The 53518-nt window shown below is 25.5% G+C and overlaps 4 protein-coding genes across 5 annotated transcripts; 2 read left to right on the top strand and 2 right to left on the bottom strand.

Annotated features, from left to right (window-relative positions):
• Positions 1 to 285: 285 nt before the first annotated feature.
• On the top strand, positions 286 to 4789 carry LOC112599200. The gene is made up of 6 exons (XM_025346014.1): positions 286 to 1012; positions 1995 to 2055; positions 3960 to 4059; positions 4203 to 4328; positions 4429 to 4587; positions 4709 to 4789. Exons 1-6 carry the CDS (start codon positions 286 to 288, stop codon positions 4787 to 4789), a joined length of 1254 nt encoding a protein of 417 aa, XP_025201799.1.
• Positions 4790 to 7770: 2981 nt separating this feature from the next.
• On the bottom strand, positions 7771 to 18256 carry LOC112598968 (E3 ubiquitin-protein ligase Topors). 2 transcript variants are annotated; one of them, XM_025345649.1, is made up of 9 exons: positions 17748 to 18256; positions 16049 to 16291; positions 15464 to 15576; positions 15333 to 15383; positions 13629 to 13780; positions 13022 to 13121; positions 8777 to 9131; positions 8419 to 8705; positions 7771 to 8338 (listed from the first exon to the last, which is right to left on the bottom strand). In XM_025345649.1, exons 2-9 carry the CDS (start codon positions 16268 to 16270, stop codon positions 7948 to 7950), a joined length of 1671 nt encoding a protein of 556 aa, XP_025201434.1. In that variant the 5' UTR covers positions 16271 to 16291; positions 17748 to 18256; the 3' UTR covers positions 7771 to 7947. The 2 variants fall into 2 exon arrangements, with proteins under 2 accessions (XP_025201434.1, XP_025201435.1); XM_025345650.1 differs by having other exon boundaries at positions 13629 to 13771.
• Positions 18257 to 20978: 2722 nt separating this feature from the next.
• LOC112598848 (zinc finger FYVE domain-containing protein 9) lies at positions 20979 to 30633 on the bottom strand. Its single transcript, XM_025345486.1, has 18 exons — positions 30569 to 30633; positions 30301 to 30372; positions 30158 to 30219; positions 28688 to 30095; positions 28471 to 28619; positions 28313 to 28412; positions 28075 to 28233; positions 27245 to 27397; positions 24472 to 24669; positions 24220 to 24384; positions 23982 to 24141; positions 22993 to 23143; positions 22771 to 22875; positions 22537 to 22693; positions 22249 to 22474; positions 22064 to 22184; positions 21677 to 21838; positions 20979 to 21504 (listed from the first exon to the last, which is right to left on the bottom strand). Exons 2-18 carry the CDS (start codon positions 30356 to 30358, stop codon positions 21349 to 21351), a joined length of 3690 nt encoding a protein of 1229 aa, XP_025201271.1. The 5' UTR covers positions 30359 to 30372; positions 30569 to 30633; the 3' UTR covers positions 20979 to 21348.
• A 16266-nt stretch (positions 30634 to 46899) lies between these two features.
• Positions 46900 to 50127, top strand: LOC112599199. The gene is made up of 4 exons (XM_025346012.1): positions 46900 to 47059; positions 47143 to 47296; positions 49587 to 49755; positions 49843 to 50127. Exons 1-4 carry the CDS (start codon positions 46900 to 46902, stop codon positions 50125 to 50127), a joined length of 768 nt encoding a protein of 255 aa, XP_025201797.1.
• Positions 50128 to 53518: the final 3391 nt, after the last annotated feature.

The following is a 53518-nucleotide window of genomic DNA, read 5'->3' as shown; positions in this document are numbered from 1 at the left end:
AACAACTACAGTAAATATTGAAAGTTGATACTTGATATTGAATAGTGAAAATAGACATATTATTATATATATAATTATACATTGAACCAGCCGAATGCAAATATATCTGTACTGAAGATTTAATTAAGTCAAATCTATACTACATACAGTTTCACAAAAATAATTTTAATCCATTGGAATTATTGTTAGTCTTTATTTATTTAAAATTAATGGTTTTATAATTTAATTTATTAATAGGTACTTTATTTTTACAGATTACACCGATAAAATAGAACCAATAATCCGATGGCCATATTTAACGATCATACTGCTGCTATTCATTTGAAAATTTTGAAACAATGTGGTTTTTATCAAGTATTTGATTCTAACAGTAAAAAAATATTCGGTTGGAATATTTACAAACTTTCTTTTATCGTACTAACCGTGATAACTCAGTGTCTAATTGTTTTCGGGAATTGTGGGTTTTTATTTGAGTTGGAAGACACTATTAACAATGTTGATTTATTTCTAATCATATTCTCTGATTCATTTAATTATCTTAATCTGTGGAAAATAATCATACTTCTGTTCAACAAAAACAACGTTTTGGATCTTTTGGACGTTACATATTTAAATTTTTTTAAGAGCAAACAATGCCATAATAACGTTGAAATACTGTACAAACATCGTAACAGAGTTCTACAATATACAAAATTATACTATAATTTCTGCATTTTGGTGATCATTCTATGGGTTTTTTATCCAATAGTAATTAACTCATTCATAGCAAATTCAAATGACAATCGACGTTTAGAGAACATTATAAACAGACGATATCCCATGACTGTCAATACTTACAATCAGTATTATGTCCTGTTTTACATTATCGAAACAATAATAGCAATAAAATCATTATACTTAGTATTGATGATTGATATATTATTATTGTCTATTGGTTGGGCGATAACTGTTCAATATGAAGTATTGGCTGCAGCATTTAAGAACATCGGGCATGATGTAAACCTTCAAAAAGGTGAGACTAATTTTTTAAATTTTGACTATTATTTTATAGAAAATGAGTTTGTGGTAAAATAAAGAATAATCAATTAGACGATTAAATAAAAAGAATAAGTCAAAATCACTAAAAACTCGTCTTATATTCTAATAGATTTTTTATTTTTTACAACTAATTTAAAATAAGAAATACCTAATTTATACTTTAATAATAAAAACTTAAGTAACTTAATAAAAAAAAATGACCGAAATTGACTTATTGCCTTAATTTACCCTTATTCCTTGCTGCTTATCACACCTAATTGTACTGATAAAATGAATCACACCAGTAAAAAGTTAGCAAAAACCTTAAAATTCTATAAAACATTTTAGTATTTTATTGTATTGACAATATTATTTTCGGAGTATCCGCATCGGCTCCCATTTGTCCGCTTTGGCTTCCACTATTCATTTGAAGGTGGCCGTATCGACTCCCTTCAGATTTCAATGGTATAGACGTATCGGCTCCCAATTTACAAAATTTTTCTTCCAATTTACAGGCTGAGGACTGACTACAAATATGTTTGTCAAAAGGGCTCTTAACAAATAGTTGGCCGCAGTGACTCGCACTCACGGGCTGGGTAATAATAAAATAGTATATGTGAACTAACGCTACGCCGATCGCTCGAAACAAAAACATCAAGAAATATAATATACGCGTTAAAATTATAATAAATAATCAAATATCAACAAAGGGCGGACGTGTCCACAATTATAATGTATATATAATAATATAATATAAGAATAATAATTGATAATACTAATAATAATACGCAAACTTTTAATAATATGGTTTACGTTCATAAATGAGACGCAATATAGCCATTAAACCGGCGGAATGGTCAAATATCCGGAGCCGAAACGGACTTATTAGAACCTGTCGGGAGCCGATGCGATATCATCTATTATTGTATGTGTTAAATGTTATAGATAATACCGATTACTTATATTTTATTTTTCAGATCATGATTATAATCTTAAATATTTTAAATCGATTTTATTTGATCAACAACAACTTGATCTGTAAGTATATTTTGATAAACCTAAAATATTAACAATTAACATGAAAAAAAAAAAACCAACAACAAGAATGATGATCATACTTCACAAATTCACATAATCGATTAGTGTCTCTACTGTTTCTTCAGACCTTAGTGCCCTCTGTTTTCATAAGTTTGAGACATGATTATTACATACAACTATACAAGATTGGTGTATTTTAGACTCTAAACGGAACGATGAATGTATTAGTTCTACAACAATGGAAACCTTATGTAGAACACAAATATATACCTAATTATAGTCGATTTAGAACTTAATGGAACCTATCGGAACACATGCAACTATTTTTTGCCTTAAAATTAAAATATTTTACTGTTTGTAACTTAAATGGGTAACTCTACTTATATTTATATTTATATACTTTTATAACCTGCATCGGATAAGTTTAAAGAGAGTAAAGACATCTTAATCATATATTCATACATTTTTAATAGTTCACTATCATACATAATTTTTACACAGTTACACAAAAGTTACTATTACATGGGAAATTGGCGTTGAGTAAAATTCTATGTTTTTTGTTAATTGTTAACTATTCGTATATTTTTGAGTAATATAGGTCTATTTTCAAGTTTAAACTTTAAAGGTAAGCATTACCTTAGAATTTTCTGTATTGGTACGTTAGTTTTTACTTTTTTACGATATTTCAATTTTTAAATGTATTATGACTTATGACTGTTATAAGTAGGGCTGTGAATTTAATGCACTAAAAAACCTTAAAAAATGCATTAAAAATGCCAAAAAAATGCAATAAAGTATGCACTTAAAATACAAAATATGCACTTAAAATGCAAAAAAAAGAAATATAAAATGCTAAAAATTATAGTATAAAATTCATTTAAAATGGTTTTTAATTTAATTTTTATGTTTATATTAATGCTAGGTACAGGATATTAAAATATAGTAGTACAAAAAAGTGTTTATTTAATAAAAAAGTTTAAAAAATTGACATAATATACATATACAGCCTGTGTAAAATAAAAAAAAGTTTTCAAACAACTTAATTGACTGAATTTGGTTAAAAATACTAGAAAATGAACTAAAAAAAGCAAAATATGACCTAAATATGCGAAAAAAATGCCCTAAAAAATTAAAAACGTCAAAAATGCAAAAATATGCAAAATAAAAGTTTCATAAATGAATTCGTAATTACATAATTCAAATTATGTACTTACAAAGCTATGTTTTACATTCACCAAAAAAAAATGCACTTTTCTATAAATTCACAGCCCTGGTTATGAGTTAATGAGTACCTATAGATAATATGTAAAGTATAAAATTTTACAAATATCTATAATACACTTAAAAAAATAAAGAACATATTAACATTGCAGAGTTAATGTTTTTCCTATAAGTTTTATAATAGTTCAAAGTAAATTCAATTCCATATTATTACTTATTTGCTTCATTAAACCCAATACAAACAATATCTGGTCAGTTTAGGTAAAATCATGAGATCACACAGTAGGTAAATTATTATAAACTTAACATTTTAAATTCTAATCTTTTATTAGATACAATAGGAAAAAAAATTGTCTTAACGCAATACCTATTCACTTGAATTATATACTGTTATTTAAACATATATTTATGCTTATATAATTATGCGTTTAAAACAACTAATAAATAATTTAAAAACGTATAAAACAAATTATATATAACATAAAAATGATTTACGCTGATTAGTAATCAATAATTTGTCCTACAGGTAGGTATGGTTTACAATTTTACGTGTCAAATGTGAAACGATCATACTTAATAAAATATTATAGCTGGTTATTTATTAAGTTAAAATCATGACATCATTGACATCAACAAATAACAACAACATAATATACTAAGATTATTTTTATTTATTTTTACAGGAAATTAAAACTATATTTTTCTATCGTGAAGCCTATTGTTCTAATGCACGTTGCTATTAGTTCAGGCTTAATCATAATGTTATCGAACTCGTTCAGTATGGTAATATTTTAAAATATGCAAATTATTTTCATGAAATTCTAATGAATTGACTAATATTGTTTAACTATAATTATATTATAACTATATTGTTTTACTATAGTACCTACCTAGTACCTACTAAGTATCTAATAATTTACCAACAGGTTCTATTATCGACAGAATCATTTGCTATCACAATGGTAAATTTATTTAAAATCGGGATTGGAATTTTCTACTTATGTCTACAATTATTTCTGCATTGTCATTTATTTGATCATATTAACTCAAAGGTATTACGTACCTTTTTTACTTATAAAAAATAATAAATTCAACATTTAAAATTATCATTTTTTTTATTTTAATTAATAATTATAAACTTACATTACGCAGAGGGAATCTGTCAACCTTGGAATATATTCTTGTAATTGGACAAAGATGGATTTAGTATTTGAAAAATTATTATTATTAACCGTTCACGTAAATGATGCTAATCAGATAAAAATAAAAGCTTCAACGAAAAAAATAGTTAACTTACAACTATTTGCTAATGTAAATATTAATTTATTCTCTTACGGTTAACATAATAATATAATATGATGTATATAAGTATAATATTTGATATTAATAACAAAATAATATTCGAACTGATACTATATCGACACAATTTCAGGTTTTGATGACGTCTTACAACATTATATCCGTCATGGTAAAAACAATTAGCAAATTGAATGATACATCAGACAACAATTAATAATCAACTACTTTGTAGTTTGTACTATTAACAGTTTACATTTTTTCAATATTTATATATAAATTATTGGTGAAATTAAATTTAATAATAATTAAGTATAGTTTACCAATATTCTTATTTTTAAATAATTTAGGTAAGAAGTACCCACGTTTGATACTGTAATAATTCAATTTAGTATTATTGTAACAAATCATATCTATAGATTCTATAGTACAGAACTATAGAATATAGATAATATTTAGAACTTAAATGTTCGCAAATCAATGAAACTAGTAGTGCAGTATTTTAAATTTTTCTTAGACTCAATTTCAAAATTGTAAAATAATCTTATTTATTAAGTTAATACATTATATTATTTATATTACCATGGTATTTAAATGGTTTAAGAACAGATATTTATACATTAAGTAGGTAAACAACTTTAATTTTAAAATAAAAATCTAATTTGTTTAAAAATATTATATCACGTTTAATTTAAATTATATAATAGCTACTTTCTATTATTTTTTACGTAATGAACATTTTTAGAAATTATATATTCTTGACAAGAAGTTCCATCGCTGGATGGATTCTTCGCTCAAGTCATCAGTCCCTTTTATTTTACTTTATTTTATTGTTATTCTATTTCTATCTTATCAACACTTATGCTCCTTGTAAAAATAATATATTTACAGATTGTATAATAAAACAAATTAAAAACAAAAAAAAATAAATATATTCTTGAATTATGAAAAATAACTTTTGACATCGTTACGTATATCGATACAAACATCAATAGTATTCAATAATATTATATTAATTCGTAAGCTCAATATTATTTCGGCTTAGTCGGTCTACGATACCAACGATTTATCTCGTGTTCGTATAATTAATCAATGAATGTGTATCATCTAAAGTGTCGACTTCACTCGAAATATGTATTATAAAAGTGTTTAATAAACATTAAAATTAGTTCCAAATTAATATCAAATATTATTTATCAACAACAAAGCAAAATATTTAATGAGTATAAACAGTCCACTCAACTCTCAAGAACTAAAAGTTTCTTATAACCAGTTGGCAGTTTATTTTAATCAGAGTTACAGACATACCTATGTATCTATTTTATAATTATTTTTTAAATTTGTATACTAAATAGAGTACTGATTATCTTCTGAACTTCTAAATTATTTTAGATTTTGAGGGAAGGGATGAATTAACCATGATCTTATAATGAAATGTTTTTTGTGATTATATACGTCATGATACTTAGTTGAGATAAATGGTTTTATTTAGAAAATAAGATTTAGTTTGTACTTCTAAAAAATCAAAATTAAAAATTACCATTATTTTAAAATTAATTGAATAATAATTTAGGAAAATAGGAATTTCTATGTAAATTCAATTTTTAGTGAAATCGATTTTGGTTTTTTGGTGTAACTTGAAAACTTGATAATCTTAAGAATGTTTCCAAATATTACAATTGTAAACTGAACAGGAAAATGTCATTTTCAATTTTAAAACGAATAAAAAAGTACACATATTACCTATGTCAAAGGAAAGATTAAATGCTTTAACATTATTGACGATTAAATGCATCAACTATTTAACTAATACCATTGATTTAGATTCCTACAATGAGCAATGAATTTAGCTTACATAAAAGAAAATAATTGTTTTAAAATTCAAATAATTATAATATTTTAAATTATGTAATAATAAAATCGTAAACGTATAAAATACTTCATATTTAAAATTATTTATATTTATAGATATATAATTACAAAATGTTGTATTATTTTAATTGTCTATGCAAGCAAAATATTAAGTACCTATTGAAAAAATCTGAATTTTTTATCATTATAAAATAGGATGTTTAAAAATTTAGCCAAACTTTATTTGATCTTGCATTATACTATATGGTATATTTGTACATATATTATGTATAGTTTAATTATTTGTAAGTAACCACTGGCTGAGTGATTTATCAAATATCATTAAAATATTTAAAATCATGACTCGTGTAAAATGTACATAAATATATATAATAATATATTACTATCACAAATCCCTAAATATTAGGTACCTATTCTTACTTATATAATCAGTTGTAAAATACTTTCAAAAATTTATTATTTTCAAAAGAAAACAAGTTAAGTAAATATATTATAAATTAATAACTTTGACTAGTAATAGATATTATAATTAAATATTAATAGTAATAACATACAACAATGATTGCTTTTATTTATATAATCCAACACATAGTAAATGTATATGCATTTTTGAATGAACAATTATTAAGTTATTGATACTCTAGTTTTATATTGACTGCTTATATTTCTAAAAATGAAAGCTTATAAAGAATAATTATTGTCGTAGAATAAAGTCTGTAATATTATCATTACTGTTAATATTTTTACTATAAATTTTTGTCTATTTTCACATAATGATTAATTAAAATATACACCTTTATATGTTTTTTGGAAAACTTGGTGACTTAGTTTAATTTAATATATCATTTACTGAGTATCTAAATACTTAAAATTTAAGTATCAAGTATCTTTATCCATTTTGCCTGTATGTTTATAAAATAATTTGTAGTTTTGACGAATTCTCTTAAAAATTGAAATTTTAGTGCGACGCTTACATAAAATTAATATGACTTTACATCAATTTTATTTTAAAATTCTTGTAAGGAGAATAAAATACAAATAAGAATAGTTTTTTGAAAAAGAAAATACTTTTATAATAATTTTACAAAATACTTGATTAAGTCATTTTTATACACAATATATTAAAATGATCATACATTTGTTTTTGTTGTAAGGCATTAAACACACAAATTATTTAATTAGAAAAATAAAATAAAATTATAAATTGTCTACTCTTATTTATAAAAACTGACAATTATAACTTCTACTGTGATTATATAATGCATACATTATAAATTATAATATATAATATATACATAACATTTTAGTTAAGTTATTTAAAATGTATAAATAATAATTAATTTATCACTTTTTGCTCATTAAACTTTAGTATTACAATTTTATTTAACTAAACTAGTAGCTGATTTTTATGGTAAGTGACTATAAAAAAAGCTTCATAGTATTGATCTTTTTAAGGTCCAGGGTCAGAAAAATATAAAAATTCTTCTTTTTAATAAATTAACATTAGGTTATAACTACATCAGTATGAATTAAACTGTTATTCGGTCTTAAATCTGTATCACCCGAAGATGAGGAGGATTCTGAATATGAACGACTTCTGTTGGCTCTACGAATTTCAGACCTTGAATCATTGTTGTTTAATTTTCTCTTTTTATGTTTATTTTTTTTTGATTTTCTTTTCTTTTTGTTGTTAACATCACGAGATTTTATGCGAGCAGTTTGATAACTTCGAGCAGGAGTAAAATCTTCATCATCTGATGAAGAATCTACATAGGGCCTCCTTCTTCTTGCAAGAGATGGATAAGACATTCGAGATATACCATGAACAGATTGTATAGGAAAATTTGAATCATTTAAAGTTGGTGAGTATAATCTCCGTCTCCTTAAATTATACCTATTTATTCAATTGTAAAAATCATACAATTATACATCTTTATATGTACATGTACAATATACAAACAATTATTTACTTACCTATTACTTGGTCGATCTAATGAATGTCGAATTCCAGTAGATGTAGATGGTTGGTCTATTGAAGCAGAATTACGTGGTTCAATAGAACGAAAGGAGTGACTTAAAATTTCAACATCAGAGTCATCACCGCTAGAACTAACAACGATAACTTCCAATATTGGCAATTGAGCTTCTTCATTATCTGAATCCAATACAATTGTTTCACCGATAACTCGTCGAGAAGAATCTATCATTGGAATTGGTAATGCAAGTGGTGGTGATTCTAATGCTGCTAGTATACTTGATGCCTAAAAATATACATACATTTATTTTATAGTAATACAATAACTCATAATATATAATATTTTATTTATTTTACAGTTATTCTGGCTGGAAGTGGTGGATTTGGTAAATCTGATGATGAATAGCTAGATCGAAAGGTATATTGAACATGACGATCATAGCCAACTATGTCGTATGGACTATTAGCAAAATTATATAGTTCATGGCAAAAATGTGATGCACGCCGATCCAGAAAAGGCGTTAAGATGTTAATCATGTACAACTCTCTTATTTCATAAGCTGCAAGTGATCGCATTATCAAATTTGTCACAGAAACATCAGCACTCTCCAGGATAGGAACAGGCTCACCTTCTATTCTTGCAGTTTCCCTTATAGCAACAAGATCTCTAAGGATAAATGCATGTAATCTATATGTTTGAGCTGGATTATTTCTGAAAGAATAAAATTTTTATATTAAACATAAATTATAAAAAAGTTTGTAGGGAATGGTTTAGTGAAAAACACTTCAGAATAAGACATAGGCCAAATGGCTCATAAATTGTTGTCCAGTATTTCAGATCTTCATCGCATAACATAAAAACTAGTTAGGCAATGAAATACGGTAGGTTGACATCTCATTCTAACAGAATACTTATAAACCATATAATATATATACATATTAATTTTTAGGTTATTGATATCAATTTCATTTTTGAGTGCTAATAGTCACATCTAAATCTGTGATATTTGATGTCCACAAAAATTTAGAGTATATTATTAACCCATTAAGGCACTTTAAATATACTTAACCTAACATAAATAAATTGGTTAAATGTGTTTTTATACTAAATTATAAATTTGAAGTGTGAATGGAGCTAGATAAAAACCATACATATATATATGTTATGGGCAGTGGTCCAGCCTGGGTAATGTGAAATTGTGAACTACAAATTTTTTTTTTTTTAACTAACTAATATTATTTTTTACTTTTATTATTACCTATTAATAATAAAATGATAATATTTGTTATTATTTTTTTTTTTTTTTGCTATTATAATAACATTATAATTAACATTATTTTACAAAAAAAAAAAAAAAAATTATAGTTTATTAAAAACTATAATTTATGATAAAAGTAAAAATAATATTAGTTGGTTAAAAAAAAAAAAAATTTGTAGTTCACAATTTCACATTCCCTGTTATATATATATATATATATATATCATAAATAAAAACTTAATATTTTTACCAAATTTATTTGTAATTCTTTATTATTGTTGGTGAATTAGCTAGACATAATTTATAATTATTTATAATCGATGGGGCTATTTAAGACTTTCAGAATACACAACATATACACATCAATTCTGCGCATCTTACCATAATGGTACCAATTTCAGTGATAGGGTGTCATGTGAAGATATGCACAACTGATTTTCATTGAAACCTGGCAAATTCTTTCCCTGGATAGAGTATATATTATATATATACAGTATGTTCACACTAAGAGGTACCACTAAATATTTCAGTTCGATGACTTTGTATTGAAATAGAGTTTTAAGTGAATGATAGATAATACTTAATTACACATTCTTAGACAAATTTCAAATTTTTAAAACTTTCGATACATGCATGTGCGATACAACTTACTTTTTTTTAAATGGTAACACCAATTTTTTTTTTTACTTATTCGGATAGAGTATTTTTTTCTAAACATGTTATGTTTAAAAAATTTTTTTCTGATTACAAAATTAGCATATGAAACATAACGATGAAATTTAATATTTACGAGTAATTTGTTTTCGACAAAATTTAAACTACAATCAACTGTTTAAACCCGGGTTTATCCAACATTTACGAATCGAAGATTTTGAACGTAGATTACAATTTTAGTCATGGTTTAGTGTTCAATTTGAAACCAACAATTTATTTTATAATAGTATTTTGTGGACTGATAAATCTAAAAAATTCACTAACAATGGTATAATGAACAAACAAAACAATAGGTTTTGGGGCGATACAAATCCACACTGGTCCCGAGAAACTAACTTTCAGACAGTTAGGGGTTTAAATGTGTGGTGTGGATTAATTGGTAGAGTACTTGTAGGTCCTTATTTTTACGACAGAACACTTAAAGGTAGAAGATATCTAGATTTTCTTGTTAATCAATTACCGTTACTGTTAGAAAACATTCCATTAGCCACGCGAGAAAATATGTATTTTCAACAAGACGGTGCACCAGCACACAACGCCATCATTGTTAAACAATATTTAAATGATATTTTTCCTAACTGATGGATTGGTACCCATGGAGTAATTCCATGGCCAGCAAGATCTTCAGACTTGATCCCAATGGATTTTTTTTATGGGGGCATTTAAAAAATGTTGTATATATGGACACACCTATTAATCTCCAAGATTTAAAAAACAAAATACGACTGGCTTGTAATAATTTGAAAGAAGAACAAATAAATGCTGCCACATCAAGGGAATTTTTAATACATTTGGAATTATGTTTAGAACATCAAGGTGGAAACTTCGAACAATTCATTAGATAAAATTGTAAGACTTAATGGCAAATTATTAAATCTTTATTTCAAATTTATAGTGTGCACCTAAAATTATAGTTTTCATTACTTTTAATTAGTTACCTTATTTCAGAAGAATGAATGAAAAAAATGATAGTAAATTACGATAAAAAAAAAACAATATCTTATCTGTGTGTAAACAGATATTTAACAATATTGGATATTAATAAGTAACAATAATTTGAATTTAGTTTTAAATTTTGTCAAAAACAAATTACTCGTAAATATTAAATTTCATCGTTAAGTTTCATAAGCTAATTTTGTAATCAGAAAAAATTTTTTTTAATCATAAATTGTTTATAAAAAAATACTCTATCCGAATATGTAGAAAAAATTGGCGTTACCATTTAAAAAAAAGTAAATTGTATCGTGCATACGCGTATCAAAAGTGTTAAAAATTTGAAATTTGTCTGAGATTGTAGTTAAGTACTATCTATCATTCACTGAAAACCCCATTTCATTATAAAGTAATTGAACTGAAATATTTAGTGGTACCTCTTAGTTTGAATACTGTATATAATTTTTTATTCCAATTATTAATTATTAATAATCAATTTATCATTATGACAATAATTTTTCATTCTCACTACACAATTAATATTTTTAAGATATATAAAAAAAGGCATATTTTATTTCAACAGTAATGATTAAATGGCAATAACTGGGCACCAACACATAAGGCTGCATTCAAAATTTGACAAGGTCAAATGCCCACCTTGCCTTGTTACATTAATGTTTAACCACAAGGAAATACCAAAATATAATATATTATGAACAATCAGTGTCCAGTGAACTATTTCTAATTGATACCATAAATATTTAGAATAATCTATTCACAGCTATTATATAACTATAAAAAAAAAATTCATATTTTAAAATTATATATTTTATGTTAGTCTTCATATTTTTGTTTAATAGATGACGTTTCAAATACTTTTTCAAAATTATATAGAGATAAAATTTTTAATCCCAATTACATAATTATACGAAATCCTTTTCTTTTTTTTTCCAGATTTGAACCAATGACACTGCTTTCGCAAAACTATACAAAATCTAGATTTTGAAAAACTAACTCCAAATGTATAAATTGAATCTATATTAATACTTATTGAGTATTTTACTTACAAAAAATTATGTAACAATAAAACTAATTTTAATTAGTTTTCATTTATTATATTTTTATTTAAGTGTTGTAAATAGAAAGTGTACCAATAACAAATACCTATATTTTATACTATATAATAATTTATAATAATTTAATATAAACATCAATATGATAACAATTTTATGACTGAATTATATTTTTAAAATATTCTTCAAAAATTTAGTCACTACATAGCATTTATTCATGTTATTTTTTTTTTATTTATGAATTTGTTCACAAGTTAATATATTTTGAATTATTTATTTTAAAATAAATTATATTATAACAAGAGGATATATGTTTACAAAAATATAATGACGGATGAAGTTAAGCGTGATGAATTAAAATGTAAATATCTATTAATTAACAATAATCATTAAAAATAGGGTTTACTTAAAAAAGAATACTGATAGCATTAAACATGAAGGACAATTATTAATGGTCTAAAATTGGCAAAAATCTCTCACTAAATAACACCACTAAAATAATCCAGTTTAAATCCCCACGAGTTATTTTTTTTACATATAAACATTTTATCTATAATATTTGAAGGATATGAAATAATAAAACTATAAAATAAAAAAAGAAAATTAAGTATTTCGTATTTTACCGATAGAAAGCTGAGCTGCAATCTCTAAAACGACCACTTAAATCAGGTAAAGGTTCAGCCCATGCATTTTCAACGTATACTCGTATTCTCGTTGCTTGACCTGAAAGACAAAAGAAATGTTGAATTGTATAAACAAATAAAATTTAAAATATTAGGAAGATGCTATACCCATATATGTCGTCTCCATCTTACAAGTGTACAAACATGGCAAATTTAACGTTTACAATAATTTATTTTACTCTGTTATTTAAAAATTAGAGTAAATTGAATTCTTATAAAATTTAAAGATTATTATTAAAGGAATATTGCAGGTATTATTGAAATCTTAAACTTAAAAGCAAGTTATAAACATTTTAAAACTGCAAATTGTTTGTGCATTTCAAAATAATAATAACTTGCTTCAAAATTAAAATATTAATAAAACCTAAAACCCTTAAAGATATTCTAAATTTTTAAATTTTATGACAGGTCAACTCACTTTAATTTTAAAATTAACAGAGTAAAATTATTGATTATTGTGTGTATAATTTGCCATGTTGTATATATTTCTAAGATGAAGATGACACACAAGGACGTAGTGTCTTCTTAAAACAATTTTAATAAATACCCATGATTGGTCTTTGTAAAATTGGACGTGAAAAATCTTGATTTTGATCATAAACTTGATCATTATGATTATAGTCAAATAAATGATTAACGTTATTTATCGCTCTCTCATTTCTACGGACAATATCCATAAACAAATTCATTCTGAACATTCTAAACAAAATACAAGTTAGTAGATATAATTTATACGTATTATACGTATTTATATATAAACGTATTGGGATATTTTTAGAAATATACAATACAACATTCAACTATATACATATTATTGTGAAAATCGTATACATTAGGATAGTTAAGCAAATAATTTTGAAATATTGTATTTTGGTTTTTTAGTTAATGTTCTGATAATATATGCTATACCAAGGGTAGCTAACATGAATAGGTTTACAGGCCACATAGATAAATACAATAATACCAAGAGCCAAAATGTTATGTTTATAGACACGTTTTATATAATTTGATAATTTTTTATAATTTAATACCTAAAAAATTAAAATCCATAATAATATTAAGTAAATTTTGAATTTGTAAATAAGACATGAGCCACATGTGACTCACGAGCCGCAAGTTGGCTACCTATGTGCTATAGTCTAAAGGTAATACATTACAATAATATTAGATCAATGCATTTTGACTCTCAGTTCAATGGACTTGGAATAGAGCAATAAATGTATTGATTTTAAAATGTTCTTTTTTTTATTTTTTTATTTAATATTGTTTTATACATTATTTTGTTTTGAAAGTTCAATCAATATATAATATGTTTTTTATACTCCAGAAGTATTATTTAACATAACATGCACTTATCTACAGTTGTTTGTGAATATTGATTGTTTGATAAAACTTTGACAAATATTATAATTTATAAGTATTTAAATACATACAATCGTATTTTTTATTTTTTTCTATTTGAATTTGTTGTAATAAAACAAAATTACTTCCTAAGTTTTTGAGTAAGAGAAATTCATATTTGATTAATTATACACAATAACTAATAATACTAATTTACTTTTCCAATAATCAAGAACAACTGATATTAATCCAGATAAATTCACATTGTAGTAGTGAGCTGAACAATTTTTTGACCTGATGCAAACTACTATATGACCACCCATGCAACAATAACTTTTATACACATTTTTTGTTTTTTACATCATAGTATAAATATTATAATTAAAAACTTTTTATCACATTAAATTCATTGCCTGGTACTCATCTATTCATTTTGGTCTTGAAGCAATAGGTACAAAATAACCTGATTTGGCATGCAACTGACACATTGCATTACTCGCTCAAACATAAGAAATTTACTAAAACCCATTGATTTTTTTTTTAAGGGTAAACTCTATTAATTTGTTCCATTTTATATGCTCATTATTATTATAGTAAATAAAATATAAGCAAACTCTACGTTAATTAAGAGTACACCATTATATACATGCATAAATTTAATGATGAGTGGGAGGTGGAGCCACATAGGTACATGGAATACATGTAAGAACTCGGTATATTTACATTTACTACCTACTATAGTCTTATTCTGAATAGAGTATATGTATATTTTTATAAAAAATACATTGTTATCATTTTAAACTAATGTGAACAATATAAATTATCAATATTTTATATTCCAAATATAATATCAAATATTAGTGAAAATATGTTAATTTTTTTTACCTAATAATTATATAAAATACTTCACCTGTTTATATCGTTTGACATTTCATTGTATGGCCGCATAAATAGTCTTGGTCTAGAAAAACAAACATTGTAATACAAATATTGTAAATATAAATATAATATATTAATTTTATAAAATAATGTATTTCTTACGACGGTGCTCTGGGCAGCGAAGGAACATGATATGTTTCATGGTCACCCAGATCATCAAATGAATGATGAATAAAACTGAATGATTTCTTACATAATGGACAAGTTGGTTCAGACTAAAACATAAACATACAAAAAAAAAAAATCATTTTTATTAAGACATTGATATAAAACTTTTCAACAAGTTACTAATTAATCAAAATAAATTTTTATATTATCCGCATTAAGTTAATAAATTATAGATTTCTTTGGACTGTACTAAATAAGAACTTCAGACAACAAACATTTTTTTGAAGTTTAATTAGTAAGATTTAGAACTGGTAAAAAGATTAAAATTAACTATTAATTTTAACTATTTGTAATTACTAATAAAATATTCAATATTATAAAAATAGATGGTAACAATAATTAAAGTAAACTTCTTCGCAAAAAATATTTACTTTCATTTTTAAATTGAGACAAAAAACAGTATGTTTTCCAACACATTTTGTATAATATAATCAGTTTCTATTTAAGAAATGTTTGAGACAATAATATGATATACAAACCTTTAACAATTAATCATTATTAAGAATTTGCTAAACTTACATTTGACCATCGTTTTAAACATTCAAAACAGAATAAATGCCAACATGAATTTGAATAACATTTATTGGTTAAATCATCTAGACAAATTGAACATTGAGTATCTGGTGTTGAAGGGCGCCCAGTATTAAGAGGAACAGGAGGTCCATTCCTTAACACTGCTATCGATTCATCATCTGATGATAACTCCACAACGTCAAGTTCAGATTTTAAGAGTAGTGACATGTTGAATTATGAATTTCAATTCTAAAATTAAAAAATAAATAAAAGGTAGTTTAATTAATCAGTATTAAATAACATTAGGTATATAAAATAAATATTAAGTACATACATTATTAATATATATATAGTATATGCATTAATAATTATGTATATTAAATTAACATAATTATCAAATTATTCAGATTGGTACAATCAGGTTATCGTGATACCCAAAAATATGATTTTAGGTGCCAGGATTAACTTAGAATTTTTATGTGTAACATAAACTATATCAGGATTTGAATTGACTATCATAATATTAAATAGAGTACAGTTTTTTAAGTTAAAAATACTCAGGGCCGTACTTGATTTATTTTTTTTGTTAGATCTGATTTTTAAAAGAAAAATTTGTGAAAACTAATGGTTTTAACATCAAATATTGTTGCAATTGTACTGTTTTTTTAATGTTTTATTTTAAATTTGTGAATTTCTATCGATAAATTAATAAATAATTTTAAACTTTAACCTTTGATCGGGGTCACATAGATAATAATTATTTTTGAAGAATATCCATAACTGCCAGTGCCGATAAGACTTAAAGTAGAATTGAAATACTATTATTATTATACCAATCATAGCATATTATGTTAACAATATATGGATATGGATCTATTACTTAAGTTTTTGAAGCCCTAAACGCTGGACACATGACCCAGGTATATTCATGATATAGAATAAATTTTGATTTCACAGGAATGACAATAATGAAGTACTTTTGGATTTAAAGAATAAAGTATGTTTTATTTTAAATTTAAATTAATATAATGAGAAAAATTTAACAAATATCAACAAAACTATAATATTTATATTTAAAAACAAATTAATTAATACTTAATAAAAATTAAATGACAATAGTTTGACAATTCTGATTATAAATATTCAATATATATATTTTTTTTAAATATCATAACAGATAAAAATATTGATTTATATTCATCACAATATATAAATAATATTAAACTTATCCCACATAACCAACATTATGAGCTTTAGGGTGTTTAATGCTAAATTATTTGACTATTTTATAAGATCAGAAAATGATTTAGTATGAAGCGATAATTTAGTTTTGAAGTCTCATTAACAATGAGTACCATCTAATGCTAACTTCTATACCTAATAAATAAAAAACTCGCAACTCATAAATCTTAACAGAAACCTAATTTTATCATAATTCAATTTTATAAGGTATAGTTAAAAAATTTAACAAGACTAACATAGAATAAATTACAGGAGTATACAAAATACTAATTTGTTAATTATAATATTTATGTTTTTGTGTAATAAAACACTAATCTGAAATAGAAACATTAATACAGCACCTTTCTTCGCTTATTCAATAATCCTATACTAAATACAATAGTAATAATAACCAGAAAACCTAGAAATTATGAATTTCTAAGAAGATATTATAATGCTAAAGCCAATATAAGATTTTACTTACCATAGTAAAATTAATGGATATTCCCAAATATAATCTGTATATAATAAATAAATTATGTGTGCCTAATGCATTTTCGTTTGTTGTATATCGCTAAAATCTGCTTAGAAACGTATTTAGATATGCCAAATAAACATTAAATAACTAGTGTGATGTTTAGTTGTACAACGTAATTGCGGGCTGTTGAGAAATAATACAATCAAAGTGTAGCCAAAAGTGCGTGAATTACGTTCGGTACGCAGATCATTTTAACATTTCGACGATTGAGATCACAGAAAGATTAAACATAAAGATGTTAAATAAAAACAAAAATAATATCACTCGTTATTAGCTTATTTAATAGCTGAAATCAAAAACTTTGATCACTTGCGAGTCACGACTAAAATACGATCACTATTCACTATCAAATATCAATCATTATTCGTTATGTACTCTTTACATTTCCCACAAGAGAGGAATATACATTAACAATATAAACATGAGCATCATAAAATACGCTTAGAAAGACTCGATATGGACATATGACGTATGTACCTGCACGGGTTATACACCCAAGGTATCACCAACGATCGGTTGGGATGGTAACGATTGCGTCTTTTTTGTTAACTGAAATTACCCTTTTAAACCGTCCGCGATCGACTCAGTGTAGCCAACAATCATTACCGGTTCCCTCCTACGACCTATAGACCTTACACTCATAGACGGAGTATCCGAGCATGATGAGAGCGGGTGGCGCGGTAAAAGCAGTGATATAAATTATCTAGTACAAAATATTGTTCTAATAAAGTAGAAAATAGTAAATACATTTAAATAGATATTATAGTAGATTATATTGTAAAATTAAAATAGTAGATACTAGACAGTAGACAGCTTAGCGACAAGTATGATGAATAATGATGTGAATAATTGATGTGTATTATTTATTTAGATGAAAATTATACTATTGATAATACGGTACAAATGATACAATAATAATTATCATCACAGCATTATATCATTTATATCTAAGCACAGCCTTGTTTGCTCTACACACATGTGCAGCGCAGCCACCAATCACCATTGACCGCGGGAACTACTAACTTGCTCCGTCTATGAGTGTAAAGTACTAAAGTCTATCTTATGACTCATACTCATATACTCGTAAGTCACAAGTCACGAGTCAATTCGGAGTCATAGGCCATTGCAGTTTGAAAGCTTGACAAGTCGGCTGGTAGCTACTGCGCGCGAATCAAGCGAAGCCTATAGTTAAACTACACACTATATTATAATTTATAATAATAATAATAATAATATATCGTTGATTAAATAATAAATATTCAAACAATGACATTAAAAGTATTAAAATCAATTATAATGTTATAATATTTGTATAATTAATAATATAAATAGTATAATAATAATACTAAGAGTAGTTTACTACCTACACCTACGGTTCTATGCATAGGCGTTACAAAGTATTTACAAATTATATTCACTATAGCTGCCACATAGAGCAATGAGTGTGAGCTTTTCGCATTAAAATATTTGAATGTAGCAATGCTATAATTTATTATCGCAATATATTATATTTTTTTTTTTTTTTTTTTTTATGTTCAAAATTTATTTACCAAGACCCAGACTATAAAATATAGACAGTAAAAAAAAAAAACACAATTTTATTGATTGAAAAGTAAATTTAATTAATACTTAGTTTTTTTTTTTATTAAGACGGTTTTTAAGTCTAGTACTATTTTTTAGTGCCTACTGTTAAAAAATACATTTTAAAGTATAATATGAACGATCGAAATGATCGAATGCATTATGATTATTTATAGTCTTATTATTGTCATCTATACAAGCCTAAAAATAAGTAAATAACTTTTCATTCGTAGATGTCAATACTTTGTTTAGAAAATTTAAGCAACGATTTGGCATACTTATTACAAAGACATATTATTCTTGTTTCTCCATTTTTGTCACAATTTTTATGATATGTTGTTGATTATAATTGATACCTAGGTATCTAAAATCCTCTGAAATCAAAATGCTTTTTGATAAATTACAATTAAAATTATTACAGGTAAATAACCACTGTCACATAGATCCCAAAGTGTGCATTTAAATTTATTTGGAGTAAATTATGTATCACAATGTAGTAACTCGTAACGTCGTAACTGCGGGTCCTGGTGCAAAATAAGTTTTTACATGAAAGAGTTTTCTTTCTAATAATTACTGAACTATAGGTTCATAAAACTATAAAGGTTATTGGTACATAGTTCGGTTAATATTAAAATCCATTATACAGTGTGTAAACGCTAACTGAGAACACTCAATACATTTACGACGAGTCTTGCGATTTGAATACTGTCTTTTGATCGGTTTTTATGACATAAAAATACACATTTTTATGGCCTTTGAATATTTTTAACTTAATTAGCCATGCGCATGCGCAGTACAACTTTTTTTTTTAAACAGTAACCACCTATTTTAATCATTAATTATTTTTTGCCTAATTTTTTTAATGAATTTAGGTAGTTAAACTAACTTTCTAAGTCTAAAATTGACCAAGTTATAGCAATTTAACCAAAAAACTACAAAATTCACGCGATTTACAGTTATTTTACTTATAACTCCAAAAATAATTATTCTAGGATTGTTTAAGTTTGATATTTTAATCCCTAATTATTAAATTGATAGTGTAAAAGATTTTTTTTAATAGTTTTTAAATTGGGCATCGGCAAATTTAATTTAATATTTATGAATAATTTATTTTCGAGGAAATTTTAACTATGTTCATCATATAGTGGAAAATTGAAATATCTCCGATATTGTTAAGAAGCCGTTCTAGTAACAAAATTAAACCATAAAAACATGCTTATGTATTTCCAATTTTACTCAGCTATTGTTAGTCGTAGAAAAAAATCATGTTACTAAAACTAACAACTGCTGGGGAAAACTGTAAGTACGATACTACAATAACATGTTTTTAAGGTCAAATTTAGTTATCAAAACAGTCTCTTACTAGTAGATTTTTCGAATATTACGAATGTTCTCTAAAAAAAGATTCATCCAGTATATTTTTAAGTAGTTAATATAAAATATTGATCTTAAGGATTATTAGAATAAAATGGGTACATCATAATGTTATATATAATACATATTTATTGATAAATTTTATTTGAGTAATCTATTAAAATGCAGGAGTAATATAAAAATTATTTTTAAACTAATAATTAAATAAATTTTGATAACAATTAGTATAACATTCTTAGTTAGTATAATATGAATTAATAATGATAACATAACATAATTTAGGTACACATCACAACAAAAATAGTAAGGAAACTACAAGAAATTCTTTTGACATCTGCAGTGTTTATAAAATGAATAATTCTATCAACATTGAATGCATTAAGTCTTAAGTGATTACTCTTGTTACAGAATTTCTCGAGATCCATTCAAAAACAAAAATTTATACATACATATATATTTATATAATCATGTATTGGGACATTTGGTAAACAAAATATGGTCAACACAATATCAAATAGTTACATTTAACCAAAAATAGTACATATTTAAAAGAATAAAATAATATGGTCACACTATGGAATAAATAATCTATCTAGTGTTCCATTACTCTGAACACCAGTTCCAATATAACTGATGACTGTTGGGCTTTAACTGCTATTGCATTCACCACTGGGACAAGATGTTCGTCCAGACTTTGCATATACAAAGGAGGAAGTTTACTTTGTCCACTTCCAGCTTCATATCCTACCTGTAATATTTGGGCAATAACATAAATTTAAAATTTAACTTAATATTTACAACTAATAATTAATATATTACAGTAACATTATATACTCTAGAAGTCTAGAAAATCTTAATTTAATACTGTTTAATTTCAATATTATTTCTATACTTGAAATTATAGTTTAAAATTTATTTACTGAATCTGGATTGATGACAATGCGTAAGGCCAGTGGAGTCAATGAAGCTGCAGATAACAAATCTAAAAGTGGAACCAAAGCAGTACACGTTGCCTTAGATACGGATTCAGCTGTTCTACTAGTGTCCAAAGGTTCATCAACACGATCAGACGTTTCTTCACACTATATTAAAATAAAATAAACTTATTTGTTAACTATTTTATAATTAATTTAGTGATAAGAAATTATTAAGGATAAAATTAAAAGTTTTTGGTATACTATTTTATAAGTTGAGAAAATATTAAAAATGAAAATATATAAAATTCTTTTCTAATTTTTTGACCAGTCTTAGCCGTTTTAAGGTAAATTAAAGGTATTAATAATCATACATCATAAAAATTAACATACTTGTATAACAAATACTTCAGTCCATCTAATAAAACGTCTTTTTCCCGAATAATCAACACCATTATGCACTCTAATTGAGTATACACCATCTAATGATCTGCCATCAATGCAACTTTTAACTCTAAACAATTAATAAAATATTTTTATGATATTATAAATTATTCAATTTGTCATTTGATTCTCACCCAATGTTGAAATTGACATCATCTTCTGTCCAGTGAAATATCACTGTTTGCTCATCATTTGTTCCACAATTTAGTTCAAAGTCTTTCATTAAACGAAGAGCATCACGCAATAATGCCATTTTTTGAGATGACATTTCAACCATGACACCATCTTCCACTATGCGCCACCTGGTACTAGCTTCATCTTCTAAATCACCATTCAACGCAATAAAACTGGCACCCGTTACTAAATAAACCATTATTTAGATAAGTTAATACAATTAATATTATATAAATCAATTAAATTACTTTGTCTAGGTTTATTATGAATATTAATTGCTTGTGTATTGTAGTTTCCATCATCTTTAGTTGATTGAACACATACTAGATGAGAATCTGCAACTGCACTGAAGTTAGCACCAAATGCTAAAAGGCCACGGTTTGAAGCCAACACTAATCTTGAAACCTGAAAATGAACATATTTTATAAGTTAAACTAAATTACAGTAATATAATTTAATAAATTTGTGCTTAATATAATTACTTGATCATATCTATTTCGAGGTAATAGCACCATAATTTGTTTTTCGTCCATATGTATATAGCAGCCTTTAACGGTTGGTAAACCATAAGAATATTGTCTAAAATCCTTTAAATAATATATTATACATATATTTTTATTAATTAATATTTATTGAACATAATATAATTTATTTTTTTAAATATATACAATTTAAAATGTTTTAAGTGAAAAACAATAACTTACTACTAATAGCTTAATAACTGTTTGACCAATTTCTGTATATAAAGAAGGCCGATTTCTAATGGATACTAACATACATGGATAATAACGATATTCTGCTCCTAGTCGTAGCATTAACCGAATTGGGAACATTTTAGCCCAAGGAGTTTCATACCTAAAAAATAAACAAATGTGATTATAGAACCCAAAGTTACCTTATTGATTAAATTTCAGTTCACAGCTACGTTATTTGTCATATTGTATACCTATTATTGTATTCAGATTGGTCATTGTAATCAAAGTATTCACAAAGCATGATCTACTGTGAAATGTGATAATTACGTAAAAGCGGATACAAAGAGAGCATGGAAGTGATGTTCCTCCAAATTTCTTAAAAAAAGTAATTATATAATTGAATTTTTACTATTGTTTTTATGTATATAAATTATACAATATGTACAATGTTTAGCGAACTACTCTATTTACAACTAATCGTGCTGATTAACGACATGACATCACACATTATCATTCTTGTTGTAATTGCTTGCACTTATACTTCCATACATTGTAATCAATTTAATTATTGTAACAATTAATTGATTGGCAAGTTTTTAAAAAACCAAAAGAAAATCTTATCATTTTTTATCTGTTTGCTTATATGGGTATTTACGTATTTGAATATTTTTTAATTATGTATAATATTTTAAATTTAGTAACTCGAATAAAAAGTATTTTATTTTACTTTTTTTTTCATATTTTAAATTGAAATAATATTTTCAATGTAAATAAATATGTAACAAACTATGTAATTTAACAATCCTTTTATATTATAATTATACAGCATGATGTTTATCATATAAAAGGCCTCTCCCTCCTTATAAACCCTGGGTTTGTGTCTCTAGTTAGGCATACCTTGATTTTTAGATATAACAGATACTGACAACATAACTGTAAACCCGGCTTTAAACTCAATTTAGTTTAAAATTAATAAGATATAATGAATTAAAACTTACTGATGAACAAGCAAGGCAAATAAATAAGGGGGTGATGGCAAACGTAACTTTTGCATACATTGGTATGTTTGTCTTACAAATAAAAATCCACCATGGTTATTGGAATCCAATAATGTAGTATTAACAGGGGCAGTAAAAGACATATCACTAACTGTTACACCTATAATAAAGATAATTATATATTAATTAATGTTAGCTTAAATAATAATAGTCTTCTTATAAAAATAATGATATAAACCTGTTGAAGCGTTTTTATACAAATTGTTTACGAAAAGAAATATATCACGAGGTGGATGTTTTTCATTCGGAAGTGTCTCCAATAAAATTACTACCTCATCTTGACCAACACAAGCAAGACCCTCAGAACTCATACACCATGTTTCACGTTTAACACAACAGTCCACTATTAGAAAAAATATGGCAATATTGAATGTAATTATAAGTCATACATTGAATATAATTCAATATTATTAAACAATAGTATGCTTACAAAAAACTCTCCTGACGTAAAGAAATAAATTAGGGTTGACAGCAAACATTGTTTCAGGATCATTTAATGCTATCGGACGTTCAGTATCATCAAATATTAATTCACCCTGATCTCTCTTAGCTGCTGGTGGCAGACCAATATTGGGTATGTAACTTTGTGTTTGAGAATTAAGAGGCCTTCTATTAGCAGGTATAACACCTAAAAAAAAAAAAAAATATATAAATAAGAACAGGCATAAATAAATATTTTTTAATTAATTAAAAAATTATTTAAAATTACTATTCAGAGGTATTATCTTCTGTTTAAAGCAAAATTATACACAGTGATAACATTCAGTAATAATAGGATTATTGGTGGTACAAAGCATTGGATATTAGTAAAATAAGGAATCAAAATTCAAATAATTTTGATGAAGAATCTAAAGTATAGAGAACACAAAATATAAGTTATTTTATTTTATCCTTTAACAATGCAACAGATTACACAGGTGTTTTAGGGCAATAAATTGTCAAATTGTTATCGTAAAAGGACTTTAAGACCCTCAAATAATATTGAAAATATATAATTGTATATTGTCATTTAATAATCATAGTCAATCTCAGTTTATGCAACTTTAAACTTTAAATTTGTACAGAAGAATAAAAAAATTGAATTGATGCTAACAATTATTAACTCAAAAATGTGCACTGCAACTTATAGAAGTTATTTTTAATAAATGTTCATAAAAATGGTCTAGATAGTGGTATAATTTTTACATTTTAGATAGATAGTTCATGATAGATGGTGTTTGAGATTAATTCTAATTAAGATTATTATATTCGCTAAAGATTTATGAGATTGTATTTGATAATGTAATATGTTTTGAACTTTAGTTAGGTCATGATATTTTAGATTGACTATGAAGACATTCTGATTTTACACAATGGACAACATGTTGTTCTAGTCTTAAAACTAATAACATGGTATTATGTGTCTTAAAAAATAGATATTCTTTAATATATAAAACCCAAATTCAATATTTTTGTGATTAACCATGATGGGTTTTAAATAACAATATACTCTATTCATGTTAAGAATTTAAGTACAGGGGTGTTACAGTGTAGCTTTATTACATAGCATTAAGTTAAGAACTTACAATATTTATTGTTAATATGATCTCTAGTTGATTAGAATGATCTTCATAATACTTTATACCATCACATATTTATAAAAAAGAGTAATGAACATTCATATATTTATTAATATATAAATATGTGTATATTACATATTATTTATTATATTTGAAATACTAGGTAATGGTTGAATTTTAAATTTACATTGTTATTTAATTAACATTATTGTAACAACTACAGTATAACATACAAATATGATTGGGTTTCAAATTATAATCATCTTAAAAAGTTTAAAAAAAATAAATTTGTTCCATTAAAAATGTTGTATGTTAACTACTAATGAATAGTTTAAATTATAATATAGTACAAGACCGTAACTAAATTCAAAAATGTAAATTAACATCATAAATTACTTTGCAGATGAATAGTAAAATTACTTGATGTAATTCGTATAAAACGATTTTATAACTTAAGGGAAACACACTCATAATATAGAAATTTAGTTGTATAATATTCCTAATTTACTAATCAATCCAGTGATTCAATAAGAATTTTGAAAACTCTGATTTAAATTTAAATGTTCTCAAAATATACATATTAAAAAAAGTTAAAAATATTTAAAAATGGAAAAGTAAAATTTAAATAGACTTTAAATCAAAATTGATTAATATTGGTACATTTTAAAAATATAATAAGAATAAATTCCCTCGTTATGTTTATATTATTAACAGAGATAGCAAAATACAGATTTCTATTCTATAGAGAGACTATTACATCCTTTTGTATTGTCTCCAATTCACAAGCATTTATAGTATAAAATATGTATTTAGAAGAATCAGTTAGAATATTTTAATCTAATGCATATTATAGGCCTTTATTAATATTCAAATTTTCATGTGAATTATAACTAAGTAAAATATTAAAATGCTTATAAATCACTTAAAAATACAAATATCAACTAAAGACAATAAGATGCCTTAAATAATATTCTTATATTTAAATTTTATAATTAGTAAATTAATTGATCTTATAGTAAAATTAACAACATTTAACAGATTCAAATCCATTTTACTCGAACAAACATTAATTGGTAACAAATTTGAAAGTTTAAAAAATGGAGTTACGAAGACAAAAAATTCAACTGTATCGTCTTCTAAAGAGGATGTCATACATGGATGCATTGTCTTAGTCTAACTTATGTATAACATAAAAAACATTTTTGTAAATTCTTACTATAGTTTATGAACAAATGTTAATATTAGAGAAAATTTAGAAAATAATATTAACTACTCAAATCACGAGCTTTCTTTTTAAATATTTTTATTTTAAAAATTTGATATTAATTAAAAATGTTCTGTAGTAAAAACCTGATACACAGATTTGCAATGACATGTATGCATAAGATGTAGACAATACATATTAATACTGCATCCTTTTAACATAATTTTTATCTTGGATCAATTTTTGTGTTTTTATATTTTTTAATTTCATATTCTTAAGAAAACTTTCTTCTGAGAATGATGATGATATAAATATAAATACATAAAGTATTAAATTAATAGCAAATTATTCATAATAATTTAATATTTAAATTAATATAATAATACACCAGTTTATATTATCATTTAAGTAATGACTTAGAGTAATTTAATAAGACTTACTGTTTGTGGTAGGACTGAGCTTTTTTAATGAACGCGATAAACGTCTTGTTGGTATAATTCTTTCAGATGATCCATCTAAATCTGTTAAATCGCCTCCAGGTCTGATACCATCACTAAACATAACCTGTTTAGGAACATCTGATTTTACTCGTCCTATAATCAGTAATATTATTGCTAATTAATAAATTAGATTAACTAAAGTTAAAATGTCTACAAACCGTAAATGTTATTTTAAATAACTTAATAATATTGGTGTTTTAACTTATTAATAATACCACTTATATGATTTACTATGTGTTGTGGTAATAACTCAAAATATTAATACAATTTAATATATCCAATATAATTGCTAATAAAGTAACATACAATTCATTTATTTTTGTAGATAAAAAGTTAAAATGTTTGAAAATTATTTTAAATTGTAGAAATTTAAATGAAAACTAAAAAAATAAGGTAGTAGAATGTTCCACAGAAATAAATAATAACAAAGTATGCTTTCTAAACAACAGATATATTGTTAGAAATTATGAAATAAGAAGTTAAAAAATACATTTATCTAAAATATTTGAAAGTGTATTTATGCTGTTGTTAATATTATTTAACTATTTAGTTATCTCTACAGATTACTAAATTAATTTTTTATCTTTATAATTTGAACTTTAAATAATACTATAATATTAACAATTAAATATTATTTTTTATTTAAAGATTTAACTGTTTAGAAATCAATTCATTAATAAATAATTATATTAGATAATAGTTATGAATGTTAAAGCTAGTAAAACCAATCATGTAAAATGAAAGATTAAATTAGATATATTTTTATATACCTTCTCTTTTGAGTACGCTCACAGGAACTAAAACGGATGGAACAGGTTGGTTTTTTGAATCAGTTACTTGTTGTAATGGCGGAACTGTTGAACAATATTCCATAGGATTATTTGGGTTTGGATGTTTAATTGTAGCTACTTTTTGTTCCACTTGAGACGCTATAATACATTTTCAATGTTTAAGATTAAAATGTATTATGAATATAATCATTAATCATTGATTTTTAAAATATTTTACCTCTAGCAAGAGTGTTATAACATTGCTGACAAACTCGTCCTTCATTATTATTCATGTATGATAGGCGAGCTCGTAAATTACAACATTTTGAACAAAGAACCTAAAAAAAATCATTATTAAATAAATTCCAAAATTACTTTTAAAGGTTATGCATTTACTTCTCCACAAGCTCTACAATGATGCCTGCGTTTAACAACAGTAAATTTTAATTGACATCTCATGCAGCTTTTTGCTGCTTCATCTGGAACCCAATATGGTTGTAGTTTACCAAGTCGACGTTCAATTAATGATAATGCACAGTCTGAATCTAAAATTCAATATTTAAATTTTAAGTTAAGATTTATTCAGACCTAATAATGAAGCACATTAATTTACCTGTGCTTAAGGTTGATGGTAACTCATTGTCACAATTTGTTGTTCCATTTAAATCAAGTGTACTAGGTCTTTGTAAATGGCTTTCTTTTATATTTTCTATAGTATCACCAACCACTTCAGATGGTAGGGAACAAGTACTCTGAGAATCTAAAGAGTCAGTGACAGTATTAACACTTACTTGATTATCATCTTTTAATAATATTGTTTCAGTTGATTCTATACTACACAATGAATCTGTAGGTTCTTTTTCATGTAGATAATCATATTCAACTTGTGATTCTGATAAACTTTCTTTGTCTTCTATTATTACTTCATCATTAGAGTTTTTTTCTAAAAATTCTTCATCTATTTGTTGATTAAGGTTCTGAATTGCTTCTTCGTGTTGAAATTCTAATTCTAAACTTGAATCAGGAACAATGGGTAAATCTGGAATGTAATTGTGCTCATCTACTTTTTGAGATTTGTCTTTTGTAACTTCACACTCAATTTTAACATCTGAAATTATTTCTAACTCATTTTCTAATTGTTCAACAGTTTTACTTTCTACAAAACTAACATTTACATCTGGCGAAGCCTCGAGTATTTCTTCAAGTATTATTTTTTCTTCTTCAGAAAGCAGTAATTGTTCATTTATATCCTCTTGAGGTTTATTACAATTGTTGTTTGATAATACATCATTGGATATTTCAGATGATATTGTATCTTTTGTTTCTGATATACTGTCATCACATATTAATGGTTTTTCAGCTATTAATTCGTCAGAAAATTCAGAACGGGGTGATAGGACATCAGTTGAATTGCTACAATTGTAATTTATTGATAATAAATCTTCTTTTTCTTCATATTCTTGAAGACACTTATAAAGTTCTGCATCTGAAAAATCAGCATTTGTGCTATCTATATCACAAATCTCAGATGTGTTTAAAGACTGTAGTTCACTAGATATTGTACAATCATCTTTGGATGAATCAGGTGAGGTAATCAGTACAGGACAAGATGCAATATCTGGTAGTCTTTGGATGTCGTCGATTGAATAATTTTTATCGCTTTCTTTAGCTGAATCGTATGACTCTAATAAGTCTGGACGAAAGTCTTTTAATATTTCTCCATCTTCATAAGGATCTGGAGGTATATTTAAATTTAATGGTTTGTATTCATATTCATTGTCTACATCTATTAAGCTGTTTATTGCATTTTCATTCGAAGGCAAATCAATATCCAATAGTGGTGTAATATCTTCTGGTTTAATAGTTTCAACAAATCCATTTTGTAATAAATCAGATTTAACAGATGTAGTGGATGTAGGTTCTATACCAAAATCAGCATCAGCTAAGTTTATAGGTTCAAATGCAGGGCGACGATAATTTGATGCTGGTAACATTTTTCCAGTAATGTTGGGAGCTTGTGGCTAAAATATTTTATTATAAGGCCAAAGTTTAAAATTATTATTGAATAAAACTAAATAATTACCTGTGTTGCTGGTACAATATTAGACCGCCCATTTAGAATGGATGCTTGAAGCTGCTCTCTTTCTATATTAAAAAAATAAACATTAAACAGTATATATTACAATAGTATGAATAATGATGACCAAATTATCAATGTAAAATTACCCTCGTTGAACTCAAATTCGTCGAGTACTTTGTCTAAATCGACAGTAAACTTCTCCATTATGCTGTAGTTGTCTGTGACAAACAAATCAGACAAGAACGTTTATCCCATAATTGATTTGAATCTACATTGCTAGTCAGAATCTTAGAATTATGTAATTAAAATAAATTTGTATAATTTTGCATATCAATCATCTACTCTGTAAAAACCACTACAATATCGCACAAAAAAAAAAAAAAATTAATACTTGAAATCTTTTTGTATTTATACCTTATAATATTTAAATTACGTCACACGGAATAAAAACTGTAGGAACAAGAAATAATAAGAAGTAACAACAATTATTCTCATTTTTATTCATAAAATGTTCAACACAAAATACAAATTGCTAACATCGAAGTTTCTTTATCATACATTTATCTACTGATAAGTGATAACAGATGATTATCTCAATTTATGACACGGTTGTGTATCATAAAAGCAATATCACAGAATATTCTGTGGTAATATTACTTTACGTCGTGTAATGTGTATATTGTGTAGTATAGACTATAGTTGTAGGTTTTTAGCACAAAAAGATTACAATTTGCAATGCTAGCGCGACAAGCCAATGTCAAATTGTCATGCAGTAAATTTTAATTGGATGTTCTTATGAAATTTTAATGTTTTATGAACTGTAAAAATACTCAGCCCTCTAGTGACTAATATTAATAGTTCATGTCTGTACGACTGTATGACTGTGCCTTACAGATCAGCATTATGATTTATGACGAATAGGTATTAGGCAACAGTAGCAAGGTGGTTAATGGTAAAGACCACGGAATAATAAGACTGTACAGGTTTGTTGTAGTTCTAGTGACCAAGGTTGTCGAATAAGAATTGTCATTGGATATAAAGTAGGTATAAATTATTCCTCTCCTTACAAGATATTTAATAATTACGCCAAATACGCCAGTCGCCAGTGCATAATATGTATTAATAATCTACTTAGGTATTTTATAAGTTTTAAATAAATATCACATAATTACCAAGTCCAGGACAAAAAAGACCAGGCTCGGATTAAAACATAATTAAGTGGTGTAATCGTGTAGGCTAAAGACTGTTTTTGATGAAGTACCTACCAACATTTATGGCGTTAATATCTCTAAATAGATAAGATTGTTTGCCCGAATTCCGAAGGTAGGTCTTTAAACCTTGAAGTAACTGTCGTACTATAGTTTAATTGAAATTGTTTATATTGTGGTTGAGCATATCTTTTTGTTGCATTTCAGAAATTAATAACTTTAAAAACTTGAAATTGTTATCGAATGTTTATTGAATATTAGTATTTAGTATTTACCATGCCACACGGACATGACATTTAAAATAGTTCATGCTAATTATAGACAGTGGCATACCTAACATTTTGTTAAGGGGGGTGTTAATTATAAACATTAAATATTATAATATATAATATATTAATACCTATAAACTATAACTTTTATTTTAATTAATTAATATTTATACATTATGTCGGTATAGTATGGTTAATAGATATTAAATAATTATAAAGAAAAATAATAAATTATAAGATAAAATCCGTTCGTCGTTTTTGATTGGATGACAATTTTTGTATTACTTCCTCTAACGTTACTTCGACTTCACGATGAATATTTAAAAATGCTTATCCATTAAGTTTTAGTTGACCAATAGGATTTCTAAAATATGTTTTTATTTGTTTTAACGTTGAAAAACTTCTTTTATGCTCACACAATGTAACAGACAATGTTGCAAATATTTGAAGAAGTTAAAAAACATTTGGAAATAGGTCTTAATTGTATTTATCAAGAGCGTCAAGAATCCCTTGTACGCTTAGTTTTTATAAATCTGTATACTATAACTTTACCTCTGCTTCATTAACTTCTTGATCAATATCATTTGAATAAAACTCACTTAAATCTTTGATCACTTGTTTATTATAATTTATATTATAAATGAAAAAATAAAATCTAGTCATAATAGTTTTATAGTTTATAAATCGATCATTTAATTGTTACACTAAATTGTCCAGAAATGGAAGGGATATATTTGTTTTAAAATATTTTTCAGGATCATCTATATGATAATTTTATCTAAGTTTTTGCCGTTCTACTATTCTAGGAATGTTGATTTCAAAATTTTCCAAAACGCTCACTTTCTTACAATTAAATTTTTTTTTATTGTTAGTGTTTTGAATATGTAATATTATAATAATGTATATCGAATATATATGTAGTAACTATTAATAAAGTAATATATGATACGGCTCAAAGCCTTAAGAAGGTAGGTGCCATTACCCCTAAACACTCTCCTCGTATATGCCATTGCTTATAGATACCTATTTGAAATTTTCTATATTCTTTATTTAGTGAAGATATTCTTAAAAATAAAATATGTATCGAAAAACATAGTCGCAATTTTTCTTTGTAGAACCATCTAAAATTCAAATGTTTACAAAATTAATCAAAATCACAAATATGTTTAATTATTTTATACTTAGATAAACTTAATAATATTTTAAATTTAAATAGCTAATGCTTGATAATTCAATACGAGATTTTTTTTAAGTTATTCAAATATAGATACTTAAAAATCTTAAAATTTAGTCCTCTAATTTCCACGAATGCGCGTGAACTTATTCTCATCGCGTTATACGCCTCAACGCCCTCAACAATATTGTTTTTTAAGTTAATAACAGCTAATTTAATACCTACTAAATTATAGGAAATAATATATTTAAACATTTTTAAATAAACGATTTGTTTTTGTTAAAAATTAGTTCAACCTAATCTTTATTACTAATAGCAACATAAAATATAATAATTATCGTAATATTAGGTAGGTATATTTTATTCATTACAATAGTAGTATTAAATATAACTAGGTAAAAAAAATATTATATTATCATTGTTGAACTTATATTAAAATGTATTAGTTAAATATATGTTTTATCATAATTTATTAGTTTATTAAAGAATGATGACTAATAATTTAAAAATGTTAGAATATAATATACTTAACAGATTTAAATACTTTGACTAATCTAAATTGGTATTCACTGTAATATTTAAATAATGTATATAAATGTGGTATTTAATTATATTATTATTATATTTTGTGAATTCGTTGCGTATACCTAACCGCTGTCCGCCTGACTAGACAACGATATTATACTATTATGATTTATGGCCGTTGATAAAGCGCGGTCCAGACGATTGGCGTGGTATCGCGAGAATTAAATAATTATTATCTAGAGTATAGTAGCGACAGCAAACCGTGTCGTAAGACAGTCGGCGTATTATTAAAAATTACCGTCAAAATACATAAGCCTTTGTCATTTTTTTTTTTTTTTTATGAAGTATTAGACATTCTTGGTACTCAGGTACGCTCCAGTACACGTAATTGCTGTTACTATTTTTTTATTTATAAATTGTACTACATAAAGTATAATGTATACAAATAATGACACTTTAATTTTATTAAAAATAAATCAGTTGTAAATAATAACGGGTAGTAGGTATAATAGACGCTAACAAAGACTATTAGAATTTAGAATAGTCGTTGATCCGACTGATTGAAATGGGCTGTGGCATAATTATTAAGATTTTGTTTTGGGAGGATGTATAATTTGTTGGATAAATATAAAGTATAGGGGGCTTCGGGCTTCGCCCCCCTCACACCCTTTTTACTGGAATTAATTTTTTAAAACATAATTCTATACACAGTTATATTTTACATAACAATTTAATAAACATAAATTGTTTAATTTATGTACTTAAATCCAATATCCGAGGTGGCGAGGTCTTTTAGCTAGTTCATTTATTATTTCCTCGATGACAATTTTTTATGCGTTTATGGACAGCTAACATTGTTAATCCGTTAAATCAATCCTGTTTTATTACTAATAATTTGTTATTAATTAATTATTATTAAAATGTAATGACAAAAATTTTATGATAATGCAAAAAATGTTGCATCTTCTTGATTATTCCACAGAATAACCAGAAAGGACTCTTTTGAGCACTCAAAACTGTTAAATTTGTTGAAATATCAGTGTATCCATTAATTTAACAAAAATGTAAAATTATTTTTGTCTAGTCACACTGGTTTTCTAATACTTACATGCATTTTTAATGGTCTGCAAAATTTTTAGAATAACAGTCTCGATAGAAACAAGTGAGAAATATTTTTTTACCGACAGTTCTGATATTGCAACAGATATTGCAAATCTGTACCCCATAAGGCCATAAGAATCCATGTTAAACTCAAAAAGTGTTCTTTCCGGTTATTTTGTGATTATTCAGTATTCTTTAATAGCAATGTATCAGTACTTAATACTTATCATTATAATTACGTATTGAAAAAACACTCGTTTGCTGTGTTGCGTATGAATATGGTGTATCGTGAATGATACCATTTTATTCTGTGATGATACTATGATGGATAATAGCTGATAATATTTGAGAATCAAGATAAGGATGAATTGGATTATAACCATGATCTAAGATGGTATTGAAAATCATGATTATAATTTATAACTAAGGCTGGGATTTATATGTAACAAAAAAACAAAAATATGTAGGTACGTATATATGTAATCAAAATGGCCAAAATATGTAGTATAAAATATAAAATATGTAATAAAGAAAATTTAAAAATATGTTAACGTGTTAAATTAAAATACAACTCTACATAATTTTTGGATAACACAATTCATTGTTTTTAACTTTTAATCAATCTAATTTAAAAAATATAATAATATGTGGTTAAAAATAAAACATAAATAATAAACTAATAAAAAAATTCAAAAAGTGTTGTTAAATTAATTTACAATTAATGTTAAAAACAATGACAAACCATGTATTGTTTTAAATTTTCAAAATTAAAAGAACGGCGATTTGGTCTTAACACTGACTTATACCTACTGAAAGAGCGTTCTACATCTCAAGATGATATCGGTGTATATTTCATGGCTGTTATTTCACTAGGCAAAAGATTAAACTCCATCATGTCATCCGCAATACCACAAAGAATATTTCTTATACATTTAATGGTCTTCAGTCCCGAATTTTTGTTTAAAACGGCATTCTATTTTTTTTTTAACAATTCAGCTGTTGGACCCTCTGATTCGTTAATTTTTGAAATTAATAAATCAATAATGTTTAGGCTTTCATTTAATGGAATTTTGGTATTTTCTAATTTTGATATTAATTCACCCAAAAAATTAAAATTAGACACAATATAATATGATAGATCAGATTTTACATTGGATCTCAAAAATTTCTTTTCCCTTGGAAATTGATGCTGCATGTTCAGAATCCAATATAAATACTATATTTTTAATTTAATTAAAATATTTGGAATAATAGTTTACCGCTTGTAACCATGTTCCCCACCTTATTAATATTATTGGCTCTGGGGGGAGTGGGATATTTGGATAGTTACTTTTAAATATTTCAATTATACTTGGAGCTTTTAGAAATATTCGTTTAATTGTTGAAATTAATGAATCAAAATCGGGATATTTACATCTGACAGTTTTAGCTACTCGATGTAAGGCATGAGCCAAACAAGTTAAGAGAATCATTTTCGGATACAAAACTTCTAAAGCATTTATACGGAGCTGCATCTGTCACAAATAGTAATACTTGTTCATGTATATTATTGGACCAAATTAAACTCATTGAATCGTTGAACAATTTTGCTATTGTTTTATGGTTACATTTTTCTAAATTTTCACAGGTTAAAAGAATTGGGTCAGAAGGTTCGGAATTCAGTTTACCTACAATAACATTCTCAATATAGTTGAAACATAATTTTTTCTAAGAGTGCTACGGTCTGGTATTGATTTACTTATGTTTTTTTCTAGAAATTTTTTGAAATGTGAATTATCTAGTTTAGCAAGAGGTATATCTGCCTTAATCATTGCACGTCATAATTCTATATTAAAACTGCATTTACTTGAAGATGATGTAAGAAATTGCTGCTTTAATTGTATATTTTTTTGTTTTACTAATCGTTCCTTGTTTGATTTATGTTTTGATATTGAAATATATAGAGTTATCTGAAATTTTTGAGTAGTTGAAACACTTATATTACATACATTGCAGCAAAGTATATTATTATCACTCGAAAAAGTTTCATTTGAAAAATCACAGATAACATTTGAAATTTAGTTGAAATAGATCGATGTACTTTAAGCATGATTTATTAATTTATTATTTAGTCTGTAGTTTATATTTAATTATAATTTATAACATATTACAACCTAACTTCATAGTATTATCAGTAATCATTATTAACCAATGTGTGAATGGGTCGTGGCCAGTGGGTGGTACTTATTTCGTCCAATCTGTACCATTTTCCGCCAATACCTGTTTCCAAAAATACTCGTTTTTATCAAAATAAATTCTTTAGCATTAAACTTTACAACTGATTTTATTTAAAATACAATATAATATTAAAAAACAGAGTAGGTATATTATACATTTATATATTGTAACCAGCCGACCCGTCACAGCTTCGCCCGTGATTGGTTGTTTATTTTGCCTTCGGACCATGATATGTAGAATTTTTTATTCAAATATTATTGTTTAATGTGATCGGCAAGTAAATATAAAAAAACGGTTAATGAAAACGGATTGAAATTTTTCTAGCGTTATATTTGATCCGACTCTGACATAAAATATATTTGTAAAAAATTTAGCTTTATTTCCAATTTCAGGTAATAAACTACCTATTAAATGATGCACTTGACCCTGAATTTTAAAAGAGGACATGAAGTTCCCTTCAGCTATTTCGTTTGCTCCAAATGATGTCATTTGAAACAGAGTATTATACCGTCTAGAATTATCAAAGAAATGTTTTGATAGAGGGTGAGAATTATCAATTAAACTTTTAATTGGGTCTGGAAGATCCTCGAATTGGTGTAAAACAACTTTACCGTCAGCGCAGCAAAGTCTATGGGTTTCATCTTTCCATTTTTTTGCATGGCACTTAGGACATAATATAGTCATTTGTCCAATTTGAAGCGCTTTAATATTTAAATAATCAATCTCGGATTGATAATTAAACGCTGATTTCATACTCAAAGCGTTAAGTTGCTCCTGTGCAAGTGTTTGAGAACGTTCTGGTGTGTTATTTTGTTGCCTTCTGTTATACATTCGAGTTGCATGCATTGGCAGTTCTTCTGCCAATGCGTGCTCTTTGCGCTCTCGGCATGATAATGAATTAGCCACATGATTTAGATTTGTATTTATATTTGTTTTATTTTGTAACCTAGTTACATAGCTTCATTTTTGACATTTCAAGCCCTACTATTATCGATATTTGTATTATTATTTATATTTATATTTTTATCTGCTAGAGGGCGCCACCTGTGTAACTAAGTTTTTGTCTCTAAATCTCTAACTCACAGGAGTTAGGTCCATAATTTATGCTATAAACCCGCTCCCCGACATTCTCCATCATTTAAAAAAAAAATTGGCCAAATTGTTCCAGGCGTTGTTGAGTTATGCGCTTACCAACACATTTTGCGATTCATTTTTATATTATAGATAGTAATATAAATAGTACAAAGTACTAGTACTGTGCCAGCACTTAAGTCGAGATCTAGTCAGGTAGATCGTAAAATGTATTACAAAATGTTGTTTTAAATTTTAGGTATGATTTTGAAAAAAGTACCTAGTATATATCGTGTATATCCTAATATTTTTTTAAAGAAAAAACAACTAATTAAATATACCTAGACATATTTATATTTTATTTTATTTTTATAAACTTTGATTTTATGTATTTATTTTAGTTACATTAAAAAAGGATTCAATACTATGCTATCATTAAAATATAAGTTTACCGAATTTAGTGCTTATTAAATTATTTAAAAAGAATACAAATTATATTATTGTGCATGCGCATACTGAAAGAACTACTAATTTTAAATTCATGATAAAATGTGTATTTCTGTATTTCTTATTTCTGCCTGAAAATTTCATATCAAGCAGATATCGTTTCATTGAAATATTTAATGTTTTCTTTAAAAGGTTACACACTAGATCTACCAACAAATTATTTTACTTATTTTTTTTTCTTTATTTAAATCATCTAATGTTATAAAATTTAAATTATTAATTATTAATGACATTTTAAAGAAAAATTGTTAGAAACTTTATTTTTAATTGAAAAAAGGTTACAAGTGAGTACCGATCTTTCTGCTAAATTGTAGGTGTCGAGTGATCACTGTGTTAAATTTGAATTCAATGATTACATGAAAAAGGATTATGAACGGATACTGTATATCAGCCTATATCATTATTCAATAAGTACATTTAAATATTTCAAAGTATGTTTTTTTTTCATATTATCTATTAATAATTTATTTTACAATTAGACATTAAAATTTCCGTTTGTCAATTCAATTTCTTACAAAAACATAATTGCATTAATTAAATTATCAATATTTTATCATTATGATAATAACAATAAATACAATTTATATCAAGTTATATTTTTGTTAAGTATTAACTTTAAGTCAATATACATCTTACTTGGGATTTTTATCTTAAAACAGTATGAAATATAAATAAGTTCATAGTATAACTAGGTAATATTTTAAAATTAATCTACATATTTGGAAGATGTCGTTATGTAGGGTAAAATTCACAATAATACGCATAAAAGTTTTTAGCCCCTATGAATACAATGAATATCGTATTATCGTAGTTATTCATCATTTAAATATGTAATTTCGCTCAAATTTTAACTTCGAAAATCTTTAAAATATAATTATAAAATTTAGAAATTTTAATTCCTGTAGTATATGAACTACTTAATATGAAGAATATTGTTTTCCGTTTTCAAATACTATAGTTAAGTAAAAAAAGATCTTAAAACTTTTTTCAACAAAATATTTGTTGTTTATAAATGTTTGGTGATTTTGATATATTATTTTATAACAAACGTTTAACTTCAATATTAAAAAAAAATTGTTTATGGACGTGTTTTTAATATTTTTATACAGATATAAGACAACTTATATGGAATTTTATATTTAACTTTTAAGAAATGTTATACCTAATGAATAACTTTTATTGACATATATAAAAAAGAATTAAAAAATCTAAAATTTCTTATGTCCATAAATAAGTCAAAAAGAGTTAGAATATTTTAGAATTATACTATTTATAGAAAATGATAATACATATTTGGTAATATTTTTAGGTATATAAAATACTGATAATTCATTTTTAATTACAATAAAATAACATAAAAGTTAGAAGAGCAACAATTATTTTTGATAAATATTAGGCATATGTCATTTATCAAAACTCATAAAAAACTATGTATAACATTTTAAAATCTTATGTAATAATATAAAAAATTTTAAGAAATTTTAATTATAAAAATTTGTTAATTTTCGCTTTTTGACAACTTTAAAAGCTTACGAACATTTTTTATTGAAAATTTTAAAATAAAACTTAAAATAATCTATAATTTCTTTACCTATATTATAAATAGTCCCTTAAGTTTTTGCGGTTTTTGTTTTTTTTATTCTCAATAAAAAAGGTTAATTTACAATATTATTTTTTCTTACTAATTTTTTAAAAATAAACAAACATAATAGACTAAAAATTAGTATATTATAGGTACCTACATACATTATTTAATAGTATAAGAAAAACATTATAATAAAATTTTAATAAATTATTGTAATATTAATATTAGACTTATCATATTATACACAGATATAAAATTAATTATGATTATGTATGTTTAGCATAAGTTTAATTAGAGAGGCATTTAGAGTATTTTAGCACCCTTAATTTTTAAATTAACACTCAAATATTTTTTCTCACAAAAAAAAAAATTAAATTATATATACATATATATATATATATAAAATACAAATACCTAAGCAGTTAAAATATTTTTATTTTATTATCAGAAAATTATATCTAAACATAAAAATATATACTTATTATCATTTCAAATGTGCAAACCATAATATAACATTAAATTGTTTAAATTCTGTAGTGGGCTGCAGCCTCAACATTGTACCTCTATACTCGTACTCTTTGTCCCCGACGTCTAGCCAGACTCAACGAAGCAAGCAAATTGGTGTTATAATAATTATTAGTCGAACAAAGATCATCACTGTACACTACTGATTGGCCTGAGCAAAAATAAAATCACGTTATTCACATAAGTAAATAATTGTTAATAATCAATATTCATATTTGCATAAATAGTTATCAATTTAATTGCATATCAACATATGTAAGTATTATAGCACTACAGCTTATAGTACTATGGTAAAAATATACATCGCAGAACGCTGACATTTAGTATGATAAAATCTATACTATTATGAATATTACGGGCAAAGTATACAATTTGGGCATCTTATAAAATGCCCAAGCATCATATAAAATGGCCTTCGTATATTAGGCAATATAGATAATATAATATTTAATATTAAAGTATTGTAAAAATATCAGAGCCAGATCAAGCACTGATTATTAATTGTAGATTTGGATTACTGGATTAGCTAATGTGTTTTTCGTTTGTTATTATCGGTTTTCTTTCAATTTTAGAGTCTATATGCTAAATGTGACATATATTATGGTTGTAATGTTTATCGTATAATACTATAATCGATAAGACCTTTTACTTATATGGGTTAATCAGTAGCGCAATTAGGTGAATGCAAAAGGGTCTTTAGCACCCCCTAGTTAAAATTTAGCATCCTTTATTTTTTATACCTAACTGTTATTGTTTTAGACTTTTAGAGAAATAACATGGCTCTGTAAGGAATTAACAGTTTTAATACCCCACGTTTTAGAAGTCTAGTTATCACATCTTTGAGGTTAATTCTTGTAAAATTAACTTTTTTAATAACCACGAATCATTTGTATAGTGTAATTCAATTGCGTACTAATTTATAATTAAAATAAAGAAAAGTTTATTGCAGATTTAAATGATCGTTTAAAGAAAGGTTCAAATAATTTATTATATTTTGATAATACTTTATTACTAAATATCATATTATCTATATTGTCCAATATATGAAAACCATTTTATATAATGCCCGGGCATTGTAAAAATGCCCAAATTATGTACTTTGCCGGTAATATATACATAATACATATAAAAATATATTGTTAATATAAATTATGACCCTAATATGTTATTTACTTAAAACTGTGGAATGTGTATGTTTAAATATTTTAGAAACTATAAGCTATAGTCCGCTTCACTAAAACTGGCAGCTGACCGCCATGTTCCAAAGCGGTATATTTGTTGTATAATAGGGTTAATGAAAAGTGGTCACTGATGCGAACGCTCCCGGTAGTTCATATAATGGCTTCCCATAATAATGAAAAAAGCGCGCGTATTTTAAATTGTGAATGTATATTAATGGTACAATTAATGTTGTATACCGATCTCGTTTCAGATTGAGGACCCCTATTTTTCAAAAAATAAAAATAAAAATCATTAACATAACTTGCCAGCGGCCACTATTCATTCACCCGATTATAGTGGTTATCAAACAACAATTTACCGTCACCGCTGTTTCCAACTTAACCGTGTGGTGTGTAATATTCGAAGTACGGCGGAGGGCACCTGCCAGTATACGTGAAGCGGACTATTATACGTAGTGTTCTTGTTCTGAAATGTATATTTTTATCCAATCATACACGTTATACTTTCTGAAATATTAATTTTTAATATACGTTCTTAAGTAACTTAGAACTTCAAATTTTGATGAAAGATATAAAATATGAATTTATAATAAATTTTTCATATTAAAAATTTTTGGAGTTTTCTTATGATTTTATGGGACTTGTTTTATTTTGTATAAATTTATATATTTCGAAGTACGCAGGTGTCGGATACAACATATAGTTCAAAATTTTTGGTTAGATCTTAATTTTATATTTAAATATTACTTGGTGGGAGGGGGGAGGGTTAACCACTCTCCGGTGTAGTAATCAATTTTTACAATAATAGTAACAAATATAAAGTAGGACACGATATCTTTAGATGCCTATCTTAAACATATTTTATTAAATCATTGTTTTTAACTGAGTTACCTATTAATCGCCTTTTTCGGAACCATAGTTTTATATTATCTTTGTTAATGCACGACTTCCTGGCTAAGTGTTTTTGTTCCCTCATAGTTAAATAAGGACTGACCAAAAACGCCTCTTCCAACTGCATTATTTGTTCATAAGTTAAATTTGGTGGCATTCGATTCTCACGAAAACTTTGATTGGCATTGGCATTGCCTATCATCCGTGAATGCAACGACGGATTTCGATTGTCTGCAAAAAGGAGAATCGCATCAATCATATTATGTACATTAAATAATCCATGCACGAAAATAGTGGCCCCATGAACTAAAAATTTTCTAGAGGTAAAGATAATATATTGAGGAATGTGGACTACCATCACTTTAGACAAAAAAATGGTGAAAGGTATCAGTATTGACTGATTGTAATACAATTGCGTCCGGCTTACCTTATTTCATTCAAAAAACCTAACCTAACACGATTGCGCCCAACCAATTAGCACAATAGAATCCGATTTTTCTTTTTACCTGTACAAAACTCAACAAGATGCTCTTTAATATATATATAAGAATCCCTAATATATAAATAACATATGCATTATATATATATCTATTCAAACAATTTTCCAATACACTATTTAAAAATAAAACATAGTTTTCCTTAGACTTGGTTTTCCAATATGTATAACCAGGTATTTTAATTAGTAAGTGTACTGAATTACCTAATTGAGACAATATTTTATTATTAATTTATTACTTTCATAACTTTTTATAGTATTTTTGATATATATATTTTTAAATCATAAGTATATTTATTAGTTTTTTTTTAATCAAATTTTTATATTATTTTAATGTATTGCTACATGTAATTATTTAAAATAAATTTACAATTTTTAGTCTACTTAATTATATGCTGAAAAATTTTGAAATTAATGTTTATTTTGATGATATTTAACAATTTTTTATTTAAATAAGAATGCATAAAAATATAACTTAATAACAAAATTATGCTCGAAAAAAAATAAATTTTATTCATCCTAAATAATGATATTCGTATGTAATTTGGAAATACTGATATAATATAAATATATATATTTGTGTGTGTTTGTGTTATATATAATATATATCGTGTTGAGTTTGTACAGGTAAAAAGGTAAGCCGGGTGCAATTGTGTTGCACCGGTTTTGACTACCTATTGGGTATGGTATTACATTTGCAATTAATAGACTTAATAACCATTATCCTCTACCACCATATTTAAAAAAATCTCAATAATATCTGGAAATATCCTTTGCCATGCCATTACACGTAAAAAATGCTATTCTTTAATTTTTTTTAAGGGTTTTATAATAAATAATGTACAAATGATGGAATGATCGAGTGGAGTATATATATATTATGCCTTATCAATTTTTAGCTCGGTCACGGGTGTTTATTTACACTCTAAAGATATTAGTTATATTTTATTTATTTTTAGTAAATATATATACTTACAAAAAGTGGGAAAATTATATCCAGATATGGAAGGATTTTCTGGGTCATACTCCTCATCAAAGGTGGAAGGATTGTCTGAGTCATACTCTTCATCTGAGGTGGAAGCATTGTCTGAGTCGTACTCCTTATCCGAGTTGGAAGGTTTTTTAACCAAAACTGATAATAAAGCCAAATTTTATTTTATTCAAAATAAATACAAATATATTGTAATTTTAAAAGTTATTAATTTATAAAACAAAAAAATGCATGCATAAAAAAGTAAAATTATAACAGATATATTATTTATGTAAATAAATATGCAAAAGTGAGTTATTACATACCGTAATATTTATATGGATGTTCTTTCGAATTAAATTTTTTATTTAACAGCATTTTGGTGTATTGTCAACTGTATATGGACGAATAAATTATAAAGACGAGCAGTTTTATTTTTAACGTTCTAATATTTTTCTACTGCAAATGTAAAGATTTTATTTAAATAATATTGTGGATGGATGTATGTACTTATTAACGTCTGATCCCTAGAAATGATTTTGTAGATATGATCGAGACATCGCCAAGTATAAGGTATCTGTCAAAATACCAATGCTACCATCACTAAGGTGGTACGTTAATTGTTTTTTAATCGCCTTCAGTATGCACTTTGTACATCAATATAATACATATATCAGCTAACTAAGAACATATACTATATCCGGCCCAACTATTGTAAACTATATTTTGAAATTCTTAAATATGTTTATACATCTATTGTGTCCAATGACCATTATATTAGGGTCGGGTCGATAAACATATTGAAGATCTGTGCCCAACAATAAGTACTAAATAAATATAAATTCTCGAAAGGTTTTTGTTTGTTCATATTATGTTCTTTCACTTAGTTTGTAAATTGTACTTTGCACTATACATTTTTAGGCACATGCATGTTATTTTTATCATGATAGAATATATTATATAGTGCGGCCAGCGAAACTAGAAGCTTGACGGTCACGCTCCTGGTGGCCGTTTTCGTGAAAACCAGGGGCTCTAAATATTTTGGTTGCTTGTGTAGCTGCGCGATCTTTTTTCGAAATTAAGCATTCTTCGTACCCCTGATAAAAAATGGCTACTAGGAGCGTGACCGTCAAGCTTCTAGGTTCGTTGGCCGCACTATAGTACCTAGTACCTACGCTTCACGAAAACGTGCGAATGACCACCGCGCGTCCAATGGCCATTTCTCGTTGGTGGTGACCAAAATGTTTTGCGCCAAATATAAAATTTAAAACTCGTATATTATCTGTCGTGCCAGCGGCGCACACTTGTGATGGATCAAATATTGAGGCCCATTTGGTTTTTAGAAAAATCGACACATAGCGCGATGCGGTCATCCGCACATTTTCGTGACGCATACTATAGTCACTGTTTGGTAAATTGAATAATTTTACACGGTATATTATATCCTAGTAGGTAATTTATCGAGTTACTTATACGTTCAGTAAAAGCCATAGCTTAACTCCGACTTTAAGTTAAGTGTAATGATATAGTTATAGTCAATCCGTATTTTATAATTATACATAGTATAACTATATTTCTATGAGTAATGCTCAGTATACTATAAATATATTAAAGGGCAGTGGATCTTAAATAACCATTAAATTATTTAAATGTGTAATAATTTGTTTATGCTTAATATAAAAAAATATATATTTTTAAATATAAATATAAAATAAAATTTTATTTATCTCTTTCATAGTATTTTTTAAATGTTAAACAATTTAATACTTTTAAAGAAAAATGTTTGCGCATTTCTCAATTTTAATGTAATTTTTCTAATAAAACAGTTCAAAAGTTATAGAATTAAGGATGAGTAATGACATGTCAATAAAATGTTGTGTAATATAATTATACGTATTCAGGTTTTCTAGTTGTGTGCCTCTTGGAGTAATACAACTATAAAAAATTGAATGTTTTTCAGCTAACATTATTTAATTTATATATTGAACACATTTTTATTTTAACGTTAATTAAAAGATATTAAAGATATTGAAATAACCGGTTTCAATTCTTAAAAATCGTTAAATACAGTTTCCTAGTACCGTTTCGGCTTTTGTATATAAGACGAAACATTTTTATAGTCCAGACCATATTTTTTATTGAAAACGTATTCATTGTTGTTCAATATTAAGTCGAGCGACCAGGTTTTTACTTAATGGAGTATAAAAAATAAAAATAAGGAATCGTGAAATAAAATTTAATTTTTAATAGGTACTTTAAAAAGTATACTTTGTTCTGTACTAATTTTCAATTAATAAACTTATTTTTACATATCAACTCATTTGAAATGTATTGCACCTGAATGAGTAATATACTTATAGGTAGAAACGTTGGTACTTACTATTTGTAAATACACCTACTGTTATGGTTTGAACCTGAAATATAGAATTACCAAAATATAGAAATAAATTACAAATGATAAACCAGTACGTATTCGTATTTGAACTATCTAAAACTAAAATAATATTTAACAATGTATTGTTGAAAATTATAAGTATCAATAATACACAATAAAATGTAGGCATTTAATTCATTAGCGATAGAAGCGAACCGTTTTGGTAAAAGCGGTTCAAAACAATTTGGTAATCCCTTCCACAGACGCATGATACCTAATATCCGTTTATGAGTGGACCTTGATTTTGACGTTAATCTATATTTTAGCATCTTTTGTGTATATATATTTGAAACATTCAATTACTTATCTTTACAAATATTTAGTCTGGAAGTGATTAAATAAACAATTTACGTATACAATGTTTTTTGACCGTTTAATTGTACGATTATAGATAATTACCTGCCTTAAATGATTTCAAAGTTTAAACCTTCTTTTATTGATTTTCATTAGACAACAGTCGTGTATAGTCATCGGTTTTTGAACGTAAACTGTACATTAAAACATAAGTAAACATCTGGTGAAGTGTAGATTGGTGTAGAAGTAGCTACGGTGCGAGTGTGTGACATCCAACAACATTAGAACGGCATTATAATGACTTCAAAGTTTAGTGTTTCCTCGCCTTTGGTTGAAAAATTTCTGCTTCTTGTAAAGAATAATCCGATTCTATACAACGTATTAGATGTCAATTACGAAAATATTTCTTTGAGAAATAGTATCTGGAAAGATATATCACATAAGATTGAAAAATCCGGTAATATAACTTACTAATTTTTTAATAAATATTAAAATAAACAAAAACATGTTTTGTGTATTAAAACATTATTTATTTTCAAGTTGATGAAACCAAACAAATGTGGGAAAATATTAGAAATTTATATTCAAAAATAATTGCAAGAAAATTAGAAACGGGATTATATTTCAATAGAAAAAAAATTTGGATATTAACCTATCGCCTTAGATTTTTGGAACAGTACGAATGCAACCAATTGTAAGTATAATTTATTAATTTTATTTTTAATAGTGTTTAAGTATTATTTTAGGCAACTATTTTTATTTTTATTTATTTTTGTGATATGAATACTTTATATTATATTTAAGTTTTGTAAAGTCTTGATAATATCTACAAATTTAATAAAATAATATACTTTATATATAATATATAATATACCTTATAAATTGCAACAATTAATAATACTATACAATATATTGATATATTATAATACGCAGCATAAACTAGAAAACAAGTACCTACATTTTGATTTTACATATATAAAAAAAAAAGTACGCGTCACGAAAACATACGGATGACTGCAGTGCCCCGTGTTGATTTTTCTAAAAACCAATGGGCCTCAATATTTGATCCATCACAAGTGCGCGTCGCTGCACGACAGATAATATACGAGTTTTAAATTTTATATTTGGCGCGAACATTTTGGTCACCACCAACGAGAAATGGCCACTAGGCGCGCGTTGGTCATCCGCACGTTTTCGTGAAGCATACTACACTATTGTGAGCATGGTTTCAAATCAGGATGATCCTTTTTTGCTTTATGATTTTCATTCTTTTATTATTTTTTCACTTAAAAAACTGGTTTGTGTGGTTTTTTATGTCTTAAAGATTTCTATATTTTATTTTAAATCAATAAAATAAGTTAATTTTTTTCTTTTTAAAAACTAATTTAATAATGATATACCTACCTATAGTTATTAATTTTTTGTATAAGCATCCACAATAAAAAAAAAAAAAAAAAATGGGGATTTTTCAATTGTGGGAATATCTAACTTCTTAAATATTTTATATTTTTGTATTTCAAAAAAGGTTAAAAATCAAATAAGCTTGTGAGCTAAATTTACGAATGAGAAATATGTAAGAGCTAGAAAAAAAACTTCTTGATCGGCGAGTGATTGTTGAAAAAAATAAATATTTGCGAAATTGATTGACCATTTTTATAGATTAGATATAAAATATAATAAAATATAAAACGAGATAAAAAAAAACATTAAATGATACCGTTTTGATTCAAAAATACAAACATTTTAAACTAGATAACATTTTTTGCGCCATACATTAGACGTGAGTCACGCGTAGGTCTATAAAGTGAGTTGCAGTTAAATCAACAATTAAACGCCATTAATAAAATTAATGAATTAACTATTTCTCATCGACTAAGTGGACTGCATTGTTTTTTTTATCATTGTTTGCTTAAAAACTAGTCTGTTTTCTGAGATGAAAAGTGTTAAGTAAAATTATTTGAGTATTTTTATAAATAAAATAACATAAAGAACAATAAAAAAAAAATTAAGTATTTTTTAAACATTAGAAAGTAATTTGAAACACTTTTTTAATATATTTGAGTACCTATTTACTGAAATACAATTGATAATTAACAATTTGAGTACTTATAATTCAAATACTTTTTTGATGATATTTTATTTATTTGTTCAAATATCTTTTAAAATTATTCTTTACAACTATGTAAACTTGTTTGATGAGGAATATTTACCTAATGTACTTCATGATATTAATTGCAGTACCTAACTGTATTTTAACAGAAGCCTACTTTTAAGTATTACCTAAATTTATCTAAACTATAGCCAAAACTTGCATGTTAAATTTCAAGATAAATATAAAGATTTTATAACTAAATTGTTTTAACTTAACCATTTTTTACGTTAAGTTTGATAAAATGTTTTTATTAAGATATATTTAAATATTTTGTATTATCAATTTAAATAAACAAAATATTAGTTAAATAAATTACTTTTTTAAAAATTGGAAATTCATTTGTAATTTATCTTAATGAAGACTTAAGTTACCATATTTTTATTTTTTATCTAAAACACATCTAAACTTTATATATGCTGATGCTATTTTAAATATTAATGTATATTTATCTATTAAACTTAAAGATTATAAATTTATAACATTAAGCATGCTTATTAATCATTGGTAGGTTATTGTTATCTTAAAACTTAAATAAAACAGGGTCGGGTAAGATACCAAAAAGGTATCTTATACATAATACAAGATACTTTTAAGTTTTAACTAGAATAGTACCTATGCATGCATGTAATATGTATATTATGTTCAAACACGATCAATTTATTGGTAACCAAGAAAATATCAATGTTTTGAAAAGTGTTAAAGAATTTTTTTGAAAATAATTTCTCTATTTAATTTAATTAGTGAAATAAAAGTAAAAATGTAATACCTTATTATTTAAGTTAATTTAATACTTAAATATTTAACTATTACATAAATAATTTTAAATTTACAGTTTGACTTTCAATATAACTATAACTGAAATGCATAAACCTTCTAAACCTTCTACTTTCCACAAAAAGAAAGGAATCGTCAAGATGATCAATAAAACAGAAAGCGATTTGCCAATTAAAACAATAATTAAAAATCATCGTGTCTCTAAATTTAACCAGAACGATGAAAATGTACTTGAATATTCAAATAAACCAAGTGCACTAAATAAAAAAATTCAAAAAGAAAATGAAAATTTTTCCACACTAGAAATAAACCAGGTAGATGATATGGATTTGTTTTTTGAAAATTTTTCAATTAAAGCTAAACAATTTCCAAGCACTGGAAGAACTGAAATGAAGATGAAAATGTGTGCATTAATGAATGAATTGGAAGACAAATATTTAATTATAGAACCCTCTCTCAGTCCACGGCTGAATCAACCCATCTACCTTTTTAAAAATGTACACATTTCAACAGAAGAAAATGATTACTCATCTATGTCGTCTATTCAATCATGTGCATCGACATTGCCTAGCTTACATTCAGAATCAGAATCTTCGTAATACGATTATAGTGATGTTTAAAATTAAAAAAATAGGTATTGTTACAACATAAAAAAAAAATATTCTAAATTATATATACATTTTAATTACTCTAAGAAATTATAATTACTAGTTCTAAGTCTATATTGATAAATTGTAATAATAATTGTCAACAAAAATATTTAAAGTATTTTAGAAAACTTAATTTTTTTTTATTTATAATAAATAGTGATATTTTAAATGTACATCTTTATTCTATATAATACAAGCACTTATAAATTTTATTAAAGGAATAGTCACCAAATCAATGACCGTTTGGTATTTAGCGATGATATCCGATTGAGGAGGGCCGTTATCGTTTGACTTTTTTGACCACTCGATTGAGCACTTAAAAAAAAAAATATTGTGTACAATTTTGTTAGATTTTGCCTTACTCAGGCAGGCAATTACTGTAATGGCTAATTATTTATAAAATAAAAACTATATATAATGACGATCTGTCAAAAACAATTGTATAATTTTTGATTTTAGGCAATGTTTCAATTAAAAAAATAAAAATATTTTAAATGTTATATGTTTTCATTATATATTATAACTTCATATTTTTCGTTAAATAGGTTACAGAGGAACGTCTTTTTTCTAGCTTAAGATTTATATTAAATGATCTAAGAAATAGAATGAATCCCAGTTTACTGGAAGATATAATGGTTGTCCGATCAAACTATTTATTTGATAGAATTTAAATAAAAGTACAATATGATTATTTATTCCTAATATATATTAATTAATATTATTATTATTATTATTATTATATTATTATGTTTAATGTTTATGATTATTATTATTGTTATTATGATTATTCTGTAATTAGATTATTACCTACTTGTTAGTCAGAAATTATTTTATAGGTAATAACTTGTTACCTTTATCGTCTATATCATCTTTATATTTTATTTTAATTTTATACTTACAATTAATTCACATTTAAGATTAAACAATAGAAACGCGTGTATTACATGCTACTACTAGATATTTTTTCAAATTGCCAAAAATAATTGATCGGTGATTGGATTTATATTATAATATCCTTAATCCTTATCTTAATTTCTACTTATTAGTATAAATAGAACTTTAAAATGCTATAATAAGTATAATATATAATTATAAGATGTATAATTAGTTTTGGTACTAAAGTATTTATTATTCTTATAATTTTATAAATACTATAAATCCAAAATGGTCAGAAGAAAATTTTGATTCATAACGTTATTTTTTAAGTTCAAAGAACGGTTTAGTTCGTGATGTTCTCTATTACAAAACGTCGAAGAACGTATTAGATTATTACGTTCTTTATGCAATTATTCAAAGAACTTAATAGGTTATAACGTTCTTCGTGTTATTGTTCAAAGAACTTTATAGGTTAAAACTTTTTTCCGAAAAAGTTCAATGAATGTAATAATTTATAACGTTACTGTATATTAAGGACCTATAAACTTAATGAAATAATTGGTTTCGTTCTATCATATTTTTATTAATGAACAAGAATAATTTTCTTTAACCGTTTTTTTTGCGTTCCGTTAGGTAACCCTGCATATTATAGTAAACAAAATTTATTTTTTAAGACTTTTATTAGCATGGTCATATCATGTACGATTATAATATAAGTATATTCCTACAAGTTTTATATTTCTAAAGTTCTAACTAAATCCAATTTTATATTAAAAACTACCCTCATACTTGAAATTGTAGCATTTTATTGACAACTTTTTGTGTACTAATCCGCATAGAAAATAAAATACATCATAATAAAATTTATACATTCATTGAACCAGACCGTTTAAAATGTAAAATAACCTACTGCACTTCATTGTTAAATATTAGGTTCAACTTATGTGGTCATTAATGTACTTTAAACGCTAATAAATGAACACCAGAACACATTTAAATAAAAAAAAATAAATAATATTTCAGTCTTCAGAAGCTTCTTTAACTTGCTTATGGCCACTGAACGTTTTGAACTGCAACAAATTAAATGTTATTATCTACCAATTTCCATTGAAGCAGTTAAGCAGTATCTTAAATCTAAGTGCTACTATGGTTCATTTTAGTTTGTACAAATATTATGCTTACCTCAAATCAATATTTAAAAACAATTAGGATGTTATAATATAGCTGACATTTTCAGATTAATATAATTTATAATTAAAGTAATATCAATAATTAATAATATCCTGTATTAATGAAATTAATCTGTCTGATTATTATTTTTAATTTATTTTATAAGTAATTATACGTTTAATTTGAATACACTAAAATGTTAAATGTGGATCTACGTATTATTGTAGACCTAATCGTGTGTTAAAATTAAAAGATATTAAAAATCTTATAATTTTAACAAAACCTTAAAGCTTTCATGTATGTATACTCTGTTTGCCGTAATATGACTCACTCGCTTGACGAAAACTGGCCGCGGCCACGTATGCCACCGCGTCCTTGAAGCGTTATGGAGATCGTGGTGACTGCACATGTTGTTTATGTCGAAATTCGATTATCATATCGACGTGTCAACACTGTCTATCTCTGCGAACGTGCCCTATACAGTTACGGTCATTTTTTAGTCTTTTATCCGCATTCGTTATTTTGTTTGTCAATTTAATTCCTTATGGATGTATTATAGGTATAATCGTAACATTCGTAACAATGATTTTGTTGTTTTGTAACATTCCGTATACACGGCGGCAGCTGCATACTATAACGAGCAACGAGCAGCGTCATCTAATCGGAGGGTGTGACACTCTGAACGTTCCAGCGGCTATGTAAGTACGAGTATGTACGGACATATGGTGTATGCCCGCAAGTGAGTCAACTTATGGCGAACAGAGTATAGCATAAATTCGGATGTTGTTAAAACTATTTCCGTTATACAAAATTCAATCATAGTTTAATTTGAATTGTTCCGATGTCAAGTTATAGATAACAATAATAATAATACTACCTATATAGGTACTACGAGAACAAAAGTATAAAATCTTGATAGGTACTATGCTAATTTCGTGTGTGTAATATTAAAATTATAGTTATTACTTATTACAAATTTGTTTTACATGTTATTCTTATGATAAGACGAACTTAGAAAAGTAAAAGCTTAAGTAAAGTATAGGTTAAAACATTTTATGCATGTTTCTTTTAAATAGTTATAACATATTTTCTTTTCAATTTATGAACACTAATTCAGGGAATTATTATTTGAAGGAATACAAAGATATTTCTTGAAAAACGAACAAAGAGAAAGAAAATTTTTTTAATATTTAAAAATACCGTTTTTATGTTATTTTGTACTTTAGTTTAAAAAACAAATATTCAAGAATATTTTAGTAGGTAGTTAGTAATCATATACGAGATAGTGAATTTT

The sequence above is a fragment of the Melanaphis sacchari genome, unplaced genomic scaffold, assembly GCF_002803265.2.
Source record: "Melanaphis sacchari strain LSU unplaced genomic scaffold, SCAv2.0 Contig4_pilon_pilon, whole genome shotgun sequence".
Lineage (NCBI taxonomy): Eukaryota > Metazoa > Arthropoda > Insecta > Hemiptera > Aphididae > Melanaphis > Melanaphis sacchari.
The sequence above is the reverse complement of the archived record's forward strand: the minus strand, read 5'-3'. Positions and strand labels throughout refer to the sequence as shown.

Bases quoted from the DNA above. Each gene is read 5' to 3' on its own strand.
- LOC112599200 (XM_025346014.1), top strand. From the start codon at position 286: ATGGCCATATTTAACGATCATACTGCTGCTATTCATTTGAAAATTTTG. The intron at 1,013-1,994 runs GTGAGACTAATT...TTTATTTTTCAG, and splicing joins TGATGTAAACCTTCAAAAAG to ATCATGATTATAATCTTAAA. The intron at 4,329-4,428 runs GTATTACGTACC...TACATTACGCAG, and splicing joins TTGATCATATTAACTCAAAG to AGGGAATCTGTCAACCTTGG.
- LOC112598968 (XM_025345649.1), bottom strand. From the start codon at position 16,270: ATGTCACTACTCTTAAAATCTGAACTTGACGTTGTGGAGTTATCATCA. The intron at 15,384-15,463 runs GTAAGAAATACA...TTGTTTTTCTAG, and splicing joins TCGCTGCCCAGAGCACCGTC to ACCAAGACTATTTATGCGGC. The intron at 13,122-13,628 runs GTATTTATTAAA...TTTGTCTTTCAG, and splicing joins TTTACAAAGACCAATCATGG to GTCAAGCAACGAGAATACGA.
- LOC112598848 (XM_025345486.1), bottom strand. From the start codon at position 30,358: ATGGAGAAGTTTACTGTCGATTTAGACAAAGTACTCGACGAATTTGAG. The intron at 23,144-23,981 runs GTAAGTTTTAAT...TTTATTTTTTAG, and splicing joins TTTGCCTTGCTTGTTCATCA to GTATGAAACTCCTTGGGCTA. The intron at 22,185-22,248 runs GTGAGAATCAAA...TTAATTGTTTAG, and splicing joins GATGTCAATTTCAACATTGG to AGTTAAAAGTTGCATTGATG.
- LOC112599199 (XM_025346012.1), top strand. From the start codon at position 46,900: ATGACTTCAAAGTTTAGTGTTTCCTCGCCTTTGGTTGAAAAATTTCTG. The intron at 47,297-49,586 runs GTAAGTATAATT...TTAAATTTACAG, and splicing joins CAGTACGAATGCAACCAATT to TTTGACTTTCAATATAACTA. The intron at 49,756-49,842 runs GTACTTGAATAT...GAAATAAACCAG, and splicing joins TTAACCAGAACGATGAAAAT to GTAGATGATATGGATTTGTT.